The following is a 72,089-nucleotide window of genomic DNA, read 5'->3' on the forward strand; positions in this document are numbered from 1 at the left end:
CATTTTAATCAATTAAAAATCAAAATAAATTTATAAAAACCTTTTTAACTTAAATAAAAATTATGTAAATTAAATATAAATTATAACTCACCATTTCACACTTAAAACCAAGTTTTCTCGTTTTCGTAAACCGTAACTAAAATCGTTTGTTAATCGTAAAGTAAACTTTAATTTACTAAAAATCGTTCCGTTAACGCAATAATTATAATTATGACTTATAATTAATAGTTCAAGCTTTTCGAACATATAAACTTTGTTTTCTCGCCATTAAAGTGCTTAAATCGTACTAATAACCAAATTGCCGTTAAAACATAAATATTAATATAATAATCAAAGAGCCGTAAAGTTTGTAATAAAACAATAACTAACTTCTAAATCTATTCATTTAACCAACTTTAAAGTTCCGTTAGAATAGTCATTAAAAGTCGTGTTTATTCTTATTTATAGTTCATACGAATTGACCGCTTCGGTTTCCTTTGACGCCTTCAAGTTATTCTTATTTTCTTTTTTCACGTCGATTACTAAGGTGAGTTTTTCACCACCGCTTTTTAATGTTTTAATGTTTTGGGGTAGCATATGTATCCTTATAAAAATTCAAGTATTATTTCTCCTGTTACAAAACTACAATTCGTATATGGACTTGTGTGTTACTTGTATTACTTGCACGAATAATACTTGCACGATTGGGAAGCCTCATTAAGTATGATCATACGCTACCCTTTGCACTCCGGTCCATTTGTATCGAGTGGAAAAGGGCCTCATTATCCAAGTACGTTGGTTGTACCAACTGGAAAGGACTTACTTGCTCGTTTACAACATGTCTATGAATTGTATGGTTTTTATGTACGTATTTAAACTGTGGAAACTCACCAGCTATATTTATAGCTGACCATATTTTATACATATGTTACAGGTACCGTGATTAGAGGATGAATGATGTGTGTCTAATAACCCTATAATAATGACCCTCACAACTAAGCTTTAATATTAAAACGAAAATCCTAAAACCACACAAAACCGGCAAGTGTACCGATCGCAAGAATACGTTTGATCCCCAGGTTACTCACTTCTACCTGCCCACTAGTATGTGGGTGGTAGGCGGTTGCAAGCCGATGGGTGACCCCATAGCGACGCAACGCTTTCTCCATCTGCGCATTGCAGAAGTGAGTTCCTCTATCACTGATCAACGCTTTCGGGACACCAAAACGAGCAAAAAAGAGGTAGAGAAAGAAAGATTGTTGAGGGTGCTTCGAGAGCACAAGGAGGCCATTGCATGGAAGATTGTCGTCAAACCGGAACTCCAGATGGACGCCACTCACCAAAAGCGTCACCGAGATATTCGACACCGAGAGACTCCCATGGCCAAAGGCTTCAATAATCCGAGAGCGTCACAACGCTGATCAGAGCAAATTCTGTGACTTCCACAGGACAAGAGGCCACAACACCGAGGAATGCGTAGATTTGAAGGACATCGTCGAAGCATTTGTCAGAGATGGGACGCTCATGCACCTCGTGGCGTAATGAACGCTGAGCAGGCTAATGCGTGTAGAACCCCAGTTGGGGAAAACACGAATAAAACTGCAGCTTCAATGTCGGAGACTACTTACTGCGTAAACAACGAGATTCCGAACCAAGTGCATATCGGCTCGAAAGGCTCGATGACACTCCCAAGAACATGGAAGGGAGCTCAATTACACAGTCTGCATGTAGATCAATTCCAAACTTGTAAAAGAAAAGGCCCAGAGCCACTTCTAATGGAAATGATTCTCCTTATCACATTGACGCTGATGGTCTTACATTTATACTTAATGAACTTTCCACACTGATATGCCGGTCTTCACCGCATACATAAGTGGGAAAACAAGTCGTTGCATGTGGAAGGCGGCAAAACCCGCATAAACACAAAACGACAAATTTTTAAAGAAAATATAAGGAAAGCCTTCACGCAGGTCAGTCATAGGTAAAGTTTGATCATCCTACTAAATGAAAGTGACGGTCCTACCCGCACAATCATGATAGGGGAAACTGAACACTAACCTATTGACAACCGCGCGTCGAACGGTTAACTTATTCAAAACACTGATATGCCGGTCTTCACCGCATACATAAGTGGAAAAACAAGTCGTTGCATGTGGAAGGCGGCAAAACCCGCATAAACACAAAACGACAAATTTTTAAAGAAAATATAAGGAAAGCCTTCACGCATATCAGTCATAGGTAAAGTTTGATCATCCTACTAAATGAAAGTGCCGGTCCTAACCGCATAAATCATGATAGAGGACACCGAACTAACCTATTGACAACCGCGCATCGAACGGTTAATTTATTCAAAACACTGATGCCGGTTTTCACCGCATAAATAAGTGTGAAGAAATCGTTGCGTGTGGAAGGCGGCAAAACCCGCATAAACACAAAAAATGGCAAACCTTCACGCAGGTCAGTCATAGGTGAAGTTCGGTCATCCCACTAAATGAAAGTGCCGGGCCAAACCGCACAAATCATGATAGAGGAAACTAAACTTTAACCTATTGACAACCGCGCGTCGAACGGTTAACTTATTCAGAACACTTAGAAAATATCTTCAAGGAAAAAATGAGGAAAACCTCCACGCAGGTCAGATATAGGTAAAGTTTAGCCATCCTACTAATTGCAAGTGACGGTCTTACCCGCACAATCACGAAAGAGGAAGCAAAACTTTAACCCATTATCTGCCATGTTGATAGGTTAACTTATTCAAAGTACTTAAGAAATTGCTAAGTTAAACTAAAGTATGCACAAGCGAAACATATATTGTTTATGCGGCAAAACAAGTGCCAAATTAAACTATAATATGCATGAGCAAGTCGTATAACGTTTATAAAGCAAGAGTGACGGTCCTACCCGCACAAAAGATTTACATTCCATAAAAATTCAAGTATTACAAGAATGGCCGGGTATCTACCCGCCTACAAGAGTGTAAATCTATACAAAAACATAAACCTATCCTAACAGTGGGAAGGGATCTAAAGGTTCAAGCTTCAGGACCACTCCCTCCAAACCCACTTGTACCCGCACCATCAGTTGGCTGTGGCGGTTCAAGGAAGGTCTTGAGAATGGTTAACCCATCATCAGCAGCAGCAACTTCGTTCACCTTCTCCACCACTGGATGCGGGAAGGCAGCATACTGGTTCACTGCTTGGTCATAAGCAGCTTCAGTATCCACATCATATAAAGGGAAGTTGGAAGGCGGGATGCTCTTCTCAACGAACCCTAAACCAAGCAGGAAGCCAGCCTTTTCCCCATCCTCATGAGAAGCGTTGAGGTCTGCGCTCATGGCATCGTCATATGATGTGTCCGTGAAGACCCGATGCACAACCTACAAAACAAAAATACAAGTATCAAAACGTTTTCTAAGTATAAAGAAAAGCGTGAAGACATTATGAAGCTAAGCTTACCTGCGACAACGCTTCTCGTAGAAGCCATTCCTTGGTAACCAGAGCCTCCTGGAGGGCAGCTTGAGCTTCGTTACGGGCGCGTTCGGCTTCACTTTTGTTAAGGTTGGCAAGCAACACTTCCTTAGCAGCAGCCTCTTCAACGCCCTTTAGCTTACGCTCAGTATGGTCAAGCATACCCCTCTGGTCCAAGATTTCTTGAAGCTTCTTGGCGTCTTCCATGGCCAAGGCGTCATGAGCCTGTTGGAGCCTCTCTAATTTGGCTTTGAGCTCCTCATTCTCGGTGCGTAGAGGCTCAGCAACAGCTTCAGCCCTAGTGGCCCTTTCAGTTGCGTTCCGAGCGGTTTCCTTAGCCAACCGAAGCTGTTCGTTAACAGCTTGGGCAGCCTTGGAACGGGCCTCGAGACGGGCCTGAACTTCAACCTCAAGGGCCTTGAAGGCCTTCTCCTTCTCCGCAGCAACGGCGGAGAGCCTCCTGTTCTCCTCCCGGACAGCCCGCGCCTGAGCTACTTCTTGGATACGAGCTGCTTTTAACTTGTCGTTTTCACGACAAAGCAGCTCGACGCGCGGCTACATCCGGGCAAGGAGAATTCGAAGCTCATTTGTTAGCCTACCCTCCTGGTAGCTTGACATAGCTTCTCCCAGTGCACCACTGGGGGCGGCGTGGCGCGCCCACTCGACGCAGTCCACAGCCGTCCGAAGGGTGGTTCCCAGGCGGATGTTCCACCGCGGAACAAACACATCATTCGAATCCGACACTGCAAAAACAAAATGCAGTTAGGAAAGGATGATAAAAAAAAACATAACAGGCCAAAATAACCCTACGCACCTGTAAGGTCGACGACAGGCCTGTAGCCGCCAAACCCATCACCCGAACCTAGCGGATATCCATCCAAGAGGTCAGGCAGATGGGAAGGAGGCAGAGATTGGCTAGACGCCCCAACCCCAAACATACCTGCTGAACCGGCCGGGGGCGAGGTGGTCGCTTGTGCCGGATGCGCGGTTGAAGCCGCCGTCGTAGGAACCAACAGAGGTGAACTCACCGGAGGTGAACTCACAACCGTGGTCGCCGCTGCGGAAGAGCCCGCAGAAAAACTCACCGCCGGCTCAGTGAAGGAATCAGTGAATATGGCACTGACAGCCGGCGGAGACGACGTCACGGTTGGAACAGTTGCCTCAACCGAGTGAGCAACTGAACCAACACGTGAAGCAGGCGCAGCCGCCTAGGTCATCGCCTCGGGTAGGTTGACCAAACCTACCGTCATGGGTCCAGAAGTGCTCATCCCCGCTCCACCCTGGAATGCGGTTGCATCCACGCCTGCATGAAGACAACATATTTAAATATAATGGCGGAAAGATATGAAGTTAAAGTTTACACTTACGAGTCCTCTTGAGCTTGAAGGTGCGAATAGGCGGGGACGAACCTGATGGAGCCGGCCTCTTCACGCCGGTCACTGTCGTTGTACTAGGCTGCCCGGAGGTGACAACTGTCTCAACCTCCGGAACAGTGGTCTCATCACCACAAGGGTTCCCCGCCACCTCTTCACTCTCGGTCTCCGACTCTGACCGATTCTCCTGATCGGCAGTGGAGGCAACCTTCGCCTTGCCCTTCCCACCGGCAGCCTTCTTCCTCGCCAAGAAAGGACCATCTGCGGATTCCTCATCAGAAGACGACAAAATTAGAGGAATTCCCGCAGAGGTTTGAGTATTGAGAGGGCGAGGGTCAAAAAGTTCTTTACCTAGCCGCCTGGCGCTCAGGATCTCGTGGCCTGGCGGGTAGACCTCAACGAACCGATCCGCCGTTTGCTCAAGAATGGGCAACTCGTTCTCATCTAGAGCACGAGTACCCATCCGAGCGGGACCACCACTCTCCCGCGGCTGCAGGAGAGACTGCAAGTCGTTTCCCTCTGAAAACAAAACGAAAAAACGGTTAGAACAAAAACCCTAAATTAACGGATAATATGAAGCATACCGTAAGGGACAGAGTTCAAACCGTATTCGAGGACGATGGGAATCTGTGACGCCTCCTTCCACACCCGGCTCATCCCGAGCATCACCATCCCGGACTCCACAAAGCGGTAAACCGGAGACTGGATCCGGGAAACCTTGGAGAACCATTCCACCTCCTGGTAGTTGGAGGCGTGAAGGTTCGGGAGAGCTCTCCCGTTCTTGAACGTCATCGCTATGGGGACGACGCGAGCGGAGATATAGAAGAACTCCCGCTTCCAAGATCGAAGACTGCGGTCGGTAGCGCAGATCTTCAAACCCTTGATCCAATTGACCAAGGTATACCACCCCTGGATGCACCTCCAGGAATAGAAGGTCATCAGGCGGTCAACATGGGGCTCCACACCCAGAATGAGACACCCACTCGAAATGACGGATCTTGGCGATCGCCATTGGGTGTACCTCAGTCAGATGCACACCGTGTCTCTCCAGAACACGGTATACAAACTTCGTCAATGGGAACCTGAGATTCCCATAGACGAAGAATGCAGCGTACACCCCTATCTTGCCCTTGGGGGCATCGTACACCGTCTGATGAGGTGCAGGAAACTCAGGCTCGAAAGGCTCGAGCATGAACTTCCTGACGACGTACTGATAGAGGTCGACCGGAAGAGCACACTGGCACTCGCCAGCAGTACTCTTGTCATCCTTGTCCGACGTGGACGACGGATTCTCGAGGTATACATCGGACTCCTCGATAGTAACCTAAGGATCATGAGAAGACATGTTTGGGATGTAAACAAGAACGATTTCAGGAGAATGCTCGACAGAAAAGTTAGAGTATTCGCCGGAAATCGTTTAGAAGAAGAAGAGAGGTGAAACTGTGAGTTGAGACGCAACCTCTCCTCCCTTTATATACTCATCGCAATGAATGCGATGAATTTAATGCGGAAGAGAGAGGAAAACGCTGGTGCAATGAAACTATGACACGTGGAAAAAGCAAGCCGGCAACAGCTGTTGACAGGATGCGTGCCGTAAACTTCGCGGCCACGCGCCCGAAAACTCGCGCCCACGCGCCTGAAAAAGCGTCTGGAATGACCATATACTGTCACGTCGTCATAACTTCCTGCACGTCCTGACACTGTCAGAAGAAACCGTCGGACGACGTTTCAACAGTTTGGACTGTTCTTATCCTTTCACCAACTCTTCGAATTTCAAAACGATTCAAAAAGATTCAAAAGTAAGCGGGACTATACCCCTTACCTTGGCAACCAAGTAACTATAAGACAGGTGCGAGTACAGTGTTAAGGCAAAACCCTTCACATACTTAGCACCTGCAGGGAATTGAAGCCAAGAATACCTCGGCGACCAAGTAACTATAAGACGGGTGCGGGTACAGTGTCAAGGCAAAACCCTTCACATACTTAGCACCCGCAGGGAATTGAAGCCAGGAATACCTTGGAAGTAAAGTAACTATAATACGAGTGCGGGTACAGTGTCAAGGCGAAACCCTTCACATACCTAGCACTCCGCAGGGAATTGAAACCAAGAAGGATCTTCTGGGCCATGCTTGCGGAAACGGGAACAACATCCCCGCATAGCGGGAACGTCGAGAACTAGATTGTTTGAAGCTCCAAGATGGAATTGGTTGTTTTAACATAATTGATCACTATGTTCAAAACTACCAAAACCTCATGGAGAATCTATACAAGTGGAACTCGACGCTCCTGACTTGCGAGGAGGTTACAGACCTACCCGCATCATACCCAAAGATCAAGCAGAAAAGTCGGGAATTTCTGCACGTGATATTAGGACTTCCGCGGGAAGAATCCCCATGGAAAACCTTAAAACTAAACCCTTTTCAAAACCCTTTGCTTAAGTCCAAAAGTTCACCTCACTTATTAACAATTCATGAGAAGAACATTGGACTGGGGGGAGTTGAAGAGGTAGGTCCCAGCAGAGCCCAGTTGGACCCACAAGACTCACCTCAAAGAGGGACGTCTGCGCAGTTGAACCTGCAAGACTCACCTTTAACAGGGACGTCTGCGCAAAGGCTAAACTCGCAAGACTCACCTTGAAGAGACGTCTGCGCAGAAACCAACTGAATCCGCAGGACCCACCATGCTCAGAGACGTGACGTCCTTACGCGCAGTACGCAAGTTGTTCCCGTAGGAAAAGCCTCTCAATGGTCGACGTACTCCGCCTGTTCCCGCAGCAACGGATACTAGCCATCAGGGAAGGCTACCCGCGCAGCAAGGCTACACGCACAAGGCACTTAACTCTTAAATAATTCAGTAATGTCACCTGAAGAAGGAGTGAGCAAGCCGGGAACACTCCCGCACAAAGCCGGGAACACTCCCGCACAAATGAGCCAGTCCGTACGATACTGGAGGATCTTTTGTACTGTACCTGACGAGGTATGGACAAAAGATCTGACCAAAGATACGACAGCTCACTGACAACAGTATGACGAGCAGCACGCTCTTGTACTGTATGTCACTATCAGCCGCTGCCTACTCACCAACCTGTCGGAGGACGTGCATAGCCTGCAGTTGGTGGAACAGGAATAGTACACAGCCGGCCTGGTCACTATCAGCCGCTGCCTACCCACCAACCACCAGCATGGCACGTGCGTAGCCCACAGTTGGCAGAACAGGAATACTATTCAGCCGGCTGTACCTGCTTGGAAACCTACCTTCGGCTATAAATACTCCAACACCTTGGAATGGTATGGACACATTACATTACCTTATCACATCTTATCTTTTCTAGAAATCTCTTAATATACACTTATATTCAAGAGCAATCTAGTCTGATTCTCACGCCGGAGGGTGGTCACAAGGAGGTACCCCCCCCCCCCCTTCTAAGTGACGAGCTCACGGTGTCTGTTTTGAAGGCATCTGAAGAACCATCTTTGCCGGATCTAACCCCTCGTGGGAAACATCTATTTAACCCCCAGATTATCCATAATCTGCTCGGGGTCGATTAGTGTTTCTTCAAATATATATTAGCAAGTTGGGATTGGTTGCATACAATCATAGAAATTGAATTCCCAGATCACAAAACGTTTCAACTCAGTTGTTCCAACTCATGTTTCATCTGAAAGTTAGCTATTAAAGGACTTTTTGTTCCATTGTTTTTAGTTTAAATAAAGATAGTCAAAGTATTTTATTAGCCACTCCCTTCTTGTAAATATTGTAGGACATGGGTCACGATTTTATTAAACAATATCAATAAAATAAATAAGTAATCTCTTTATACAAATTTGGGAAATTGTAACACATATACCGTATATAAATTTAAACGAGAATAACAACATATATACATGTCTTGATTCATACCGAAGTCCCTAACTTGTGCTCGAACGCCGGATTCTTTGACGAGTTGAAATCGGACTGGAGCCGAGCTGATCATCGTGTTGAAACCGCACCAAAACCGAGCTCATATAGTCTAGCTCGTGTTTACCGTGACCCGAGCATTACATCCGAGTCATGTCTTCTTGTACACCCCTTCGCTTGGTGAACCCATCTTGATCACTCGAAAACATCTACACCTTTCTAGCTGCAAAACTAACAAACTGTGGTTCCCGGTTGTGGCTGAGGATTTCTGTTAAACAAAGGTCCCTTAAAACAGATTTCGGGTCACCTCCGCGAACCCTTCTGTTTCCCAGGGTACAACAGCCGAAGCAGTATGTACTGCCGGGATTACCCTAGTACCCGAACCATATTTGTAACGCGAGTTCGGGATCGAGTGAGAGTTGGAATTGAGAGAACTTATCATTGGCAGGAAGCCGTTTGGTTCTATATGTGTGGTAAACGAGCAGGGGCTGCGTGTGCATTCGAGTCGTAACCGATGTGGTTTGTCGGTGTGTCGGTGTTGTTTCTCAAATGCTCCCACACCTTCTATTTATAGCAAGGAAGTGTGATGTGTCATAGGACACGTGTCACTCACATAACTGAGGTGAGCTCAGGGCTGACACGTGGCGTGCTGACTCACCTCACTTTCCGACACATGGCATCTGACTCGTGACACTTGGCAACCGATGGCATACTCTTGTCCAGATCACGACACATGGCAGGTGAGTCATCAATACTGACGACACTTGTCACGACATTTCTATGGTGACGACACATGTCATGATGACTCGTCATACGGACAGACATGTGTCCCTAAGCCCGGTCCAACCATCAAAAATACTGGGGCTGCTCTCAAGCGTTCTACCAATATGGGGCAAACCCATTTCCCCTTTTACCAATGTTCAAATTCTCAACTACACACTTTAAAGTATCGATATCGCATTCATCTCTACTCTTTTGGACTCATTAATAATTAATTTATCCTTAACACATACTAATAATTATTATTAGTTCAAAAATTTCCAACAAATATATATTTAACCATCTTCCTCTTCATGTCAAATTAAAACGTAGAGTTTGATTTTTATATTTATTTTCATTGCCGATGATGATGAATTAAGAATTAGGGGTTTACTGAGTTAATAGAGATGAACATAATTAGGGAAATAATAAAATCAATTTTTTAAAATCAATTTTTTTAAAAATTAATTTTATTATTTCCCTAATTATGTTCATCTCTATTAACTCAGCATCTCTGTTACCAAATGCGTAGGGTAAACTAGATATATTTTAACTACAATTGTGGTTCATGAAAGAGTGATAAATGTGAATATAGTATGCCATAAATATCTCAATGTGGTAAACCTATAACTGAGTGTGCATCATAGTTAAGGACAACCATAAACTGGATCGGCTCATGATCGGTTTAGCTCATCAAGATAAACAATCCGGCTAAGCTTGCCCATGTATGTAAACAAGCTTATATTTCATTTTTATCTCAATAGGAGTGTTTAGAAGACTTATGCTATGTACTTACATTGACTCCTTTCAGTTCTTATGGATATAAATGGTTTAAGGTTTCATATGGCTAACTGATTATCCAAATGTTCGTTTACCAGTTTACTATTGTCTATCGTGACCGTTAAAAAGCCTACATATATGCAATATAAATGTTTTCACCTTCGTGCTGATGTTTGTAGATTGGTTTTGAAGTTTTCAACAAAGGAAGCATAAAATCAAGCAGTCGTTTAAACTCTTTTATGAAAAAGAACACACAATAAAATATAGGGAAATTATTAAAATAGACCTACTTTAAAATAGATTCTATTTTTGTTCTTCAAAATTTAGAATTCCAAAAATGTTTCAATCAAACTCATCTTTGACCATGTGTTTGGAAGTCTAACACATCTTTGACAATGCGTTGTAAAACGCATTGTCAAAGATGTGTTAGACTTCCAAACACATGGTCAAAGATGTTTTAGACCTTTAAAGACGTGTTTGACATCTAAACACATGGTCAAAGACGTATTTATCCTCTTGTTTGTTTTTTTATTATATTATTATAATTAATTTTACTTATATTTGGTTTTCTTTTATAACTTTTAATATATAAAGTTTCATATTATTTCGAATATTCCGTTGAGACGTACCTAGTTTTATATACGGACCGGCATAAACTTTACTCAAACCCGAGCCGTGTCAAATTAATATCGAAATGTTCAATAAAACTTGACTCCGCACGGTTTTAAATAAAGTTTAAGTCAGCATGTAGATAAAATAACATGTTACAATGATGTATTCGAAATTATATAAAACTTTATATATTAAAAGTTATAAAAGAAAAGCAAAATATAAGTAAAATTAGTTATAATAATATAATATTAAAAAAATAAACAAGATGCTAAACACGTCTTTGACTATGTGTTTGGATGCTAGGCACGTCTTTGGAGTTCTAGCACATCTTTGACTATGTGTTTGGATACTAAGCACGTCTTTGGAGGCCTAACACATCTTTGACTATGTGTTTGGAAGTTTAACATGTTCTTGACGACGTGTTTGTAAAACGCGTCGTCAAATCCTAACTTATGATCAAAAATGTGTTTGAATGAGACATTTTTAGAATCCTAAAGTTTAAAGGGACAAAAATGAGATCTCTATTAAAAGTAACTGGTGCTGCAACCCGCGCTTCGCGGCGAGGTTGCTTAAGGGTGCTGATGATGATGCATTTGTTATCTACTATATCGATAGATTAACACAGGCCATATAGACTTAAACTTAAATGACGCTAAAAAGAAGCAAGCAACTTAGTTAACTAAATGTGCTTAGAGTTAAAAGTTAGTTTAATTTTAATAAATAAATTAATTAATTAAATTAAAAATGTATAAGAAAAGATAAAAGTAAAATATTTTTTAAAAAAATATAAAAGAACATTAATACATTGATAACTCTATTAAAGTTTAGAGGTATGATAGAAACGTATATCGATTAACAAAAGAGAATTTATTAAATTTTATGTATTGTATGATAACTCTATTAAAATCAATGAGTTAGATGTAAATGAATTAAAATAATTACCTCAATAACACATCATCATGTGACGCGTTACGAAAACTTGGAAACACTGTTCAAGCAGCGGTTACGAGCTTATTGTTTTATTGTTATTATTAGTATATAGAATTAAACCTCAAATATCTTTAATAGTTATTAAGGATATTAAATTCTACAAATTAAGCCTCCGATAGTTAATGTCACACAATGACAATTTAATTTAGATGTGGGGGTTCACTAAGCGTTTAAGTTATGTGATGAGTTTTATACTTTTATATTACAGACTTTTTTTTCTTTTGTTTTCTTTTTCCTTTTTTTTGGTTGATAATTGAACTTTCTTCACAAAACCAGGGACCCGCTTTTTACCAAAGGAAGAGTAGAAAACAAATACAAGGGGGAGGAGTTGGTTTTATTAACTCTTTATCACCATCACAAACCCACTCATAACAATACAATCCTATCCTTCTCTCTGTACAACCACCAGTAGATCCCATGGCCACCACATCACAGCCAGTTACCCGCCGTCACAGTCGCCTGACCAACACCACCATGTATTGACATCGTTCACCGACAACCACCTACAAATGTATATCCGGCGACCATGTATCTCTATCTCTCTAGAAAGCCTAACTTTTATTTCTCTCTAAAAAACCCAAAACCGATCTGTGTAAATTAACGTTTTCTGGTTTACTTTTCTTCAAAATGGAGATCTACTGCCGGTTGTGGCCTGCGGGGCGATGGTAGAGGTGGTGTTGGTTTATGTGCAGGTATATGTTGTACATTAAGCTTCCATTCTTGTACACTTATCGTTATAAGGTTTTTGGCCGGAACGGGGTTGGTGGTCGTAAGAACGGAAAGGAAGGGTAGGTTATGGTGATGGTAGACTGTGGAAGAGATGGGAGGAAGGATTGTATTTGTACCAAATACTTACCAACTTGTAAATTGTACACTGCTGACACAAAAAAAGAACCAACCATCAAATGTCACGTGGACCACCAATGAATTGATACCTTTTAACTATTTATAGCTGCCAGTGAATAGAGATATGTATTGGATGCCTGTACCACACGTTTAAAAACATGTAGGGCTAGCACAGTACTTAATATATATATATAATTCCATATTACCCTTCGTATTTAATATATATATATAATTCCACATTACCCTTCGTCACTTAAATGAAAAGTTGAACTCGCCATCTTTGCGATCACTACGGGTAAATTTTATGATTTTTTTGCTCTTTTAACACCATTAATTTTTATCATTATTAAAGGAGCTTAATAATCTAATTAAATTTCTACCACTTGTATTGCATTTTCTACTATATTTAAGTTACAATTAAACTTTCATACAGTTCTTACAAAATGTCTTTTGACATTAACTATGGGTGTGTCTTGTTTGTGGCTGTCAGTCTGTCATCATTGGTCAGTGATATAAATGCACATGTTACATAAGCACTCACCTCCCACGTTTCATATTACCCTTCGTCACTTAAATACGAAGAAAAATATAGTTAGCCCTTTTTTATTTAGCATACACGTCACATTTTTCATTTTATTCTTTAACTTGTCTTTGTGATATGATTCCAAGCTTTGATTTTAGCGGGTCTACTAACAAGAAAATCACCCCTTCTAAAACCTAATATTTATTAGCGAGCGCTCATTTTAGTAAAATTTTGTTCACGACTTGAAAACACACATTGACATGATAGGTAGACAAAAAACCGTTTTTGAGCGTCTACGAGCACGATGTGCTCAAGATTGTCTTTTTGCTATCCCTATGGATGGGTTAAGCCAACATATGCCCATGTTGAGTATCGTACTATCCTTAAGAATCGTCTCGTGATTCCTCTATTCTCAGTTGATGAAATATGTTCTATTTGTCGTAAGGCGTGCTTGGACTTGTACAGGAAGCATGCGGTACATTGTAGAGAGCTCCCCGGGTTCAAGTACTGAGAAGATCTTGTTAGTGATGTACTCTTTAACATATTCAGACATGTTGGGATTTCTGTAAAGAAAGAAGCACATGTAAATTTATTGATTGACCCGTTAAATCGACGTTCAACTCTTCACACGACTAACATTTGGTCTTTAGATGGAGTGAAGGGAAGCATGTGTCTATGAATCTAATAGGGATTTTCCCTCCATCTAGTGGGTTTGGGGAATAGTGGTCTCACACCGGGCAAACTGCTCTAAAAGTTGTTTCATACAAGGTGATTAAACATTAGAAGGCTGGTATTAACAACCAATATGTATCTATACCTTTTGCATTTGAAACTTTTGGTTTGTTCGCGCCTAAAGCTATGGGGCTACTTACTCGAGTCCAACAGGTCATGCATAATGTTATGACTCCAAGATTTATCAATGTAATTTTTAAAAGATTGAGTTTTACAATTCAAAAGGAGCTTACGGCGCAGCTTATTGCTCGTTTGTCTTCTATCTTGATGTAAACATTATATTTTATTAAATAAAAAATTCTTTATCTCTATAATAATATATAATAGAAAATAATAGTAACTCTCTATCTATAGAGGTATTAATCACTTATGTTAGTGAGTTTAAAAAATAATTAAATAAGTGTTTGTGATTAAGAATAGCTTTTAAGAATGAGATGTGTTTAAAATATAAACAAAATTTAGCGAAAACTTTATTTTAACTAACCTATATAAGACCATCTCCAATGGTTAGTTTTTATTGGTTCAAACCAACCTAAACCATTAGAGTGGTTGGTTCAAACCAAAAACCAACTTTTGAGGTTTGAAAAATCAAACCATCAAAAACCACCTATTGTGGTCCCACACATCTTTCACCACACACATATATATATACCCATATATATATATATATATATATATATATATAATATATTAAATATTATACATATACATATTTTTATATTTATTTCAAAAATGATGTTTTTTTTGTTTATTTTTTATGTAACGGCTAGTTTAACGGTTAAATTATTTAACGGCTAGTTTTTTAAAAAGCCTAATTTTTTAACGATTTTATTATCTATTTTACAACGCTTAATTCGAATAAAAAAACATGACAAGAAGTACTAAAAAAAACACGTTACAAGAAGTCCTAGACATTACAAAGAATCCTAGAAAAAAAAAACGTTACAAGAAGTCCTAGCAAAAAAAAACAGACCGTTATAAGAAGTCCTACTCATCCAACCCGTGTTTTGCCATTATTTTAAATAAAAATTATAAAATTAAATATTTAATAGTATTGCAAAATTCTTATTTAAAATAAATGTAAAAGTAAGTGATGATGTGGAAATGTAAAGATGGTTTGAGAAGGTGTATTGTTGAAGTAAAAATGTGGTTTTTAAAAAAGTTGATGTGGCAGTGATGTGGCTGGTTTGAACCAAAAACTGTTGGATATCTACCTATCTACCTATTCTAATAAAGTAAAATAATTGTTGACACTTGTTATGTTTTGGTTAATTCTTACCGTTCTTTTCCCTCCAAAACTAACTTAATTAATCCTAATATATGTAATAGATCAATAATTATTCACTTTCCTTTTATACTCTATTTATATTTATATTTTTATAAAAATAAATATTAAAATATTATTTTACTATATATTTCAAAATACTTGGTGAATCCAAAACTCAACAATAAACCATGTTTGTTAAAGATTGAAAACTCATATAATTTTAAATGTTATCATTAATATATTATCCTATGTATATTGTGGGAGATTGTAAAGAAAAATAAATCTCGAATATGCTTTCATTTTACAAAGTTATTTTTTAATCATTAAATTATAAATATATGCTTAAAAGTCGATCCATTTTTTTTAAATCAATCAATTTATCTATTATTATTATAAAATGTCATATAAATTATAAATCTATGCTTTAATCTATTCATTTATTTTTCGGTTAATTTAGTAAACTATATATATGTTAAAATGTAAGGATAGTATATACCAATCACTTGCAGACATAACAAGATTTATCATATTTTATTTCTTAGTATTTTTTATCTAGGATTGTTCTAGGTTTTTTGTGGAACTTAAATTTGATTTCTATGGGTCAAAAGTTAGTAAATAGATTGTTTGGTACAAGGTAACTACATTTAGGATCAAAATTTGTTACACGTAAAAAATGAGAAATCTGAGTATTTTTAAAAGTTTGAGAACGCAAATAGATTTATCATCAAATTTGTTGCGGGTTCAAAGTGTTGGCTTAAAAATATCAAACGGATGAAAGTTAGAATTTGTACGTGCATATTTTTTATTAATTTCATTTAAAAAAAAATCATTTTTTGATATAAATAAAATTAATTTATGTACAAATATTATAGATTCAGACATAGATGTAATATATTTTTTCAAATATGTTATATAATTACTTGTTTTACTTGTAATTTATAATTTGGATAATCACGTGTGTGACACAGGCTATAAAACTAGTTGGTCTGATAAAGGAAACCTATATGGGACATGTGTCCCCTCCACAATGATCCAGATTTTTGTTTTACTGCCCATCACTCTTATTTAGGTTTTCTTTTTACTTTTTTTTATTTTTCTATTTTCTATTTCTATTCCACGGGTTATCATATCAGGATTTCATCTTCACAATTCCTTTTCTCCATCTCCAACAAAATATAATGATTTGGATGCTCACAGAGAGCAATCGGTCATACGATATTAATTGTGGTTATTTAACGGGTGTTAATCATGAAGAATTGGATGGGTGTTAATCAGCTGTTTGAAGAATCGTTGAATCATAATTTATACCCAATATATTTCAATTAAATCGATGATTAATCATCCTCCTGGTTCGCAATATGTGAAGGTATGCTATTTAACTCTCAGTTTTTTGTTTCCTAATATTTTTTTTCCTCTTCTCCAGCCAACGATTTAGGGTTTTAAGCGGGTATGTTTATTGTGGTTATAATGTTAATAGATTTACTTTTTCTAATTCGAAGTTTATATTTGTAACTCCCAGCTGATTTTAATCATGAAAGAACCGTCAAATAACTGTATTTTTCTTTCCGGTATTGCAATTCATTGGTCTTTCATTTTATTTATTTATTTATTTATTTTTGTATTTTTTGTAACTTCATAGTGAAGTTTTTTAAGCATCAAATAGCCAAAATTGACATTGGATGCAAATGAGTTAGGGGCTAAGGTTTTTTTTACTAGCGAAAACCTACTCTCATTAACCAACTTCAATAGCAATACACTTTGTTAAAGTTCAGCAAAGAGCTGACATTAAGCATGAATTAACATAAGCATGACAAATTCCTAAAACCAACTATAAGTAAACCCCCTGTCAACGTGCCCTCTTAGACTTGTGTTAATTAATTTTTGACCCTAACTGGCTATGCAAGCATTGTGCAAATTGTAATTCATAACTTACTGAAACCTATAAATGTATTAGAACTACCATTCATGTATTGTTGTAACAATAGATGAAATTCAAGTATGATCTAATTTAAAATTCAAACTAAGATTTGGAATTTTAGTATTTGGTGGATGGTTGAAACTAACATATTGCAGTTGGAGGGAGTCTGGTTACATGCACTGATTAATATTTTGATAGTGTATTCTCTCTTTCCTGTACACATTATAGGGGCAAATCTGGATATTAATTATGGAAGGGGCTTTTTAACAATTCACAACAGTCAACTCTAACCAAAGTGTTGAATACGTTATTTAACATAAATGTAATATGCCAATATATTCTAGAAGCGTAGTTTTGTAATCTGACCATAGCTAACTAAAACAAATAATCTGGTTTTGTAATATTTGATAGGGTTGATATGGATATTTAAAGTAAGTCAAGTAAACCCATATCCATAACTTGATAGGCTTGAGATTACCATAAACAAATATCAGTTAAGGTGGCAACCTGGATAGCTCATATGGGTTGGTAACAGGTTTGAGTAAAAGGGGTCTTTTTTTTATTATCGAGAGAACCTAGGTTGACTCAAATACACCACTACCACATATGTATTGGTAATGAGTTCATGTTAAAGAGGCCATATTTATTACAAGGAGAAGCTGGGTTCACTCAAAAACACGTTTACAACTGATTATTGTGTTAATCATGATTACAAAAATTAATGTTATTGGAATAAACATATATATTTTTTCGAATAAAAAATGATTTAACAACTCTCAACGTGCTTGGCCCGTTTTTCCCTCTTAGCTATGTTTTATTTTTATTATATATCTTTCCTTGCAGTAGGAATTTTAAAGAAGTAGTTGTTCATTGGCTCAAATATAGTAAAGATGCTCAAATGTTAAGCTGGCTTTTATACTTGATACATATATGATTATTGGAGGCCAAATTTTACCATGGGAGATTGGTGCAGAAAAAGGCACGCACTTGTTGCTGCATATTACAGAATTAGTCGGCGTTTCCATGAACTTGATTTTTTTCTTATTAGTGTGTAAGTTTTAACATTGTGCCAAATTTGGTTGTGTTAATGGGTTTTTTTATATAGTTAAAGAAATTGTTTTTCAATCCCAACCTATAAGTAATCAAATTGCACATGGGATTTGGTCAAATGAGACCATTTTTTGTACAATTCTAAGGTTGGGTTGACGGGTCATCAATTAAGAGCTGAACCCAGGTTGTAATATGGTAGAAATGAAAAAATTGGTGAGTAAAGCATGTAATTCCTACAATAAGTCAAGAAAAGGGGGGGGGGTAGTGTCAATATTTTGTTTACATGTTTTTTTTTTAGTTTGGGAAGTAAGTGATGTTTTGATTATAACATCTATTCAGGAAGGAATCATTTGGTGACATTGTATTTTGTATTTTGAAAGTTATTGTGTAATATGGATTAATCATAATACAAATTTCGTTTGGAAAACTTAAGATTTTTTCAAATTGATTTGTTGATACCACGTCAAAATTTATAAATTCACAAATATATAAACAATTTTTTATATATGCACTTTAGTATGCATTTAACCTGTGTGTTACACGGGTCACTAACCTAGTATTTAAATAAAGGAGAAGCATTTGAGAACATGTTAGTGTTTAAGAAGTAGGTAGATGGAAAGCGTGAAAATCGGTGATATAGAGAAAGACGCGTACAACTCGTGAAACACCATAATCTTTGCAAGGTTAAGAAAAGCAATCGAGTGCTTTTAGGCCTGTCATAGAAACACTCAAAAAGAGAGATGCCTTGAATTGATGGCTCTTCAAGAACCAAACAGGCTTGATTAGCTCAATAGTTGCGGGCCTCATCTAAGCCCAGTTGGGATTTAAAAACTGATAAGGTGGGCTGGTCCTTATAAAAACTTGAGATAATGACCGAAATGGTCTTTTTTTTTTGCCAACAGCATTCCTTGACAAACCCATTCAAATAAAAAATTGTCTAAAACGATCACTTTCTAAACTGTCGGATCCAACATATTAAAACTGACATCTGACAAATCTATTTGACACTCTTTCGTTTATGAACCAACCACATCTAGACACGTGTACACTTAAACGGTTGGCCATAAATCTATTCTGTCAGGCCTTCGTATCTATTCCGTCGGGCTTCATTTTCTTATGTAATATTATTCCGTCGGCCCCGGCAGAATAGATATGAAGCCTGAGAGAATAGATATAAGGCCTGGCATAATATATATGAAGCCCGGATTTATGGCTGATCATTTAAATGTATACGTGTCTAGATGTGGTTGGTTCAAAAACGGAAGGGTGTCAAATAGATTTGTTGGATATCAGTTCTAATATGCTGGGTCCTACAGTTTAAAAAGCGATCATTTTGGGTATTTTTTGTTTTGAGTGGGCTAGCAAAGAATGTTATTGATAAAAAGGGTTATTTTGGTCATTTATCCCAAAAACTTTTTGTCTAAAGAGTCATTTCAAATTTCCGTTTTTGTATAAGAATGAGAGATCATCAAAAAATAATTATTAATCAAGTCATTGGTATGCTTTATGGGTGTAAGGCGCATTCTAGAATGAAACGGTTTTCATAAAGAAGTTTTCGCAGAATCCTAAATAGGATTTTTCTTAGAGAAATCATATCTCAGATTTCTCTAAGAGAAATCATTTTAACGATCTAGTGACCTCGGATTTTACTTCGGATGGTTTTTGTATCACAGCTCTATGACAGGGAAGTCCATCAAGGTTGCCTGTCTCTAGTGGTTGTAATTCCTGCTGAACATTTGAGGGATTGAGAGCTAAAAGAGTTGTGATCGAAGACAAAGAATCGGACATAATAAAAACCTAAAAAAAATTGGATCAATATTGCAGCTAACGTACATAGTCAAACTATAAAATAAAAAACCTTATAGACTCCAAACATCAATTTATTTTTAAAATTGTACCACTTAATGTTTGATCAAGTATAAAGAACTAAGAAGAAACGGTCATAATTTGTACATGATATGAAAATTAATCATACCTAGTAAAATCTCATCAATAATGAGCTTATTGATAAAGTCATGACAGGATAAGATGTAGGCAAACAACACCTCATCAAATAAGAAAGAAAGGTAGTTCCAAAAGTCCTTTGACTCTGATTCACAGGATAAAAGATGCGTAAAGATCCCATTTCTATATATCCTAGAGTCTTAAAAGTGATTCCTTTAACTTCTAGCAGTGATAGATCCATGATTTTTTTTTCATGGGGCGGATATTTGTAATCGCTTTATAAAAATAAGCTCGTTATTGATGAGATTTTACTAGGCATGATTAATTGTCATATCCTGTAAAAATTATGGCCGTTTCTTCTTTCTACCTAATCAAACATTAAGTCGTACAATTTTAAAAATAAATTGATGTTAGGAGTCTATAGAGGTTTTTATTTTATAAAAATAAAATTGGTCTGGTTAAGGTCGGGTTGTATAAAAAAAGATAATCAAGAAAGTACATCAAATATCATTACAAAAGTATGTCAAGTATTATTAAAAAAATATCATTATAAATATCTAAAGTACGTCATTCCCTTCATGTTTTCATTTTTGAAATCTTGTCATAACATTAGTCGTTGGTCGGCGAGGGAGATGGGCGCACGATCGTCAGTCGTTGCTTCGCTACTCGTCTTCACGCCTAGCGACTTATCCAGGATGAATTTGTGATTGCCGCTCTTTTCTTTCTTGTTTTTTTTTCCTAATCATCTAGATGGGTTGGGTATTTGGACTTGTTTGAACATGGGCTAGTAGATTGCACTAAGTTGTTTATGAATTATTTAACCCCCCCCCCCCCTACACACACACACTCCCCACCAAGGGAGAGACCAGGTCCGCCCTTGTTTCTAAGGGCATGTGATATGGTCATGGAGGAGCGTGGAGATGTGATGGTATGTGATTGGTAAGAGCGCCCAACTCTCACCCAATGGTGCAAATCGTGGCTACACCACGGTTGTTCTAGTTCTTCTCTTGCATTGAGGCTTGCACATATGTGGTAAAGACACATGTATATGTGTTATTTTTGTTAGAAACAAATTTATAAAAGTGTAAATGGTGAATGGTGGGGATACTACTAAGTGTGGTGAAGGTGAACGATGGATGAGATAGTGATGCGACGCTGAGGTAAAAGCGAATGGTGAATTATGGGTATTATATGCATAGCATAGGTATGTAATTTTTACCGTCTTAACCACTTTAAAACACTAAATATATGTCTCTTCTAATTATACTACGATAAAAGAACCTGCATTGGAACGGAGTGAATCAAATGATGAATATTAATCATCCAATCATACCCTGATTTTTGTTTCCATTGATGAACATGAAGAGAACTTATAATTAATATTTGTTAATTATATATGTCTATAATTAGGTCAAGTAACATGCATAAGCACATGTTTGTGTGTGAGAGAGATAGTGATTAATTGTTAAAAGATAAAACCATTTGACATGGAACTAGAAGATGGTGAAGGAAAAGAGAAAAAAGGTGACAAAAAGATGAATGCAAACGTAGGTAGGACAAAATGAACCTAATCAAGTTTTGTGAGAGCATGTGGAGCTCATCATATTCATTCATTCATGCACTCAAATCAACAATTTTAATATTTAACACGATAACTAAACCTCTACCTTTCCCAAATTTCGATGATTGAATAATTGTAAAAACGAATCAATATATTAATTATTTAGGACTCATTTAACCGTAATTAATGGGTTGGTGGTCTATTGACAAAGACATAGCCTTTAAACATCTTGAGTTGGGAGAGTTCGAAAGGTCTTGAGTTCAAGCCAGTCACATAAACGACAATAATTAAAGAAATTTCTCGTTAAAAATGGTTTAAAAAAATAATAATAACAGTGTTCAAAGTAGTCCCCAAAATTGATATCCTGGGGCATTAGTCACATCGCCATATTTGATTTATAGCAGCAGTCAAACCCCCTAGCTAAGTTTGTTCAAAATCCCCAAAATCTAAAATAGATTGCATATAATATGGCTCGAGAAGATATGCCAGTAATTGAGAAGATCTTGTACATGTACACTAAAATAATTTGACATGAAGCATTTAAATACCAAGAACCTAACAAAATTAGGAGATTTTGTTGATAATGATAATGTGCAATTTTAAATGAAGCTTGGATTGATATTGTTGTTTCATTGAACATGTGGTCGTCCCATCGAAAATTTGACTGACGGCCTCTTCTATAGCGTCGATGTGATGCAACTGTTTAATTTTTTGAGTGATTTGTTCAATTGGTTCCCCAAATGATTTCGATAGTCTTTCGTCATATCTGTCATTAGACACGCCAAATGATAAGAAACTACCCACTTCATTTATTAAATCATGTCTAATACACCAATTATTATCATTCTTAGTATACATCCATTCTTTATTGGAGAATTGGATTTAAATAATCTTAACTATTTACTATTGACAAATAGCAGCCTCGACTAACGAAATGTCTGCTGATGGTTCCAACTTTTAACATATTTGCTCCAACGATTCGTGACTAACACAAACCTAGCATCGTTAGTCGTCGGAAAAAAGTTTTTGCCCGAAAACTCAGCAATTTTTCGCCTGTCTAACATTAGTGGATTAAAATAAGCTTTTTAACATACTCACGTCTAAAAGTCATTTTAGCAAGTTTATTGTCGGTTTCACCAAATTGATCTAGGCACATTTTACAAGAATGGCAATGAAACATACCAATGTGGGATGTCTATCGATAGTCTTAGTCGAATACTTGATTACTAATTTGTGTCCTATACTCGAATTGTTACCGAGATACCCGTCAAGTATATGCTTGTAATTACCTGTTAGGTACAAGGTTTACCTACGGATATCTAGTATATACACTCACTAGTCTGTTAATATTTATTTATTGGCATTCTCACATACGTTTCTACTATTCAATAAAATTAGAAATATAAAAACAAAAGTTAGTAAATTAGTATATTATTCTATTATCAAGGACAAATATCAAAAAATTAAAATTAAATGTTTGCAACCATCGTTAGGTAAAAGGGTAAGAATGTTTTAGGTACTTGGGTTGGTATCACCTAAGGGTGCACGGGGCACCTTTTGGTAGTGAAATTTGGTACTTTGGGAACACTGCCCTTGCATATCGCACAGTTTAATCGGGAAAAATAATCGAGTTCACGATCCTAAGAGAAACCTAAAGATGAGCGTTGAATACGCGTTCAGGTACTTTGGGTTTAAGTGAAAACTGCCCTTTCAAATTTGGATACTTTATTTTCAATTTGGGTGATAGACACTCCAGCATAGGCTAGAAACTTGGATAAATTAGGGAGTGTCCCTATACCCTAACAACGTCTCATACTCCTAAAATTCTAAATCTTATCTCTTATCTAAATACTCGTCTCGAATATTTAATGTTTGTCAGGTTTGGGTTTGTTTGCGATTTAAATAAATACTTCTAAAACTATAAAAAAAAAACCCCATAAAAAGATAAGAGGATGTGCATTTTTTAAATACTAAAATTATTAATATTAACAACAAAAGCTACTAACACTACTTTAATCATGTAACTAAAGTGCACATAAATAATCAAAATAGTATACTCACAAGATTCTTCCGGTGGTACCGATTGCCGGTTATATATAGCAACATACATCTTCTCATAAACAAGCAACAACCATACTAATCACTTCCCATTAACGTAACAATCCAACTTAATTGCCATCATGAACATCCTTTCACCACCTTCCAAGGCCTCTAAGTCATCCCAAGAAACCACTTCCAAGCAAGCCAAGTTCTTAGGCGTCCGCAGGCGTCCGTGGGGACGATACGCGGCCGAGATAAGAGATCCAACAACCAAACAAAGACATTGGCTCGGTACCTTCGATACTGCTGAAGAAGCCGCCATTGCTTACGACCGCGCTGCCCGCTCCATGCGCGGGAACCAGGCTCGAACCAACTTTATATACTCGGACATGCCGCTTGGATCGTCCGTCACCTCCATACCATCTCCGGACGATCCTTCATTTGGTGTAACTATACCAACACCACCACCACAGCAGCAGCAGCCGTCACAGTTTGCAAACCATAATTATCAGTTTCAGTATAGTGAGTTTGATTATCAGTCAAATACTGAATTTGGTATGGTGGATAATAATGGGTTTCATCAGCCTCAAGTAGTAGATGAATATTATTCAAACCCTGTGATCATGGGTGGTAATTATGTGGGTAATTCGTTAAAGCAGGGAGGTAATAGTTATGCATGTATTAATGACAACATTAACGTTGGTGGTAACTTTTCAGGCAGGGGACAAGATAATAATAATATAGTCCAAGGACAAGATGGGCTGATGTTTGGGGACGGGTCGGGTTTATCGCCTGTGTTTTCGTCGTATGTAGGATTTGATGGTTGCGAGTATGTACACAGCCCGCTTTTTGGGCAAATGCCTCCGGTTTCTGATCCTTCTGCTGATTCGTTTTCACTTAGTTCAATGTCTTCTTCGTCGTTTTTTGGGTGAGTTTTGTTTTGTGTTTAGTAATGTGCCTCTTGGCTGTTGTATGGTTGTTAATGGGCAGAGTGTGAATGCGGTGAGTTGGGCCGTCCCTCCATCCTCCGATCATCGTGACCGACAAGAGAAGATGTAATGACGTGTTGTGCTGTGAGTGATGGTTTGTTTAGTTAAGTGTATGGGTTTTCTTGTGTTATTTGGTATGTAATTGGTCCATGATTTATGTTTAACTTCTCTTGAAAGTTGAAACTAACGAATTTGAAAAGGTTTAAGTTTCTTTTAAGAGCTTAATGTCCAAAAGATTGATAATATATAACTAAAAAAAGCGCCATGTGTATAAGTAAGCCGAACAACTTATGGGCTACTCAAGATCAGTTCAAGAATAACTTAAATGAAGCCAACTATACAAGAGCTCGAGTTTGAGCTTTTATTGGAGTTGGTTTGATAGTAAAATACAGGCATGAACTACTTATATTGAGTTCGAACATAATGAGTCTGAATGAGTCTATTATTTACGTAAATACACACATGTATGTAAACTTTTATCAAGCTAATTTGTTATATGTTCTTTAACTAACTACAAATAACCTACCATATGTAGGTATTAGAGCCTGCACATGGTCTACTTATATTGTGGCAATAATTGGTGTTATGCGTTGATTTCTTTTCCCTAATATTATATATACTCAAATATAATAAATTAACTAATCCACAGGCACAATATTCTTATAAAATTAGTAAAAGTCATGTTTTAAACACAGAGCTCAAAACAAATCTACCTCAACTTTTGATGGCTTTGACATATATCCACGTAGATAGTTCAACACTTAATGCACAACACATGCAAATATTCCATCTAACAATGTCTCCCTTTACACATGTAACTCTATTTCTTTACAAACACAAAACACAAAACACTACAACAGTACAGCCTCTCCCTCACTTATCAGTCACATAAACCGAGACCTCGACCCGGTCCAAAGAATTCGGCCCTCATTGTATCCATACCTTAATTCCCAATCACCAAGGAATCTCTTCACCATCCCAAGCAAAGAACTTACCATTATCATGCCTTTTGCTCCTCTCAATGATGCTCAACAGCTTTTGCACAGAGAATTCTTTAGTAAACAACTTGTCCTTCGGAACATTCTTCTGGAACGGTCTGGAAAGATCTGTATCCACCGTACCAGGATGCAATAAAATGCATATTACCGGATCCTTCTTTCGAGCCAACTCAACAGCTACGCATTTCGTCACTACACACGTCATCAACACATTCATTTCAGCCCAACCCGACACATTGTAACTGTACTAAAAATCAGGGTCATCTCCGGGAATCGTTAAAATTTTTTGGGCCTTAAGTAAAAGGGTTATATTGTTGGGTTTAAAATCACATGTGACTCAAATTTGAAACTCAAAACGCAATGTTACAGAAAATAATTGTTTAAACTTTAAACAATTACATTTTTAAATGTGCTTAGTTGGTTATGATTTGGGTTGTGCAAAATTTTTTTTTATAAAAATAGGCTTAAAGGAGTTGAGTAATTGGGTTTACACACTAAAATTACATATTTTTTTCATAAAAATAAATTAAAAAAAAAAACCGGGCCTACCGGGGTGATTGGGCCAAGGACCGTCGACCACCCTGCCCTCCTTCAAAGCCAGCACTCTAAAAACAACTTGCTTTGACCAATTATTTGACAAGTTCTTTATCACATTCTAAGTGAAAGTTCTTACATTGATTAAGTGCGGTCTTGGAGGCTCGATACGAATGCCATCCGCCTAACCGGTTGTCACCAATGGAGCCAACTCGGGCACTTATGTTAGCCACAACTGCAACATCTCGTTCGGTTCCGGTGCCACCTGGCCCACCTCCAACCTTTAACAAAGGCCGCATATGCTGCATTTGTAACCAGTGTTCATTTTGTCATTTACAATATAGAAAATTGCACAAATAGGCCCTGTGGTTTGACCATAATGCAAGTTTGGTCCCCCAGATTTTATAATTTTCAAATTTAGTACAAACATTTGTGAGAGGCCCTTAACACAGTGACCATTTGTGCAAACATTGCTTCTTATAAATGTTTGGACTAATATGTTCAATTCAAACCACAGGGACCATTGTGCAATAATCGTTTTACGATTTGTTAATCCATAATAAAACTATAAAAGTTCTTGAAAGAGAATGAAACGTTTTTAACAAAGCCGTTGGTTGTTACCTTGGTTACCAAAATAGGACCGACTGCATTGATATCATAAGCAAGCAGCAATGATGATCTTTCCACTTTGGTTAATGTTGTTTCTGTGTCCAAAATTATATAAAATCTAAGTATGCACAACAAAACTATGGATTAGATATAACTAACTATACATACCTGGTTGTAGTTTATCAGGTATAGAGAGAATGCCAGAAGCATTAACAAGAAGATTTAAGTAGCCATACCGCTCACGTATGGCTTTTGCAGAGTCCTGAAAAAATGCCGTGTTAGTTAGTTCTTTGTTTGTCCATACAATTGCTGATTTGGTATTAAAAAAACATATCTAAAACATTCAAGTGCTGCAAAACAGAATTCTAGATTCTATATAGTCATCATATTATCTGTTCATACTAAATGTTTGTCTAGAGTTTATTCTAGTGGACATGTTAAATCAAGAACAAGTAACCTGTATTGTGGTTTCAACTGTAAGATCCAGCCTTTGAATATGCAGTCTTTCTGCAAATCTGTTTTTTAACTCGGTCAATCCGGATGATTCATGCGGATTCCGGCATGTAGCAATCACATGCTCTTGAGAATTTCTCTCTAGCAACTGCTTCACCTGCAAAACATACAAATTGAAATCCTCGGGTTTATGCCAGTTCTCCATCCAATCAAAAAACAAGAGATAATCATCAACAATTTCAATCAAATTCTAAACATAAATGAACTTGTTAGTCACATTCTACCAAAATCTGAAGCAATGACCGGATTAACAACTACAAAATAGAGAACTCAAACGGTAAATGATGAAAATCCGATATCTGTGAGTGAATATTGAAGGAATTTAGAAATGCTTACGAATTCAAGGCCTATGCCTCTGGAAGCTCCTTGGATCAAGGAAACGGAAGGTTGGTGTTTGGATGCGGAAGTGGAAGTGGAAGTGGAAGTGGAAGTGGAAGTGGAAGATGCTCTTAATTTGATGGTGGTATGTGGATTGAGAAGATGAAGAAGCAGCTTCATGTTGCAAATGCAGATGGAAAGTTGGTTACAGAGACGGAGGGAATTTATTAGTGGCGAAGGAAAGTCGCATTCGAATGCCGGATTCATGTCTATGTTTTGTTTTGGCGTGGATGGATTTGCACCATTCGTCTGGTGCTACGCCTAAGGGAGTTCTTTTTCAGGGGTTTGGGATTTGTAATATATCAAATTACCCAATGATATACCCAATGTACTTGACATAACTATTTTTTATACAGGGAAAAGTTAACGTACAAAATGCTAACTGTGAGAATCAAGTAGTATGATTATATTCACGAGTAGTGTAATTATGTAAATAAATCGTAGTGTAATTACACTACACTATCACTATGTTGTATATATAATTACGCTACTTGATTCTTACAGTTAGCACGTTAATTTAATTTGTATTTGATCCGAATCTATTTTATATATTATCTTATATATGACTTTTTTGATGTTGTATTTGTATACGTGTACTCTTGTATACATTTTTTCGTTTTCGTCTTGTAGGAAAATAGTTTATAGGAATGAGTGTATTGGAAGGATGAATGAAGTTGCAATGGGATTTTTGTGATAGTAGCTAGCACGGGTTATGGGTCTGTTATACTCGATGAGTATTATGTCACAACCTGATAAAAAAAACCCAAAACCCGACGGGTAATTACCCAAAGGGTTTGGGACAGGTTCATGACGAGCTTTAATAATCAGATATGATTTTGAGAATACTTAAACTCGTCCCAAACCAGACCCATTGTCATCCCTAAGCCCAAGCCAGTGAAAAGCCCAAAATTTAAGTAATATGTGAGCTTGTGAGTACTATAACTCTATTAAGGCTTCTACCTATATAGTTCTCACCTTTGTAAATACCAAGGAAAAGCAAGTAAAGCACTTCAATTGCATTCAAAAAATCTATGGTGAAAGAGAGCTTTACATTAATTTCCTAGCTATTAATTGTGGCAAAAGAAAAAAAGCAACCAAGGGATGTTTTCGTGGTTCATCATGAACCGTGAGGGGGACCAAAGACATGTGACAATCTTAAAACACTTAGGATACTCACTCACATGGGGGCATGCGATCAAGAATAGAATATGACAAGACATCCTCTCTCGACTCTCAACAATTTCCTACATATATAAGACCCGACATATTGAGTGATAAACGGCTAGAAACAGGACAAAGCTTGTACTAACATATGAGGTTGTTAAACTTCGAGAGCATAAATCACACACGAACACATAGGTTTGATCAACACACAATCGACTCTTTTTATTTTTATTAAATTTGAAAACAAAAATACGAAGGTAGTTAAAGAGAAAAGCCTAAGGGGTTTATATATTATCCGGTTATATATTCCTACTAGGGCTCGAACTAGGAATTCTCAAAACAAACTTATTATCTAAACTAAAAGATATTTAGAGCTTAAACTTAGCCCCAAGTAGTTAAGATTCTGCTTTGACTTCTATTAACATCCTCCAACTACCCATTTAGAGATTACCATACCACCCTTGTACTTCCGTCTTTCCGTACTAACTGTTTTGGCCCTTTGCCTTGGTATTGCAACGTTTTTCATAGCTGTGGCATCCAAAGCATTCATTGATTTCTAGCTCACACGCTTCAATGCAATGATGCATGAGTTATGCTTTTATGTGAGTATGTGACAGGAATCTTGGGTGACTAATTGTGGGTTGCTCATTTGCTCGCATGTTCAACCATTGTAGACTTTAGCCCAGTAACTCAGCCACTCATAACCAGCCCGTAGCTTAACTAAGTAAAAAACCAATTTTTTTTTTTGAACGGCCAGCAAATTTTATTAAAACTCTAGCAAGGAACTAGAAATCATCAAATACAGCCACCAAAAACAAACACACCAATCACAAGCTACTACATTACAAACGGAAAGTACACCAATCTTCCCATGAAAGCCCAAAACTTTTCGACCTAATTTTAATCCAAAGAAAACCAAGCACTTTTATCTCTTCCGTCAAATTATTTAATTGGATAGAAATCCCTTTATGAACCAAGGCATTTCGTTTCTTCCAAATACCCCACAAAGTAATCAAGGCCGGCCTTAAGGGGTGGCAGGGTGGTCGACGGCCACAGGCCCGACACCCCGCTAGGCCCGAATTTTTTTTTTTAAGAATTATATGTATTGTTATTAAAATCATCATCATCATCGTACTCGGTATATCCCACCAATAGCAAAGCTATGGTAGGGTCTGTGGAGGGTAAGATGTAGACAGCCTTACCTCTACCCCGTAGGAATAGAGGCTGCTTCCGGTGAGGCCACCGGCTCGATAGTAGTTTTGCATCAAGCCTTGAACATAAAGCACATAACACTCAACCATCCATGTACCCTTGTTTTTCGGCTATCAACGCCACCACATGATGCCTGATTAACCTTCCGCCACTTTTAACGTTATTTTCACGAGATTAATAAGATAACGTCAAAATTAGTGTAATTTCACTTTTGCCCAACCGAGGGTTCACACATATATCCATTATATGCGAGGACCGCAAGCAGGGCATGTATCGTTATTAAAAACAATATGTATATTTAGTGTTTAAATTGAATTACATGACTACTAGTTTGGTCTAGTTGCAAAGAGATATTACTCTCAACAAAAAGGGTATGGGTTCTAGTCTCATTTGACATGTTTAATCTTATTTTTATACAAAACTTTTTTACATAACCTAAATTATAACCAATTAAGCCCATATCAAAATTAAATCCCAACAAAATACTCCTTTTACTTAAGGCCTAAAAAAATTTTCGCCTTCGTCCCAATTTTTTTTTTTTTTTTTGGAGCCGGCCCTGAAAGTTACTAAGCAAACTGCATGGAACATTTTGGTCTTATCTTTATAGGCTACATTTCAGTTTAGGGATGTGAAAAAACCAATACTGGATAACACAAATACAAATGAGCTAATTGGTAGCCTCTTAATGGTTTTTTTATAGGCTACTTTGAATCAATTAGAGGTAAAAATATGTTTGGTTAAATTAAAAGACACATCCTAATAGCTCATGAAGTTTTTTAATGGTTAACAAGAAATGTAAATAAACCAACATATTAAACAAAACTAGCAATTTAGCAAAAAGTCTAGCTCAAACCGGGCCCGCATATCATACGCCGAGATCAGCGTACTATACGCTAGTTCAACATATCAACCAGCATACACATTCTTATCTCAACGTAGCACCCCTCTGGTTACGTTTGTGCAACCCATACTTCCTTTTTCTACATTTTGACACACCCATTTGATTTCATAAAAATTCAAAAGCAACCTGTTATAATTAGTAAGCCTGCTTAATTGTTCAATACAAAATTACCAAACAACCCCTACGTAATAACTAGAACAAAATATCCAACCAAACTTATGAATACATAACTAGAACAAAATATCCAACCAAACTTATGAAATTGAGTGAACATGCACAATATTCAACTTGCTTATACATGAAGATATGGTGGGCTCATCCTGATGTTATATCTTACAAATTTCACATCCCAAAACCGAAATAAAATAACAAATTTACACATTTCTTCAGGCTTAAAAGTATGATAAATAAGTAGGAATAATACTGTTCATACTTTTATAAACGTGAATGCTATTTTCTCATTTGTAAATATACGAAACCAACCAAAAAAAAAGTACGGTAATGTTCTGTGGTAAGAAGACAATAACCAACGTCATTTCATGGTACATTATAATTAGTTATTATTATGAAGCATCAATGTCATCCTGCAAGTACACAAAAAAACACAAAATTGGAACCATTAAATTTACAATCATTAATACGGTTACTTCATTTAGAATTTAGATCCAGACAATGTTTGAATGGTACACCAACGGCATCTACTTCAAGTGACTTTTAGAACGGAGCTTTTTAAAAAACATATAAGCATATTTTTTTTTTATCTTAGGATTTCTGAAACGTGGGAATCTTATGGCTCATAAACTTTTATAAGATTATTAAAAGGCACAAGATCATATAATTCTAAAAGAAAAAAGATAATAGATTGATAGATGAGAGAGTTATAATCATATATGTGCATTTTAATGCCAATAAAATATACTTGTTTTTTGAACACGACCCCAAATAAGATTAGCTAAATCACAATGAAGAGTGATGTGCTCAATCATCTCAATGCGTGAAAGGCACACAGGGCAAAGGGGTGGTGAAATAGGAATACTCACGTGTGAAAGACGTACAGTCGATAATCTCCGACCGAAATGTTAACCTTTATAGGTAACTGGTTATTCCACCTATTGTTGGGAATGGCGCCATTGTATTTTTGTAATTTGGATCGTGGAGAGGAAGTGAAGAATTCATATTGGTTAACCATCGGTGGGCCAAAAAGTTCTACATAGAGGCCCATGCGAAGGAAAACCTAGTAGGGACTAGGGAGGGATGCGTCTAGAGGATAGACCAAATAAGGATGCCTGGTTGGGTCGTGATGCGCACAACAATCCATGTTTCGCGGACCGTTATGGATTGAGTAACGGTCGGCTATCTATACGGTTCAATATTTTCGTTTTAGACCCCTACATTTAAACTTTAATTTTTTAAGACTATACTCTTACTAAAGATTTCAAAAAAATGGTAGCTAAAGTCAAAATCTTTTTTTTTTAATGTTTAAGTGGTTTTCATTTGAGCCATTTTAGGTATATTTACATTGTTTGGATTAAATACAAACAAAAATTAACGTGCAAAATATACGAAGTAAAAAGAATTATAATGGTTCAAAATTGTTGTAGCGCAAATGCTCTATTTACGAAAATGCCACTGTTTGTTATTTGCTTCATTTTGTACACTTGGTACGTTTATCATTAAATATATATATATATATATATACACACAATTTGCAACCTTAGTATGCATCATTAGTTGTACATCAAGCTTTCTATTTTGTACATCATTATTAGTTGTACATCAAGCTTTCTATTTTGTACATCATGTTTGGATGCATATTTCTTTTCTATCCATTTTTCTTTTTATCATTAATTTTTTAACTTTTAATCTCAATACTTTTACAATTTAACCCCAACACTTTTTACTCTTTCAACTTTGGTCCCCTATACTTTTTATCTTTTACAAATTTTTTGTATTACGTTTTGGTATAAATTTTGCGATTAACACGTTGCAACTTGCATGTGTGGTTCAATGTGTTTACGACTATTTTTTTCCCGTTTAACTGCCTTGTTGCGACGTGCGGGTTCTAGATCGACTTAGTTACTGTTTTCTTTCTTTTACATTTCGTGTGTGTGGTTCAACGTTTTTACGTTTACTTTTCGTTCGATTTTATTTTTCTTGCTTTTATGTCTTTCTATACGAGTTTTTTCGGTGTTGGTTGTTGTTGTCAGTGATGTGGTATGGGTGCTACCTGACACGGTTTTACGCCCCGCGGGGGTTTAATACTAGTTTTAATATAAATGGTATCGGTGGTCCGGCATTAAATGATGAACTTGGTGTAGGCGTGTGTCAGCATGAACCACTAAAACTGTGCGCTTAAAGCCATCACCTTCAACTACCATCAAATCCTAGTTACGGATTAAAGGTGGACTGCCACGAAGGAAATTGAAGCAGTTAATGATTTATGGAACCCACAACAATTAATCATCCTATGAATCATTGAAACATGCATGACACAGAAAAGTTGGGACCACAAAAGAACTTGAATTTGGAAGTCGGGCCAATGGCTTACAAACAAATTGACATCGATCCAACCATAAATTCCTCCACTCACCCTTGGAAATAGACAAATAGTTGTCACATTGTACTTGATTTAAATTAAACAAACTAAATTCTATCATAAATAGTTAGGATAAGAGTGTTGTGATTAAGATATTTTAACTAGTGGCGAACTGGCTAGAGACAAACATTATAGTTTTGGTGAATTTGGAGACTTTGTTGATGTTAATGGACAATGCTCGTGCTAGTTTCGAACAAAAAAGTGTTAATTTGAAGTGGTTTGCTTACAACTTGGTGGACTCTTTGAAGTTTCAAAAATAATATTGGTTTTTTAACTGAATAAAGTTAGAAGTGAAAAGATTTTTGAAAATATAGTTAGAAGTGAAAAGATTTTTGAGAATATTGTCTATTATTTTTTTTATGGTACGTAAAGATTGATTTGCTTGAGATGAGGGGATTAAAAACCCTCTTCTATTGATGTAAATATTTTTTTTTTCAACTCCGTCTAGTTTGTTCGAAGCCCATTATTTTATCCCATCTCAGCTTTTCTTTTTAAAAAAAAGGACAATTAAAGGAATCCACACTACAATAAACAAAATATTTTAAGAAAACATGATACCAAACACTTTTAGGAAAATTAAAGGAATGAATTTGATACCGCCAAATGTAGTGTTAATCGTACAGCATTTCAACGACAGCTCTACCGAGCCCCAAAACAAATATCCTTACAATACGAATGACAATATCTTTGACAATTGTAACAACCACATGTTCAATTTTTTAATAATATTTTCAACTTATAATCTTATATTCTCAAAATGATCTCAGATTTTTTAAAATTTTTAAAACACATGTGTGGAAGTATTTTCAAAGAATTTACATGAATTATAATTAAAAAGTAGGGTGTACAGTATTGGTTAAGTTTACAAATCATAATTCGAACCCTTAACATATTCCTATTAACAGGAACTTTAAGAAAAGTCAGATTCTTATCCAAAGGCTTGTTCGCTCGTTAAGGGAAGATGTTTGAAGTTATTCATATTCCCAAAATATATTATCAGAATATCGGATGTTATGGATATGCGTTATCAAAATTCAAAGACTTAAAATGTCGTAGAAAATTGAGAGGTAAACTGCAAAAATATCAAAATTAAGGGCCAAGCTATCATATGGGTGTACGGCATACATACGGGGCATTGGCACCGTACGAGACGTCTGACAGTTGTGAAACTTTACTTATACATGCCATATGGCAAACATATGGGTCATATGACGAACATACAATCCATGTGACACCATATGGCTCTTATGGCAATCAATGTTGTTTACGGCGCGGTTGCGCCCAAGATTTCACCTATACGAGTCAAATGAACACCAAGCGGGTCATATGAAGTAGTAAGGCCTTCCATTATATATTAAAGTGTTTGGATTCCCATTTCATTGCTCATTTTTTCATTCGGCAAATAGATGAACTAGATAGAGTGTGGGAACTTTCCATTAACGAGTCCTTGTGTTTTAACACTAGCTCGAATGTTGAAATCTCTCTTAATTTAATTTTGTGTGTTAAAGATGTAGAAGAAACACTCGGCATGAGTATACCCTGATATATACTTTTAGGATACTGGATATATCGAGGGTATGCGAGCTATTGTGGCAGAGCTCATCGAAGGCAGTTTTGCATACAAATTCCGTGAAAACTGCTGTCGGGAAGTTATAACCTCAACGAAAACTTTGCAGCTTATATTTTTTTTTAGTTTAGTAAGTGGGTTCATGAATAGTCATGGGGATAAAGTAGTTAGGTAACCTAGTGATCGACACAGGCCCGACACCCAGCTAGGTCTGAATTTTGTTTTTTTTAAATTATATGTATTTTTTATTAAAACAATCTGTATATTTGGTGTTTAAACTCAATTACATAACCACTGACTTGGTCTAGTGGCAAGGGGGTACTACTCTCGGCCAAAAGTTCATGGGTTTTAAGCTCATTTGAGACATGTTTAATCATATTTTTACACAAAAAATTTTTACGCAACCTAAATTTGTCACACCCCGCCTTCGGGCTTAAGCGTGTGACTCACAGTTGATACCACTTTTGTCAATTTATCAAAGTTTGTAGCGGAAAATGTTAATTTAAAATATTCATTTTCATAACAAAGGGAATTAAATACCCTTGTTTGTTTTACAAAATTTACTTGTTTAAAAACAAGTTTAATATATATGCTTCATTACAAAATTAGCTGAGCCACCAGCTGCATTTTATGCCTAGTGATCTTCTATCTCCACTAGCATATCCATATCTATACCTTATTCTTGATTACCTGAAAACAGTTTGAAAATACGTCAGCTATATACTGGTGAATACGCTGACTCAATAAAACATTTTCACAATTCGTAATGACACAACACCAATAGTGTTCAACGACTCAGTGGGTCTCAATCTCATCTCATCGGAACTAAACATACGCACAAACCACATAATCGGACTTCAGTCGCCCTATAGACAGTCATTTGCCTCATGGTCAGTATGTTTGTAGTGTGCCCACTACAGTACATATATGTAAGGATCCAGACACATGTGTATTTTAGCCTGAGTGTTTAGTACTACCTTGTATCAAAACGTTTTAGAGGATTTGAACCAACTCTCATGCAAATACTTTCATAACTCTTTACATATGGATAACAGTCCATAGTTTATAAGAGTAAATATCTTTTCAAAAAGACAGTACATAGACGTATTCACGTCATTTCACACTATAAAAAAGTTTGGACGTATTCATCTTTTGTTGATTTCAAGATTTCTCACCAACAGATGTCTGATCTTTATCTCGGATCTATAGTACGAGAATAACATTCTATAAATAACTAGATCTATGATATAGCTTTAGACCTCAAGTCTATTTGCATAACCTTTACCTTGATATTCATTTCATTTTATAAAACATTTATAAACTACGTTTCTTTATCATAAAGAAACGTACATATATCCCATTTCTTCATTCATAAGAAATATCTTTATAATAAAGAATAATATTTTATTCATAACCTTATCTTATGAAAGCTAAATTTCACTTATTATCTGATCAAGGTATAAACTATACCCTCGACTAGGGTCTAAGCTATATATAATAAAATAATCGGGCAGAACCCCTACCTTGTATGGCTTATCTATGAAATGCTTAAACTTTACGTGGGCAGCGCTCCTACTTACACGTAATTCTAGACAACAAGCGTATCGGGAATGACGGGATTTTGACACGAAAACCGAGGTAAAGTGTGTGTGATGTGATGGAGACTTCATCCCTATGGCTGCCTATTTATAGCCAGAATCTGTGCATCTTTGCATATCGCGAAGTTGCTTCGCGATGCGCGAAGGACAAATTTAGCCGCAATTATTATTATATTTCTTCGCGTATTGCGAAGGATTTCTTCGCGTATCGCGAAGTTGCTTAATAGCTTTGCTGAGTCAACCACTAGACCTACCACGTATCAGCACCGGATGAGGTTACTTCATGCATCTTCGTGTATCGCGAAGTTGCTTCGCATATTGCGAAGGTGCTAAATATTTATTTTCAGTCCCTGGTCTTTGGTAGCTTGTCACATCTTGATCATAGTTCAAGGCGGCTCGCGGCGATGCGTGCGAAGTGCAAAGTGCGCCATCAAAACGCCACATTACGCTCATCGCCCGAGTCCGTGTCCGTGGGCGTCGGGTGCTTCGCACCCTCCGCTAGGACTAGTGATAGTGGTTGGTCATACAAGAACATTATTATGGGAAACTCCTTTCTTATAAAGTGCTCTCATTTTTTCCCACTTTCCATGTGGGATAGAGTTTCCATACTTATTTCTTTATCATAAACATGCCTTTATTTCTTTACTTTATTTTTCCCATTACTTATCTCATAAATTTTTTTAGTACTTTTACTTTATAAACTTGTCAAATTTGAACCAAAATTTTGTGGGTGTTACAAAATTATAACCAGGTAAGTTCATATCAAAATTAAATTGTTTAAACCTAACAAAATATTCTTTTTACTTAGTGCAAAAAAAATTTTCACCTTCAGTCCAATTTTTTTTTGTTTTCTCAGAGCCTGCTTTGCCTTAACGGACTCCATTGTGAGAGTTTACTTTTTTTTAATGCATTAAATTAAGCCCCATAATAATAAAGAAATAAAGAACTGAAATTATAGGTACAACCGAATCCGAACCGTTCAGTTTCAATAAAATAGAAAAGAGATTATTAGTTTATTTATGCTGGTTAAGTATGGTTTTACCGGTTATTTCACTTTCGATTTGATTGAATCCTTTTCTTACAAATCACATTTAACTAACACGAAAGTTAAAATAAAAGGTGAAAACCAAATTGCTGCTCTGTTCATCATCAATGAAACAATCAAATCAAACAACTTATTATATAAAAATAATAATACGTATTCAAATAATAAAATAACAAATAAGCCGTTTATCCAAACAATAAAACAAGCAAAAGAATATAATACTTTAGTTCCCGCGTCACCGTCGCCATCAACAACTTCAACTTCAACTTTCCTATTCTGTTCTATTCCTTGCTTCCTTCCATTCCATTACTGAGTCAACGACTCTGTCAACTCCACTACCTTTCCCTTATTCCATCCACCCCAATTCCAATTCCAATTCCATTCCATCATTCAACAATGGCTTTGTTTCTCTCTTTCCTCTTCACCCTCACCCTCATCTCCATTTCCCATTCTCAAGCCCAACCTCCCCGAGCCCACCTCATCGACTGCGGTGCCACCGAGGGCTCAGTGATCGCGGGCCGTCAATGGTTTCCCGACACCGAGTTTATATCAACGGGTACTCCCCGAACCATTTCGGGAAGCGTCCTGGACAGGACGCTTTCCACGGTCAGGACGTTTCCCCTTCTTCAGAGGAAAAAGTTTTGCTATGTGGTCCCCGTGTACCGCACGGGGAAGTACCTCGTGCGGACGACTTATTATTATGGGGGAGTGAACGGGCGGGGTTTTGATACGCCGCCCTTGTTTGATCAGATTGTAGACGGGACGTTTTGGAGCGTTGTGAATACGACCGAGGATTATTTGAAAAGAAACGCCTCGTATTATGAAGGCGTGTTTCGGGCGGCTGGGAAGTCAATGAGTGTTTGTTTGGCTTCAAATACGTATACGGATTCGAACCCGTTTATATCAGCGTTAGAGTTGGTGTTGTTGGGTGATTCGTTGTATAATTCAACGGATTTTGGTAATTCAAGTCTGAGGTTGGTTGCAAGGCACAGTTTTGGATACGATGGACCGGTTATCGGGTATGTTCGTTTTGTTAATTTGATAATTATCAGGTTATGGGTTGGCATATCTAACCACTTTAGAAAACGGGTAGTGTTTAGGTTGGCATGTTTAGTTAAATACGTCGTGTTTTAGTTGACCTGATTAATCCTTTATCCTTTAGCTAAGCAGGTCGACCGACAAACCCTTTTATGACCCGTATAACCAACTTTGCAACCCACCAACTCAACTAGCACGTTTACAACTTAATTATCCCTATCAACCATTTTGACACATAAATTAATGGATTGCACAAGTTTATGTGTAGATTAGGGTTGATATTTTTTATACGAATTAAAATATCAGTCATGTTCGGGTTGAACAATTCAACCCACCAACTTGGCCTGATTGAACAATTCGACCCTCCAACTTGTTTAGTTAAACAAGTCGACCCACGAACCTGTTTATGACCCGTGGAACCCATTTTTTGCTTTTTTTTTCTATCACCTACTAGCCCGATTAACAAGTTTGCAAGTTGATTATCACCCATCAACTAGTTTGACATGTATACATAAATGGCTTTAACTGGTCGTCTTCGGGTTACAAGATTTAAATGTGTGTGGATTAGTGTTAATTTTTTGGCATGAATGAAAATATAAGTCGTGTTTGGGTTGAACCTTTCAACCCACCAACCTAGCACGACTGAACAATTCAACCCTCCAACTTGACATGATTTGATCCGTCAATACCAAATGATTGAACAATTCAACACACCAACATGTTTAGTTACACAAGTTAACCAACTAACATGACCTGTGTAACCTATCTTTTACAAACCACCAACTTGATTAACATGTTTAGAACTTGATTATCATCCGCCAACCCATTTGACACGTTGGAAAAATGGGTAAAGCGGGTCATGTTCGGGTTACAGGATCTTAAGTGTATGCGGTTATGGTTGATGTTTTTTACACGAATAATAATACGGTCATGTTAGGATTGAGCAATTTAACCCGCAACCTGTTTGACACATGCAGATGAATGGTTAAACAGGCCGGTGTCTCCTGGTTATGGTTGACATTTTTTACACAAATAAAAATACGAGTTGTGTTAGGTTTGAAAATTTCAACCCGCCAATCCAGCAAACCGACACAATGAATCCCCTAAATTACTAGAATGGTTTTTCATAAGATTTGTATTCAAAGTCTAACAGAAACCATGAAATTACAGGTTCCCAGATGATCCATTTGACCGTTATTGGGAGCCACATGGTGCCAACAATCCTACACCATCACAAGGAGAAAACGTAGCCATCAACGGCTTCTGGAACCTACCACCAAGGAAGATCTTTCAAACCCAGTTAGCGGTCAACCCGCCACGGCCCATGGAGCTTCGATGGCCTCCTGAACCCCTCATAAACTCAGATTACTACATTGCCCTCTACTTCGCAGACGACACCGGAACAACTTCAAGATCATTAAGCATTACTGTAAATAATGTCACATTTTATAATAATCTTAATGTCACTCAATCTGGTGTTGTTTTGTTTGCCAACCGGTGGCCGCTTGCGGGCCCCACAAAGATTGTACTAACTCCTGCTAGTGGATCAACTCTTGGCCCTTTGATTAATGGTGGAGAGTTGTTTGAAGTGATTCCTGTTGGTGGAAGAACTCACACGCGAGATGGTATGATCATTTATTGAATACCGTACTATGATGACACATTTTCGGGTCATAATTTTTGTATTTTTGTAAAATTTTGTGTTTTATAGTGATCGGGTTGAATGGTTTGAAGAACGCTTTTGAGAACCCTCCAATTGATTGGAACGGTGATCCTTGTTTACCTAAGGAAAACGCGTGGACTGGAGTTACATGCTCTAACGGAACTAATATTCGCGTGACCGGATTGTGAGTTGACTTCAGTTGACCTTAATATTTATCATGATCGCATTTTGTTACATGTGAATTTGATTTATTTGTGTTTTGTTTACAGAAATCTTACAAGCATGGGACTTTCAGGATCTTTGTCTCCCAACATTGCGAATTTGACCGCATTGAATGACTTGTATGACACTTAATTATTTCTAATTAACCTTTGTAACAAAATTAAAGTTTTATTTTAGAATTAGAAGTTTAATGAACTGTTTGGTGTACTTGACAGATGGCTTGGGAATAATAGCTTGTCTGGATCTCTTCCTGATTTCAGTACATTGAGGATGCTAAAGACTCTGTAAGTTTTAGATTCTTGTTTTTAATGTTGATTTCTTTTTTATCTTAACTAAATAAGAACATGCCACAATCAATGGATCTATGAAATGCTAGATTAATAAAATGGATAAAATAAAATAATAACATTAAAATCCTGAAGTTTCTTTGAATGTACGATTGTCTTTTGAGTCCAAAAACAATAACAAGAAAAATGAAAATTGATTTTACATTACAAGTTAAATAAAATGGAGCCCATTTACTGAATTTATTTTATCGCTCTTTGTCGTCTTTGGCAAATATTGATAGATTGCTGGAAATGTAAGGTCTGATGTTATTGTACTAATACTATGCAGATGAAGTGAATGTTACATTATCTGTTACTTATGGTGGCCATAGGGGCCAATCTGTTGTATGATGTGCAGCGTATTTTATTAACTTAATCATTTGATTAATGGCACGAATAACTTACTGAAAAGCAAATCATTATTGTACTAATATTAGTTTTGTATATTTAAAACATTAAGTTACACATCAGAGTATTCAAACACTTGGCTGAATAACGTCTCGTACAATTTGTTATTGCAGATTCCTGCAAGACAATAATTTGACGGGTCGGGTTCCGAGCAGCCTCAAAGAGAAACTAGGATCAAACTTAAGGTAACCTTTGATCCTTGTTACCTTACCTTAAAAAAACATGTGTGTTTGTCATTTGGGAATCTAATATGGTTTTCCCTTGGTGGTGTTCAGGGTTGACCCACAAAATTCTTGAGCGGTACAAGAGTTTTCACCAAACCACAAGGTGGTGTCATTCAAGTTCTATTTTTATTCTTTTTGGTTACAAATTTGTGAATTAATTAATTGTTTATGTAAGTGAAAGAAAACTTGTTTGTACTTAGTGAAGTTATATAGTGCATTCATTAATTGTTGGTCCCTTGTATTTAATTCAGTTTTTAAAAGTGTTTACTCTTTTTGCACTAGACTACAACATAGGCTAGCTTTTCTCTCTTTTAACTCTCTTGAATAGGCTAGTATCTAAATCAAGTTCTATTTTATATGAAAATAAGAGTATAGGCGATTTCAGCTATTTGAGATCGGTTTCAATAAATGAGCACAAGCATATCAAACTAGAGTAGACTTACAAAACTACTATTTTTTTTTATATCAAATGTATATTTACGTAATAGTTATTATGCATTAAATTACAATAAATATAACCACAGAGATTTTATATATAATAATAGTGAACTAGCTAATCTCGAGCTCTAGTACTAACGAGCTGAGCATAAGCTTACATGAGCTCCATCTTAACTTGTTTACATCTAGGTACCCTATCTAATCGTTAGCGTGTTACGGGTGGGACTACGTGAGTTTCTTGATAACACATTTTCACAGTCACCAATATTTCTACCATTTAAAAATTGAAATTCTACCAAATTAACATTTGATCCGAATTTTCACGCACTTTAATAAACTTAACTTATATCCTTTTAACCTTATTTAAACATATAATTACACATTAACTAAACATAACAACACTTAAATAATTTAACCACAACGTTCAATAATACCAATTGAAGCAAACTACTTGAAAAAATAAATGCAGACACTAGTACACTACCTAAATACCTTACCTGTCCAGCATTCCTTTCCTACCGGAATACACCGGCGGCATAGAGTTGCTCCGTGCTTGACTGCACACCGGCACGTTAACCATCGGCCGTATCTTTATTCCGGCAGATCTAGTCCTCTCCAACCCCTTCTTCACCTTCTCTTTCTTACTCTCTTCATCATTTGAAGACGAAGACGAGGACGACGAAGACGTAGAAGCCGATGCCGAAAGCGAAGAACCCCTATGCTTTTTTAACCTCAACAACTCCTTCCATAAAACCGTACATTTAGGTGGCCTCGGTGAAGGATCTTCATCGATAAACCAACCCATTCTGTTATTATTACTATTACTACTACTGCTACTAGTAATAATATTACTACTACTACTGCTGTTACTAATAATTATATTATTAATATTAGTATTAGTATTATTATCTTCCAACTTGACCTCCTTTGTAGCATTCACATTAAGATCTTCATGATATTTTAGGTTTATCTTCATAAGCTTCTCGTGGCATTGTATATGACCAAACGGAAGCAGCTTCCCTTCGAAGAACAGCTCGTCAGCGGTCAACATTGTTGTCGGAGATGTTAATGTTGTCGACAAAAACTCAAACTCACCAGTTTTTGTTTTCTCGTTTTCTTTCTGCTTGTTGTGTGGGTTAATGGTGATGAAGTTTGCATCGTCTAGATCGTCGGAGGTGGGGTCAGATGACGTGGCAGTTGCCGGAGAAGCTACAAGTGAGACCATTTTTTTATAAAAAAATGGTTTTGGGTGAAGATGAAGCTGTTGTTGAGTTTGCAGTGGTGTATGTAGTATATAGGGAGTGATGAGAGATGCTTTATTGGTTGGCTGGCTGTTATTTTGTTGGAAGTAAGTTGGACGGTGAGAATATTAAAGTTCTTGAACTTCTTTTGTCATATGCTCTAAACGTGTGAGGATTAGATCCAAACCATATTTTTATATTAATGTAACACGAACACACATCTATAAAATATCCAATCTCTTAAATAAAATACACGTCTAGTCATCAGGTTAATCTGTTTAGTTAAAAAGATCGTTTTCAAATTAATTAGTTGCCAAAATTGTTTAGTCAAAGCACGTCTGCTAAACCAAGTATGACTCGTTTAACTCATTTTACTATCCACCGACCCGATTAACATATGTTTACATTTGGTTGTTAGTGCCAACTCGTTTGGTATGTTTAGATAAATGGGTTAAACATTTTGTGTTTAAACTACCTAATTTTATATGTTTGTGGGTTAGAGTTAATATTTTGACAAGAATAGAAATATAAGTCGTGTTTAAAATGAATAACTTTAACTTGTTAAATCGACATAATCGAGACCCCTACCATAAGTTGTTAATATACAAATTAATATTGACACCATTTTTCATGGATATTTTATGATCGATGTCTTTTTCATAATTGATGTCAACGACTAATTTATGAGAACTTTATGGAAGTTTAATGGTAACTTATATATAGTAGAAATTGCAATACAACTAGTACAAATTTAATTATTAGAATATTAAACTCTCTCTAATAAGGATACAAAATTCATGGTGTAGAAAAAGGGTTTCATAAAACTTACTTCTAGTGATAGCAAAGATAGCGAGTCCAACCTTATTATTTTTATTGTTTTAATGTATGGGCCGAGAAAATCACATATAGCCTGTTGACTTTCAAAATTTAGAAAATAGCCGATATTTGTTCGAATAAGTATTCTGATAACAAATGTTTTCAGATCTGGCGATGTTTAGTGTTGGAGCTAGAATATTTTTTCTATGGGTTCGACATTTTGATGCCCCCAATTTTTTTGGCATCAAAGTTTTGGGCTTTTTTATAATATAGATTATTGGTCAATTTATAATGTTTGCTATGAATTTTTCTAGTTTTTTTTTAAAGCATCCTATATTTTTTAGCAAATTATTCATTACTAAAAAAAGTTTATTTTTTCATAATTAATGGGTTCGAATGGTTTTTTTCTAAATGATACTGGGTTCGCTCGCCGAATAAGAATGAGTTCGCTCGTTAATTCGATACTGTAGGTTATATATAAAACCGAAAAAACACCGGGTTCGGCCGAACCCGGTGTCTAGTATGTGACTCCGCCACTGGCGATGACTCGGACGTTTTACCGGGTCAAAAGTCGGACCGACACGGAAGGACGGATTGGTTTTGACCCGGATGACGTCATAAATAATGTAAATATATTTATATATACACCCTATATATACGTATATAATTTGTATATATAGAAAAAATAATATTAACCAACTTTCATGTCCATTTATAGGGCTGAGCACGGTTCGATTCGGTTCGGTTATTAAGTGAAACCCAAATCGAAACCGCAGTAATCGGTTATTTGAATATGCAAACCGTTCGGTTTTCGGTTAATTTCGGTTTCGGTTTTTTTTCAATCATGTGTTGACATTGCAAAAAAAAAAACAAATGAAAAAAATGAAAATGCATATTTTAAGCTTGTATAAGAATATGTTAGGCGCCAGTTAGGGTACCACAATCCACATATATATTGAATTTAAAAAACAAAAATAGGCACGTGTTACGTGGAATTATACGAATACAAAGTTGCAAAATAGAGTTTAAAAATTAAAAAAAACATTAAAAGTTTAGTCCTGATCTCTATTTATCATCTTATTTATTTATCTTAAAAGTTTAATCCATTCCTCATCATCTTGATAATCTTTATCATCATCAATCGGTTTGGTTCGGTTTTTTAAAAATGGATAACCGAATCGAAACCGAAATTTTGGTTTTTCAAAAAAACAAAAAATTAACCGTCGGTTAATGCTTCGGTTCGGTTTTTTCGGTGCGATTTTTTCAGTTAATTCGGTTTCGATTCGGTTAATTCGGTTTTCTGCTCACCCTTACCATTTATAATGTTTATTTTCACTATAGATTTATATTTGAAGTAAATGTGCATAAATTAAGGTTAGTTGGTGGATGTTTGTTAAGCATTTCATTTCGACAGGCTCCTTGGTTACATTCTCTACGTGAGCAAAACTTTTTTATTTAATAAATACAAGGTTTTACCGGTTCAACCGGAGGTTCATCGGTACCGGTCGAACCGCAAACCGCCAAGCCCGGCCGGATTGTTAGAAAACGGGTTATAAATGTGAACGGACCGGCTTGCCTATCGGGTCTCGGTCGAACCGCACACACGCACAAACGCACTCTCTCTCTCTCTCTCTCTCACACACACACGCACACACATATTCGCTTTCTTCAAATAACGGCTCTAGGTGGTTTTTATGTAATTTTCTAATGGCAACTTTACGAAGCGGAGTATGGTTTGGTAACCTTAACTAGAGACATTTCTATCATCATATGATGATAGTTTGGAAGTCCACAATTAAAGTGTTAATCTTGTAAGGGGTAAATCAAACCCAAGTGATTCTTTCTTGTGATTGTTTCGAACACTTATCTTTTGTTTCCTTTATTTATGAATTTTAATTAAAACTTTCAAAAACAAAATATCTTTTTTGTTTGGCTAGACATTGACCAAATCCTTGTACCAAAAGTCCTTGTATTCTTGAACGATTTCGGTATCTTACCTTCGCCATATTACACACAACAATGGATGCACTTGCCCTAATGTGTTGTAGTGAGTGATTGCATCGTATCGTTTATCAAAAATTGACTAATCTTTATATCACCATATAGCACGTCACACGGCCGGAATGGAGGTTGGATTGTGAATGCTCCGATGATTATATAAGGATGCTAAACTTTCAGTGCATTTTCTTGTAAACAGACACTTGACAAACTAAACATAATTTCCAGAATAACTTAAATTCTTTTAAGTTAATATATATGTCCATTGAAATAAATGGATGAATGAAAAATAAACCACGTTCTATTAAAAGCGTGTCTCGTGTTGAGCGAAGAAAATGAAGCGAATAAATTCAGGCCGGCCCTCTTTCCTAGATTTGAAGTAACACATGGGTAAAGCAATAAACCATGTAGAAAAATAATCAATCAAACTTGAATGAAAATAACTTTTATTTAACAACCTTTTTTAACAGCAAATTCATATGCTCCATAGTATCTTATAAACCATGTACACGTGTATCTTGTAAAATTTGAACCATCCACTGCAAAGACACCCGTTTGGCTCCAGGTGATCCACTTTGGACGTGGCCTATTTATATCATTTCTTGCTCGCCGGGTAGACCAACAAACCATCAATTTTAAGAAAATAATAATAAAAATATCCAAAGTATTGGATATATAATATAACTCAAATACTTGTCATCACAATTAAGTTGATAGTTTCATATTTTGAGACTTTTTTATTCAATTCATATTAATTCCCTATTTAAAATTCGAGTGTTGATATTTTCATATTTTGAGACTCTTTTATTCAAAACGGTAGTAAAGAGTAGAAATGATAATAAAAAATAATAATAATTAAAGCGTATAATAATACAGAAAGCAACAAACTTGATTAGCAAAACCAGCTCCACAACCAAGTAAAATCCTTCCAACAATGAGCATGACAAGGTCCAGTGCTCTGGCATTAAAAGCCACTCTGATGATGAAGAAAACTCTGGCAATCAACATCGTAAGCTTCCTTCCGAGCCGCCTTGTCGTAAACGACGCAAAGAAAGTCGCGGTAAGTCCAGCCAGGTACAACGAGGATGTGAATAACTGTAACCCTTGATTGCATGTTTGCAGTAATTACTATCAAGATCCTCTTTCGTCTTTCGATACACCACCGGAAAAAACTTCTTCAGAAAATCCGGCATCGACGTCACTCCACCTGTACATCCACATCAAAATATCAATCAATTTTGATGACAGTTTTGAACAAAAAAATAACGACCGTTTGGATATTGACCAAATGGCCATTGTGTCAGAACTAAAACTTCGTCTTTACAAGAAAAATCACAACCACAAACAATAATACCGAACTGATCTTTCAGAGAGAAGGAGTGGTTGTATGCCAACAAAAAATATCTTCAAAAACCTAAAAAAACCAGTCTTCGTTCTCTATGCTCTGGTTATGAACAGATATGGGCCTGGACCTTGATTCCATACACTACCCAGCTCCAAGAATAAGCCCAGCCAGCTAAAGAAAGCCCATTAGCCATTCAATTCATCCATAAGCCCACGTTATATTGCCTCACGAAAAAATATAAAAAACTATAAATAAATATTGAATTGACATAAAATATTTCATATTTTTAACATTTCCCCTCAATTCAATATTTAAAACAATCTATCACACCTAACTTTTCACAAATAAAGACAATTGAGTTGGAAACAAACCTTATGTGAAAATATCAGCCAATTGATCGTTTGACTTGGTTTGTATCACTTTAACCGAACCAGCAGCAATCCTTCCTCGCAAGTAAAATAGATCCACTTCAAAATGCTTTGTTCGATCATGAAACACTGGATTTGCTGCTATGGATATTGCAGTTGTATTGTCACAGTACAAATGTACTGATAAAGACACATCCACTTTCAGCATTTTTAACAACTTCACTAACCAAGTCACCTATCGAGCCGGGGGTCTCACTGGAAGCAGCCTCTCTATTCCTATGGAGTAGAGGTAAGGCTGTCTACATCTTACCCTCCTCAGACCCTACCATAACTTTGCTATTGGTGGGATATACTGAGTACGATGATGATGATGGGGTCTCACTGGAAGCAGCCTTTCTATTCCTATGGAGTAGAGGTAAGGCTGTCTACATCTTACCCTCCTCAGACCCTACCATAACTTTGCTATTGGTGGGATATACTGAGTACGATGATGATGATGATGATGACTAACCAAGTCACCTCACACGAAGCATCGCACATGGCCCGGTATTCAGCCTCAGCTGAAGACCTGGACACCACAGGTTGCTTTTTACTCCTCCAAGTCACTAAGGAAGAGCCCAACATAACACAATAACCGGTTACAGATCTCTGACTGACCAAACATTTTGCCTAGTCAGAATCAGAGTATGCAACAAGATTTAACCCACTAGACTTGCCTATCATCACACCAGCCACAGGAGACTTCTTTAGATATCTTAGTAATTTTATTGCAAGTTCAAAATGAACATTTGTCAGGCTATGCATAAAATGACTTAGATGCTGAACAGAATAAGAAATATCTAGGCGTGTGTGTGATAAGTAAATTAATGTTCCAATTAATTTTTGATATTTTGAAACATTTTGTAAAAGAGTTTGATTCTTTTTACTTAAAACATTAATAATATAATTCTGTTCTATTGGAACATTAATGGGTTTACATCCAGTTAAACCAAACTCCTTTAATAACTCAAGACAATATTTTCTTTGAGAAAGACAATACCCTTTCTCAGATTTTAAAACTTCTATTCCTAAAAAATATTTTAACAACCCCAGATCTTTAATAAGAAATTTTGTTTTTAACAAACTTTTTACCTTATCTATTTCACTTGGACTGTTTCCAGTCAACACTATATCATCTACATATACCAACAAAATAACAAAAGCATCTTTGTTACTCTTAATAAACAAAGAATAGTCACTACAACTTTGAACAAAACCTATGTTCAACAACACGCCAACAAGTTTTTCATTCCACATCCTTGGTGCTTGTTTTAGGCCGTACAAGGACTTTTGTAATTTGCACACTTTAGTTTCATTTTTAGAAAAGTATCCCTCAGGTAAAGGCATATATACTTCCTCGTTTAAATCACCATAGAGGAAAGCATTATTCATATCTAACTGAAATAAAGGCCAATCATTTTGCGTAGCTAAGCAAATAACACATCTTACATTAATCATTTTAACTACGGGAGAGAAGGTTTCATCAAAATCAACCCCTTCCCTTTGATTAAAACCCTTAGCAACTAACCTAGCTTTATATCTTTCTATTTCTCCTGTGGATTTATATTTTATTTTATATACCCATTTACACCCAATTGGTTTCCTACCACTAGGTAAATCAACTAATTCCCACGTATTGTTCCTATTCAAAGCACTCATTTCTTCATTCATAGCTACAACCCAATTATTATCAGTCATAGCTTCCCTAAAATGTTTAGTGTAAACCGAACCCGTTGATATCATGTATCAAAACCGTTCAAATTTAGTGCGAACTAAAAGGAATGTTCTAACAAAAAAAAAAGGTCAATCAAGGCTAGAGCCAGGTATTCTGAACCACTCAAAAGATGGCAGATCAAGGATTAGCCAAGGGACTTACGCAAACACACAAGAAAAAGATTCACACAAATAATGCACAAGTATTCCTAGAATGCCTAATGCAATAAACAAACCAGGCATTGATCTTCTGGCAACAATCAAAAATACATGCCTAAATCAAGAAAAATTTTATAAAAAAAAAAACTGAACAGGAAATTAAAGAACGATCTCACCAATCAAGTGCTCCGATAATATGAAGACCGTAATATCAACGTCTTCAACAACGAACAATAATACCGAACTGATCTTTCAGAGAGGAGGAGGAGTTGTATGTCAACAAAAATTATCTTCAAAACCCTAAAAAACCAGTCTTCGTTCTCTATTCTCTGGTTATGAACAAACACAATCTGATATGGGCCTGGACCTTGATTCCATACACTACCCAGATCCAAGAATAAGCCCAGCCAGCTAAAGAAAGCCCATTAGCCTTTCAATTTATCCATAAGCCCAACGTTATATTGCCTCACAAAAAAATATAAAAAACTATAAATAAATATTGAATTGACATAAAATATTTCATATTTTTAGCACGTTGTAACCAATATTTTTTTTAAATTTGAACCCCAAAGAAAATTATTTTCACCTTGTATACTGTCTTAATGATATAAGATAAATATAATAATGTTACACCAATAAACATGATATACAAGGAAAATTAATAAAATCTATTTCAAGAATCGAGTCACAGTGTTCACCTGAAACGCCAACTTTGTAGCTGAACATGAGACCGCCAGTAGCGACCATAATGTAAGATGGCCTCGGTCGCGGTGACTGCTGGTCCTCCAATCGTCATTACTGTAACTTGAGGGGGAAATGATCAGCTGAAGTGTTATAAATGATTTGATTATCCGGTTAACGGAGGATGTTTAAATAGAGAAATTTGGAGGAATCCAGAAAGGATTGTAAAGTTGTTAATAAGTTGTAATAACTAAATTACTTACCTGTATGAATAAGGTAAACTATAAAATGGTTTATAGACAAGACAGTAAGAAACTAATCTAGTATTTATTTTTATCTAAATTTAGACTATCTAATTAATAAAGATATTTATTATGATGTTACGTGTGAATTTAGGGCTGTTCAAAATGCTCGAGGCTCGAAGCTCGGGCTCGTGACTCGCTCGATAAAAGCTCGAATAAAACTAGCTATAAAAAGTTGATTTGAAACATCTTGAACTAATTTGGATCATTTTTGTAACCGAGCCAAAATCGACCCAGGCTCGGCTCGAGTCATGGCTCGCCTCGTTGGCTCGATCTTAAGCTCGTTTAACTTCAAAATCGAGCTAGAGCCTAGCTAAGTTGCCTCGTTTAATTTCGAACCCGAGTTCGAAACCACCCTGGCTCGACTCGTGAACAGCCCCTAAGTGTGATCTTATTTTATTGAGATTTTAAAACGTTTTTCTTACACGTTTAGTTGTGTATCCACTTAAATCCTTATATTTCTTCATTCTCATATAAATCTATATTATTCGTCAATCTCTCAATTATACAAAATGTTGTTGTTATTATTATTATTAACTATATATGCAGTTAGTCCCTAACGTTTCATGAAAGTAAAATGATTGGCTACTAAAATTTAACAGTCACATGTATAAGTATTTAACTTTTAGTTTCGTAACAATGTTATACATTAAGCCTAACGTCCGTCAAAAATTAATGGAAAAGGGGGAATTTCGTTGTTATGAAAAAAACACCTTATTTTCTTGATTTGTTGCAGATATGGTGCAAATTGACGTCCAACTACCAATCTGTAATGACTAAAAAACTTGGGATACCAAAATGCAATAGACAACTTAAATGCGTATCGTAAGTTAAATACACATGTTTGGTTTTTTATTGTTAAAAACATTTGAAAAGGATGAGCATTGGTGGGACGCCTTTACACTCTTCAACTACATTTAACACTTGTTTCATTTTTTAAAAAGCTTCCTTATTTATATATTATACTTGCACGCCAGACAGTGTCTCCTTTTCTTCAATACTATTGTATAAAGTCTTGAGTTTTTACTAACATATCATTCTTTTAATTGTTTTTGTCATTTGGCATAGTAAATTTTAAAATATTTAAAGAAATAGCTACAAAGAAGCTACAAAATAAGCAAAATGAAGTATTATGAACCACAAACTACATTACACCGTTATGAGTACAAGGAAAACAAACACAAATAACACTAACAGACTTATTACCAAACACCTATCTTTTCGCCAAACTTAATCTTTTGAGTTCTTTTACCATGATTTCCAGGTTATTTTTTTAATTCAAAAGTCCAGGTATTATTTGAAGCGATTGTTCACAAATTATTTTTTTCTTTTTTTGGGTGTGGGGGGGGGGGGGGATATGTTAGTCCAAAAAATTCTTATATAAGCAACATAATTTGAATGTTGGGCCAGTTCTTATAACAAAAGTTGGGCCTCCACAAGAGGCAATTGCTAGCCAGCTGCAAAAGATTAACAGGACCAATAAATTGTCTCGTGTCGTACCAGTAGAAGAATTGCTGATTAAATTGGCATAATTTGCAAGAGAAGCCCGGTCTTAAAAACCCAAATCTCTGACCACGATGAGTAGCAACTTCATGCATACCAACCTTCACAACATGATGCAACCAGATCTTCGAATCCTGCAAAAATGAGGACGGGTAATTAGGGAGAGCTTGATACATCATGTTCCTTAATTTTCTCACAATGTATCCAATTTGTTAAACCATTAAGCAACCATTTTGAATTGACACACCCAACAAATAGGAGGGTAGTCAAAAGAGCTCCAGCGGTACCAGCTGAACTGTGATTTTGAGACAAACGTGTAGTTCGAATGTTTCCTATAGAAATCAGTTTTGTACTCTTTATGAAATGTAATTATAAAATGCATAGCATATTTATTTATGTTACGACAAAAGGTAAGCGAACAAATTGGAAGGTGTGTTATATAAATAGCCAAGATGAATCTATTGTTCTCTTAAACAGAAATATTATTACATGTTTGCAATGAGTTCGAAAATCATTTGAAGGCTTTCGATAGACTTAAGCACTAAAGAGAAAGGAACCAATGGAGAGCAATGCTTGTTTCGCCGATCACCTTTGTTTACAATAAATAAAATATTTGGTTTTGTTCTTATCCAATTTTAAAACTTTACGTTTAAAAGATTGGTGTAATTTTTTAAATTAATTTGCTTTCTTGTTGTTTTGCTGGTTTAGCTTCTTACCTTGCTATGTTTAATGAAATTTGCCATTTGAAAGACAAAATTTACTCATTGGCGTAATCCAGCTCATAAATTATAAGGTGTGTATTTTAGCTTTATGGTAGCTTAATCATTTCTTCGTTAACATTCATAGAGAATGTAAATATATAGGCACCATAATAAACTGTATTATGACAATAACATCTTCACATAACTTAACAAAAACATAATTAGGCAAACAATCATCAAGGTAAACATTTTTAATGTAAAATTCATCTTAAACTTTTGTTTTAACATATAGAACCAGCTATAAACAAGATAAACACCCACTACACTAATATATCATCAACCCTTTCCGGCTAGAAAGATATATAAAACCTCAAGTACAAATCAAACTCCATGTAGTTCTTATTTATATAAACCTATGCCACCCATTTCCTATTATTAAAAAACAAAAACGATACGATTCAAATCAAACTATAACGAGTCAGCGAACCCATTCTTCTTGGCCAAATCATCAACATATTCGTCATCATCGATCATATACCTCTTCCACAACCAATGCTGCTTCCACACCCTCTCCGTCATCTCTTCAATCGGTATATTCTTCGTCTCCGGCACGAAAAACCACACGAAAACCGACATGACCAACACCCAACCAGAGAAGAACAAGAATATCCCGTACTTGAAATGGCAAAGCATCGACAAAAACGCTTGCGCGATCACAAACGTGAACAACAAGTTAATGCACACAGTCACACTTTGTCCCGCTGATCGTGTCTCCAGAGGAAACGTCTCACTCGGTATCAACCACCCCAACGGCCCCCACGACCACGCAAACGCGGACACAAATGTGCATATCATAATAACCACCAAGATCGCGAACCCACTATGGAGGCCATTCGAGCTGTCGGTAACCTTAATCCCTAGCACGACCGCGATCACAAGTTGCGCGAAAAACATTTGTACTCCAGCTTGTAGTAAAAGAAATCTTCTACCAACTTTGTCAACACTATAAATGGACACAACAGTGGACAAGACATTAACGGCTCCAGTAATAACCGCAGAGTAAAGCGAGGCGTCGTTTTTGAACCCTAACGTGCTAAAGAGCACGGGTGCATAAAACATGATGGCGTTGATGCCGGTGAATTGTTGGAAAAATTGTAACGCGACGGCAATGATGAGTTGGGGGCGGTTTCTGGAGAGGAGGAGGTTGCGGAAGGGGTGTTTGACTTCTTTAGCTATGCGGCTCACTTCAACGAGTTCTAGGTATTCGGGTTCAACGTTGTCAGTGCCACGAATCTTTTTGAGGACGGCTTTTCCTTCTTCGAGTTTACCTCGTTCAATCAAGCTGTTGGGTGTGTCGACGACTAAAAGTGCGCCGACTGTTAGGAGTAATGCGGGTACCCCGGCTAACCCTAGGGAGAGCCTCCAGCCCCAGCCTCCTTCGATCCTAAATAAATATAAAATTCAATAAGATAATGAATCATGGTTTCAGTTTAATCAGTTTATACTGAATATTACTAGTCTGATATTTCAAGACTCGTGAAAAAAGTCACTATCCTAAAAAATAACTAGCCCATTATTGAAAGATGAAAAACCAAATTTATCATAAAGTTGTTTGAAAATAACGTATCATTTGACAATTTTTTAAATGAAAATAAGACTTGTTGATTGTTATAAGGACTTACTTTGCAGTGCCGTAATTAACAAGGTTGGCGAAAAGAATTCCAATTGTGACATTAAGTTGAAACAATATGTTGAGTCCACCACGTATCCTCGTGGGTGCAATTTCTGATAGAAAAACAGGAACAGCCTGCACCAAATTTACGTTGAAAGTTGATTAATATAACTGTTGACTGGTCAACATGTGCCAAACAATTTGTAGTAATTTTAAATAACAAAGTTCACAATTAGTAATGTACTTGAGTAAATTAATAAGTTTATTACGTTTCCTTTTGAACTAATTATCCCACTAATCAAGACCTTTTTTCTTACTTAGAACACGGAATTGTAGCTTACCTAATTAGCATCGGTTATGTCATGTTAACATCACGTATTGCTTTATTAAAGATTAAAATAAAATTTTAAATAATTAATCCATTAATTAATTGGTTGCAAAAGTTACATACAAAATATTGTCATAATTTGTGCATTGGTATGATATTACGAAAATATTTAATCCATTAAAATCATAAATTTTTTGTTTGTTTCTTATTATATTATATTATATTATATATTATATATTTATGCAATAAAAAGATACACATGATCATATAGTACATGGATCTATCCTACATAAAGGTTAGTTAATGATATTGGTTGATAACAATATGCATCACATGATTCATAAGACATGAGTATCGCAATATTCAAAGCATAGTGGCCGAAACATGTCAGTTTCAATTGTCAAACAAAACCCATGATTTGATGCAAACTTTTTATCTTATATCTAGTCATACTATTTAAAATAAGGCTGTCATTTATTCAACAAGATATAATATGATGTTTGAATCTTTGCATTTATTGTTCCAGAAAAAAGTCACATATAACACAACTATAAAAGTAGCAAAAGGATTTGTTAACCTTATCTAACATGGATAATTTTATATATATATATATATATATATATATATATATATATAAATGGTATTATATTCACTTTAAAAAAAATATTACCAGAATTAACTATTTGTGAAGAAAATACTATAACTTATATCCAAACAATCAACTGCGCCAATATTGACTATGCATACGTATGATTGGTGTTAAAAGTCCAATTTAGAATCTTAGTTTGTTGAGATTATATTATTTTTAATACAAATGATTGGCACATAAATTCAAATAATTTTATTTTATGCTATTATTTTTCTCTTAATTTACCACTTTAAACTACTAAAGTTGTTGACTAATTGCCAAGTAACAAACAAGACAACAGAGATAGAGAAACTGTTGTCTACGTGCAAGAAATTTAAATAAATAGAGTAAATACAAACTCCCTAACATGCTAAAAAGAGATCTTTCAGTTTTTTCTTAGTGCGTATACAAATTGTTTGAAACAGACACAACCGATACAAACAAAGCAAAACGTCAATTCACAAATTATATAACCCGTTTCTCAATTTAGAGTATGTAAAACATATTCAACGGTTCATAAACACTATATCATTGTAAAAAAGTTAAATATATATATATATATATCAATCTTTAAAAGAAGTAATAAAAATATCAAGTATTAGAGGTAAATATAACTCAGATACTTGTGAACACAATTAAGTTGACTTTATCTAATTCATTTATTTTCTATAAATACATTTAAAATTGGAGTGTTGATATTTTGAGACTCTTTTAGTCAATTTCGGTAATAAACAAGTGACAATAATATTAATAAATAAATAAATAAAGCGTATAGTAATATAAAGTAACAAACCTGATTAGCAAAACCAACCCCACAGCCAAGTAAAATCCTGCCAACAATGAGCATGGCAAGGTCCTGTGCTCCGGCATTAAAAGCCACTCCGATGATGAAGAAGACTCCGGCGATCAACATCGTAAGCTTCCTTCCGAGTCGCCTAGTTGTATACGACGCAAAGAAAGTCGCGGTAAGGCCAGCCAGATACAACGAGGATGTGAATAACTGCAACCCTTGATTGTCATATTTGCAGTAATTACTATCAAGATCCTCTTTCGTCTTTCGATACACCACTGGAAAAAACTTCTTTAGAAAATCCGGCATCGACGTCACTCCACCTGTACATCCACATCAAAATATTAATCAATTAGATAATCTCACAAATTATTTTTTTTTTTTTTGAACGAAACAGTGTTTTTAAATAAAAAAACGGCCGTCCAGATATTGACTAAACATAATTATTTTCACCTTAAATACACTTTTAATGATATTAAATATAATAGTTAAAACAACAAACAAGATACACACAGAAAATAATTTATATGTACAAAGGATGGGGATATATAGTGTAGCTATAACATGACCCGATGTTAAATTGATCATGAAATTCATAACATCTATTACAAGAACTGAGTTGTGGTGTTCACCTGAAACGCCGACATCGTAACCGAACATGAGACCACCAGTAGCGGCCATAATGCATGAGATGATCACAATAGGCGTGATCTTGGCCTCAAACTCGACTCCTCCGGCCGCGGCGACCGCTAGTCCTCCACCGCCCATTACTGCTAGTTGAAGGTATTAGATTATCCAATAATATTGGGAGTAATGGTGTTTGGTAAGAGGGAATATGATCGGCTGGAGTGTTACAAAAAATTTGATTTTGTGGTTAGTGGATGGAGTTTAAATAGAGAAGTTTGGAGGAATCCAAAAAGGATTGTGATTTGTACAAGTTGTGGGGTCCACCAATGAAAATTTGACACGTGTACCTATTGATTATTTTCCTCCTTGTCGGCTGAATAACTTGTAACGATATTCACGGATTTTGATTCACTAATATTTATTTTATTTTGAATAATAATTTAAAGATATATATGTGGATTGATTTTGGATAAAAAGTTAAAAACAAAAGGTTGGTTGTAGGGTTATTAAAATTCGTTCAAAAACACCTGGCTTGCCATAAGTTTTATTTGCAAATATTCAAAAACGGTTGATTGTAAAGTTGTAACTAAATTATTAGCGGTATGAATAATGTAAAATAATATGGTTTATAGACAAAGTAAAGAAACCAATCCAATGTTAATTTTTATTTAAATATGTGCTGTCCAATAAATAAAGAAATTTATAATGTTTTATACACGGTAAGAAACTAATCTAATATTAATTTTTTTCCAAATCTGAATTGTCCAATAATTAAATAAATAAAGATATTTATAATGCTTTATAAGAAACAAATCTAATATTAATTTTTATCTAATTCGGTGGACTATCTAATAAATAAAGATATTTATAATGCTTTATAGACTTAGTAAAAAAACCAACCTAAAATTATTTTTTATTCAGATCTAGACTATCTAATAAATAAAGATATGTATAATGTTACGTGTCATTCTTATCTGATCGAGATTTGGAAAAAAAAATACATGTTATCCACTTAAATCTTTATTTTTTTTCATTCTCGTATAAGTCTATATTATTCTTCGTTTCTCAAGTAAATGTAAAAAAAGTACTAGCATTATTATTTGATATTATTATTATTATTATTCAACCCGCGTAATATACACTGCTTTAACCTAATAATAAAATAAATATTAAATTTTAGTTTTAATATTAATGAGTTGGCTCAAGTTTGTTACGAGTTGAACTCAATCTTAAATTTTAACTCAAACGAAACTCGTCCAACCGAGTTCGCTTGTTTAACTTCAAGCTTAAGCAGCTCGTCTGGACTCGCTCGTTAAGTGGTCCAAATTAATTGTGTATTTTTGAAAGCGATGGAAGAAATGTCCAACTAGCCAACATTTATATATTTAAATATATAGAGTAGTTCTATATCTTCTATTTTGGAACGTGTTAATCGTTGAAACATTTCTTTTATATAATTGGATTTTAATTATTTTATGTATACACATCTTCAAAAGAGATTTTGTCAACGATAAATTAGTATTACAAACATTGCTACTTTTCTATTTAAATTTAATGTTATTTTTTACTAAAGTTAATCTTAGGTGGTATTGTTACGCTTGATAGAGCATGGTCAACGGCTCTAAGAAGTTTTATGGGTTTCGAATCACAAAGCAAACCCACCTCCTCCTATGTGGGTAGATTGTCAAATTGCCATGAAGAATCTTACTAATATATTAAAACAAGATGATTCTATCAACATGTCCTTATTCTAGCCTATCCATATAGGATTCCATGTAATCACATTTCCATATCAATAATTTCCACATATTCACAATTATTTTTAATCCATTAAATTAAAATTAGCATTCCAATTTAATTCAATTAATTATACAATTAAATCTATTTATTCAAATTAATGCAATTAACTTCATGATTAAGTCTATTTATTCCAATTAATAACCACCTTGTCAAATGTATGTCTTTCTTTTTAAGTTTCTGTTTCATTTAAATCTCTTTATTCAAATTAATGCAATTAACTTCATGATTAAGTCTATTTATTTCAATTAATAACCACCTTGTCAATGATTTAATTTACTCTTGAGGAAAGAAGAAGAGCCGGTGAATGGTGATCAAACCGAATGTTCTTTAAGTTTTATTTATTTATTTATTAAAAAATGACATGAAAAATGCTATAAAAATATAGATATCTCTGAAAATTATTTATAAAACACTCTAAAAGAAAAAAAGAAAAAATCGTTCTTTAGAACAATTAAAAACATTTAAAAATAAATAAATAAAGCTGTTTACAAAGAGATTTTCATAAATTTAATGTGATACAGTTTAAAGCTGGTATGTATTTATAAACTTAGTTTTCAATTATATTACAAAATCCTTTACTAATATGTGCTTTTTATTTTTTTTTCAGGTCTAATGGTTCATTTATGTTATATTATTTTTTATTCATTGCATTGTTTATTTATAAAGTATATCTTTTTATGTTATAGACATAGTTTAACATCTTTTGTAACATCTGAGGGTAAAAAACTTATGTCAAATATTTGTGTTAACTGAATGCGTAGTTTATATTTTATATTGTTTGTTGATATGTTTTCCACCCGTGTGTAACACGGGTTATTATCTAGTATATGAATGTTAGAAAACATAAATGTGTAATTAATTATTATTATTTGCATATAAATACTAGTAACTCTTCATCATTTTATTCATTCAAATCTTCCATCATTTTTATTCACTCAAACCTCCACCATTTTTATTCACTCAAACCCAAATGACTAATTTCTCAAACTATGATATCTGAATATTCATACCGCCGAACGATTCCGATAACGACATTTTTCAAAGATAGTAGCATACAGTTTTCAAAGATCTCATCAAGGAAGACACGGCAACATCATCGAGCAATATAATTGGCAGCAGGATCATTTAGTTTAAATTTTCGTATTTTAGTTTTTTTGGTTTGAATTGTCGTATATTATTTTACCGGTTTTTAGTTATGTTATATTTTTAATTTTAATGAAATTTTAATTTTAGTTACATTTAATTGTTTTATTTGTTATGGATTATAAAAAACAAAAAACACAAAATGTTCTAGGATACTTGTGGGTAGGCGCTACCGATAATTTTGTGGTTTATGGGTACATGAGGGTAGAAATAAGATGGCAGTGCGGGATTGGCCGGCGCTATGGGCAATACCCATGAGTGCCCCTTCCCCTCTAAGATTCGTCATTTTGTTTAAAGAAATTCCCTGTGGATTCGTATGCTTTAAAAGAGGCATATGATGCAATGAAATAGTTCAATCGAGTTTGGATTAGTTGATGATGGATATGACCAACAAATCAACAATGAACTAGTAAGTGATCAAGATTGGTTCTTTGCAATATATATGGAATCTCGATCTTATTACAAACAGAAAATAACCTATTAAAAAGGCTACTGGAAAACTTCCAAGTGTCAAGCGAGTATTTGTAAAAGTTAGCCAGAGAGAGGGGGGGGGGGGACGAGGGTTAAGGGGAGGTGGGGTTACACTCACTGGACCAAACTGCCGTGTGAGTGACGGCCCAAATATTGAACCCAGCATTGAGGTTCGTTACAAGTCATCTAGTCCTATATGCCATATTTTGAATACATCATACTATATTCATAAAGACATTGTTTCCCAAGTTGTTAAATGTAAGTGGTCTCACTTGAATGACTATGATTTGGACCTTTTATCGTTGTATGTAAGTGGTCCTAGTCCTAGTGACTTTTTATCTAGGGCTTCGGTTCAAATGACTTTTAATGGGCGCACGTCGTTGAATTTAAGTGGTTATAGGTTGCTATCAGTCCAAATTACTTTGACAAGGGGCTATATAGTCAATTTGGAACCAAGGGTTAATAGGTATTTAAGTTCTTGGTCCATCTTAAGTTAACCTACTTTGATAAATTAACATCATATGGTGTCTAGCTTCAACATAAGTGTGCATATCATACAACGGGCTAGACAAAGAAAATGTTGGAAAATTTTTTGTGTAAATAAAATATTTTTTTATTTTGAATTCTTTTATATTATATGATTAGTTAAAACACCTTTGATTTAGTTAAGACCATTAAGCATGTCATTAAGTTTTGGTCAAAACTTAAATACATTGGTTAATGTTAATTGGGGTGTTTCAATTTTTTATTTGATGATAGTTGAATGGTTTAAATCTTCTTCTAGTATAAATACCAAAGAAGCTCCTTGGTTGGATACACACAAAATAACATTAATTCTTTAGTGTTACTCTTCTTCTTTTCTCTAAGAAGTCCAACAATTCTTAATCATTCTCATCAAGTTTTTCCAATGTATAGTTCGGGTTTAGAGTTTTCCTCGACGGTACATACTGCTTAGGCCGTTGTGTCCTGGGAAACAAAACCAGGAGAGACCAGGAATTTGTTTTAAGGGCCCATGTTAAACATGATCCTTGGCCACAACATTCTTCTTCTACCCCTTTCTTTGTATTTCTAATTTTTTCAATTGTAACAAGTATTGTAATTTAATCGCTTTCTAGATAGTTGTGATCTTTGTAATTTTTTATTCAATTGTATTGTAACAATCTAGTGGAACATGTCTTTTATTTTTCTATATACACGATCGGTTTCCTAAAAAAAATAAATATTGTCTCAATGTCTCATACGGTGATCAGAAGCATAAGATGCTTCGCTTAGGTGAGATTTTCAAATCATGTAGAAATGAGACAGAGAGAGTGGTAGATCCAACAACATATGCCATGGAACATCATCGAAGACTATGGTCCAACAAGAGCCGGGGGAGATCAATAATAAAATCATGATAAAGCATGCGCCAAATGTATAAGGTAAATTAAAACAGTATGCTAATGAATAAGAAAATTTTATCAAGGCATGTTGTCGAAGGTCATGAGCAATAAGAAAAAACATCACGACGAGCCATGTAGCCAAATGTCACCGGGCAAAGTAGAGTGGTGCGCTGATCTTTAATAAAATCATGAAAAGCATGTAGTTGAAGGCCATGAGATGAGTTTAATAAATGAATGTCTAGGCGTGTAGTTGAAATCATATGACAATTTAGCATTTTTGTTCACCCAATAACGAAACCATGACAAGTCTTGTATTGATCATTTATTTTACAAATTTCAAAAATAAAAACGAATCTTGTAATTTCTAAAATGAAACCAACAATTTTATATTTTCTAGGTAATCATGAGAACGATTTATGTGGTGTATTCTACTCCATTCACAAGTAGACACACATAAAAACCAATGCCTATTGTACATATGTAGTATATATGTCTCTTTGTTTCTTTATAAAATCTAAAGATACTCTCTTTATTTTGTGCTGATCATTAAATATGCTATTGAAGAGGATCCAATAAAGGGATGAATAGCTTTGCATTTGATTGTGACAACATTGAACTTGATAAGGTTTCTCCTATCAATAATAAGAAAGATCTCCAAGATAAGGATGCAAATAATGATAGTGAGCACTTTGCGGTTGAAGACAATGAGGTTGAAGCGTTGAACCTAATTTATTTTTTTTTCTATTTAAACATAACTGACAGATATAGTTAAGAAGTTCGATTTTTCATGCATCTAACCCATTGTTAGAGGTGATTTTGGGCAGAAAGCTTGCATCTGGGAGATGGGATTGAAGCATTTGGTTGAGGAACGTGATCGAAGTTTGAAGAATAGAGCGCTTGGACACCATTCAACGAATCTATCTTTCTGTTTTTAGTCATGATTATGTTATTTCTTTTTGTTTATATTCGTTTCATGCACCGTGAGTGGCTAAACTAGTTTCATCATCTAGGTCTAGTTTTAATTTTGATATTGGTATACATCCTATTGGTTGAATTTGATTACGAAGGATGTTTGGCTTTAGTGGAGCTTTGGTTTAATCATCCATGATGTATATGATTGCTTGATAACTTTTTCTTCCTGCCATTATTTCTATGTGGTTGTGTTAATTCTAAAGTAAATGCATGTCTTTTGAATTGATTTAGATCATCTTTAGCTTATAATCTTTGATTTATGATCTATGGCTTTATGCCAAACATGGTTGTTGGTATATTTATAATTTGAATAGTATTTCGCCAATGACCTACCTTAGAACTAAGAATAAGCAAATGGTACGGAATACCAATATCAAATAACCTCTTGATCCTGCTCCTCTTTCTTCGTTTCCGGGCGACTACACTCTGACTTGCTAGCCTCGAGCCTACAATTCGTTTACGAAATGAGTAAGAGCTCGCCCTTAAAAGAGGGGGAGGGGGGAAATGAAATCTCACCACTCCAACCAGGAAGGTACACCAAGGATTCGTAATATAGATTATGTAAGTGTATTTCGGTGTATAAAAAGAATTAGGGGCTTTAAATTGGTATAAATGATCAAGGTGTACTTCCCAAATTTCAATCCAGGGTATACTTCTATTCACCGATTAAGTGAATAACTATCAAGAACGAAATAATCCTTTAACTTGTTTAAGATCCCATGTTTCTGAGAAAGGAGAATAGGAACGAAAAAATAAATAAATAAATAGAAAGAGTATCAAATATTGTCAGTACTAATTCGATATTGACTTTTAGAGATTTCGGGATAGGTACGGTGCTGGTACTAGTACTGTTCAGTAAATTATCATTATTTTACTGAATTTTTGTCTTCAGTACCAGTATCGAGCTCATCCCTACTTAGAACTAGACTATAATAATAATAATAATAATAATAATAATAATAATGAAATTCTTAGCATTAGTTAGCCTATTTGTGGACTTGACATGAATGTGAGGTAGTTTTGCTTTGGTTAAGCGATTCTAAGTCACGGGTTAGCCTAGTTGAAGTTTGCTTTGTGACATGAGAAATGCATGTCTATAGTGTATGACTAATTTCTCGTCATATGAGTTGATGATCATCTCGTTCTAATCATGCAAAAACCTACTTAACCTAGTTAGCAAGAGTAAGTCAGGCCGTATACACAAGTTTAAATTTATAGTGCACAACTCATTTCTCATCACATGACTTGATGATCATGTCGTTCCGATCATGCAAAAGCCTAGCCAACCCAGGTACCTAGGGTAAGTCACGTATCTTATCCATAAGAAGCATGTGACCAGTATTACACGTTTTGTTTAATTATCTAAACTATTAATAAAGCAATTGTAAACAACATTATGAAGTTTGCAAAAGTTATTAGTTGATTGGATGAAAAGATTTTTTTATGTTATTGAAACTTTGACTTAAATTGTAAAAGAAGATCACCACTTCAATTTTAGGTGTAGATGCTAGATTTATAATCAACTTCAAATTAATTAATAGAAGATCACATAAACATGATTACATTTGTTTTGACAAATCAAAGGGCAATGACAAACATAAAATCCGGCCGAGCTGACTTAAACGGGATTGAACAACAAAGGTTGAATTCAGTATTTAATAAAACTAATAATTAACTTTTATTCTTAAATAAATTAATAATTAATTAATTTTAATAAGAACAATAACAAGTTTTAATTAAAGGGAAATTCCAATTATACTTTTAACTGTGTTTCAATATAAATTATATTCAAGTTTTTTTTTTCTAGTTTCTCTACGCACGTCAGTTACTGTAACGGTTGCGCCGAACTTATTTAGTTGCTTTATTGTCTAATAATTAAGTTACACAATTCTTGAAATGTTAAAGTAGATAAGTTACAGTGTTACGCTTCATTTATTATAATGAATGCTTAGGCTATACATCTTAACTCCACGTAGACGGTATATCATCCAGTTTATCCCTTTTTTGTTTTATCCTAGCCAAAGGAAATAGTTTAACCACACCTAACGCCCCTCAATTTAATTAAAAATAATTTTTAAATTATTGTGTGTGAATGGTGAAGATTTAAAGCCTGTTAGCACTTTACTTATCTTGCCTTTAACTTTCCTTAACCCACGAAGGGGGTGGTTTTCCTTTCGTTAACCTTTGCCAAATCAGCTGGGCGTTAAAGCATACCCTAATGCCTAACAAACTGAACCTATATAAATCGAATTTAGCGCATCACATCCCTTCGCAACGGATGAGTCAATTTATCGCTAGTTTGCATAAATGGGAAATGAAGATGCAGACATGTCAACAGCGTTGACTGACTTTACTTCTCCAAATTGCACACTTCTGCCTTTTTGCTGATTATGCTTTACCACTTAAAACTAGAGGCCTGTGAAAATAAAGTAACACAAAAAAATCAAATTCAAGCAACGGTGTTAGGTGTGAACCTATTCACATTTCACACTTTGGAATTTAAAAAACGCTTACCAACTTTTTTTTAATAAACTATTTTGTTTTATAATATACTGTACAAAACTTGATTTAATTATAAAGCATAATACATGCATATGTTTTTTATAGCGGCGGATCTAGACATAAATCTCAGAGATAACGTTCAAAAATAATTTTTTTACCGTATTTCATACAATATAAACGAAATAAAAATATATTTCAACGGTTACGATTGCAATCGGTAAAACCAACGCTAGCTTCAATATTCGACGAATCAAAGGAAAAGCGGTATGCTTTCCGGTTTCCACTCTTACATGAGCAAGATCACATATTCCACCCAATGTTGCAAATTTATCATCTTCCTTTAAAGTGCGATAAAATGTCGTACGATCACCCAAAATACACCCTTTTTCTTCATTACTTAAATTATTCAGATACATTTCCGAAAATGCCACTATCTTATATATATCAAATTTGGAAAACAAATCTTATAAATTTAAACCAAACATATTTTTCTAACAAACTAGTTAAGACCTCACCGAATCTATTTCCAAGTTCTTGAATTTGCATATCTAAAACCAAATTAAAAGCTTCAACCTCAAAATGATGATTTTGTTGAGCATGTTTCTGTTTGATGTTTCTCGTTCAAACGAAAAAGGTTAACGGTTTCTATTTGCTTTAGGCATTTTGTTTGGGCTTTATTTGATTTGAACTTTTAAAAAATGATGATTCTTTTGAGCACGTTTCTGTTTGAGCTTGTTTCTCTTTAATGTTTCTCATTCAAACGAAAGAAAAAGAGGTTAACGGTTTTTATTTGCTTTGGGCTATAAACTTTGTTTGAGCTTTATTTGATTTGAACTTTTAAATTGGTTGGGCTTTAAGCAAATAAGGGTAACGCAATATTTTTTAGGGGTAGTGAAATACGAAAACCGACCTAAAATGAAAAAAATTGCAATACCGACGAAAACTTGAGAGATAGCGGATGCTACCCCTGATTGTGAAGTAGATTCGCCTCTGGGTTTTTATATTTATTATATAAACAACTTATACATTTTTTAAATTAATGAAGTTTAATATCAGTTAATTAATAATCGTACAAAAGATAGGGGTGCCCCCATCCCCCGTACGTGATATGTCCGTGACCTTTCCGTGATGTGTATGGAAGCCAACTTTTTAATAGGAATCTGATGGCATGAGAGCTTTGTAATTTCAGTCTTTGTATCTTTATATATTTACACTTGATTTTATCCCCTTTATTACGGGGGTTATTTTACTTTATTCGTTTTTAATATATATATATATATATTTGGATTTCATTTATTGTAAGAAAGTTAATAATTAATATACTTGAGGTTTGATGATAAAATGGTTTCACAAATAAATGATATGTTATAATCCGGTTTAAAAGCTATATGGGTTTGGTGATACCCATTACCTGTTTATTTTCTTTATTATAAAATTGTTTCTTAATTATAAATAATATCTTTTTTTAAATAAAATAGGATGTTAATTTTTAGTATTTCCATATTTTATAGGATTTTCATATCAAATATTTGATGAGATTAATTTTTAATATAATGAGATGTTATAACCCGTTTAAGAGCTATCTGAGTTTGATGAGACCTTTACCCGTGAATTTGGGTCAAATGCGTGAGAAACCTTCATTTACAAATAAAGCAATTTGATGGCTTGAGAGAATGGTTGTTTTACATTTTTCGTTTTTTAATATTTATTTTTTAGATTTTAATTTTTAATTGTAAGAATGTTAATAATATACTTAGGGTTAATGATGAAAGTATTTCATAAATAAATGATATGTTATAAACCGTTTAAAAACTATCTGGATTTTATGACTCATGACCCGCTTATGTTTTTTACTATAAAATTATTTATTAATTATAAATAATATCCATTTTAGTATATCCCTATTTTATAGGATTTTCATATCAAATAATTGTTAAGATTAATTTTTAATTTAATGAGATGTTATAACCCGTTTAAAGCTATATGGTTTTGGTAAGACCCATACCCAAGAATTTGGGTTAAATCAATGAGAGGTCTTCATTTAAAAATCAAGAATTTGATGACTTTCATAAAATGAGGGAACGACCACATTACGACACGTAGGATATTAGGAGTTTCATTTATATATATTATTATAGCTTTACATTTGGCTGTATCTATTTGTGGTATCATGAAGTGCTGATTATTAAAATTGAAAATTCCTCAAATAGTCTTTTTTTTTTACCACCAACTTCCCAGTTTTAAACATGGTTTTGAAAAAATACAAAAAAATAGCCATTTTTTCCTGTAGATTCAACGGAATTTCAACAACGTCCGACGGAAGTTGTTGACCTGTAAAATCGTCTTACGTGTCAACGTATTAAGGGATCCGACGAAATTCGTTAAAGAGTCATAGGATCCGACATAATTTTAATGTATCCGAAGGAATTCTTCATCTCTTACCTCACGCTAAACCTCCATAACCAACCTCCATATCCATCTTTTTTATTTCTCCACAACATCAAGCAAATTTATATTGCAAATCACTTAGTTTTTCGAGTAGAACACAACCATAGTGTTCAGTTTTACTCTAGAACTCGAAATCAACAACCCCTGAAATGAAAATCTAGGGTTTGACGGACAAATTAAACAGCCGGGTTCAACGAAAACAACATCTGCAACATCGAAGCCGACTGATTTTTTTTTCAAGTTGGCTAACGCACGGATCCATCAGATGATTCGGGAAACGTTGGATCCGCCAGAAAATTAGGGGCACGTGGAGACTTATGATTGGATGCATTATTCCGTCGGATCAGAAATGGTTTACGTCGGATCTGACCGTTTTTGTTGGCCATTTGGAAAACTTGGTCAACATGGGCTATTTGGAGAATTTTTCCCTAAATTTAACTAAAAAAATAATTTAAAATCTATCTATACTAATAAACAAGTACTTCAAGATGCCACTTGTCATCTTCTTAGCCATTTTCACCAATTGTAACTCATTTTCATAAAATGGTGTCTCATTCAGTTCAACCCGCTCCAATACAACCCGCTCCAATATAAATAACCAGATCCAGTTTTTTCTTTCTTTTTTTGTTTTCATCAACCCTAATTCCAGTTCCTCTCTCCTGCTAGCATCTACGCCATCACTTACCTTAATTTCAGCTTGATTTTATGTAAATCAAAATCGGATATGGTTCTTTGTGTACCATCGCCATCGTTGTATTCTGCTGAACAGCCACCGCCGTCGCCTCCTTCATCGCCACCGCCATCGCCGTATTCTGCTGAACAGCCACCGCCGTCGCCTCCTTCATTGCCACCGCCGTCGCCGCCTCTCTTCCTTAGCCACCTATTTTGTACGCGCCGTCGTCGTCGCCACCTACTCCTCTCTTCCGTAGTTCACTCTCTGTTAAATGTGTACTCCTTAACTATGTAATTGAAATTAGGGTTTTATTGATCTAAATTAGGGGGTTTTTTTTTCTTGGGTGGTGTTCTTGATTGCATAAAGATGACATTTTTAATATGTTTTTTTGATTCTTTTTGTGTTCTAATTTGTGGGTTTTGTGAATCACGTGATTAAAGATGGTGATTTATGGGTAGCAAAAACTTCAAGGTTGGTGAAAAGGTTTATACAAGAGTTGGTGACGCGATGCCTAGCTTTATCTCCAATCCTAAGTACTTTCTTTTCTATTTTTCAGTAATTTTTATAAAAATTGTATATTTTTGTGAGTTTTCTTTTAAACAGTCTTTGAAATCAAAACCATATGTTGAAAGTGAAAAAGGTTCAAATTTTTATTTGTTTGAATGATTTATAGCCTTTGTTTGAATCTTTATCCATGAAATATGAAATGGATGCATCTTTTATCTTTTAGATACCATGTTTTATTTGTGTTCTTGGATTGTATGAATCCCGCGCCAGGGGGGGTTGATGTGAGTTTAAGTTGACTGATTGGTTCAAACTATCGTTTATGTTCTTGATTGATCTTGACATAAATTCAAGTATTAGGAAATAGGGTTTTATTGATCTAAATTAGGTTTACTATATTATTATTGTGACATTCGTCAATTTCGGGTCTTGTTTGTATTCGTTTATTATGTAAACCGACTCGATTTGTAAACTGAAGCTTATGTTATAATCAAAATGATGGATTTATGTTACAATATTGTTTCACACTTGTTGGGTTTTGAAAACATCATATTTTTATTTTTATTTATTTATTTATTATTTTTTTTTATTTTTTTTGTTGTTTTGTGTTTTTCTTTTGATCCATTTTACATGAAAACTCTTGTGTCTCACACCCATATTTGACCACCAACATTACCCTATATATACACCACCTTTCCTCTTCATTTTCCCTTGCTACAACTCCAAAAAAAAAACTCTCTCAAACATCAAAGATTCAAGGTTATCTTTTTAAGTGTTCTTGAAGGTTTTTAGTATTTCATCTTAATTAGTTTATGTAGCCTTGTTAATACTTATTTATGGTTGTGCAACATATATGTAATATACACCCCTTGTTTACCTTTGGTAGTTACTTCTCCGATTCTGGTCGGTGAGGTTTCGGACCTCATAAGGCAAGGCTTCATGGAGGACTTCGTGTCCTTAATATATATACATTTATATAACTTATTCATACATATTAATCTTGCTTATTTTAGTTTGTTGGTCATGTTTACAAGTTCCATGGTTATGGGTTTTTAAGAGTCTATGCTTCGGTTTAACCGTAAATAGCTCTAAACCGTAAACCGAACTCTGTTACTAGTTTTGTTAAATAATTGTTTAAACAAACTTATTGTTAGATCTAAGTGTTTAAAATTATTTTTACAAATTCTATGGTTATGGGTTTCTAGAATCTTACCACGGTCTTAACCCGAAACACGATCCGAACCGAAAACCGAACTTTTGTTTAAAGACTTTATTGTTAACTTTTGGTTGTAAAACTTAAAGTATTTTATTTGTACATTATTATACAAGTTCTTTAATGTTTGGACATGTGGAAACCATCTATGAACTTGTTGTGAGATGGAAACCGAACCAAACCGATTCTTACTCGCTTAAGACACACAAGTGTGTTTTTTTTTAGCCATCAAGACTTGTATATTTCTTTAAAAATAGTTACAAATTGATTTTTAAATATTTTCTTAAGTACTTGGAAATGTTTGATCCAACTTGATCTCATAACAAAGTTTGGACCGACAAAACCGAACACTCGCTTAACGTGCGTTGTTATTCCTGAAACAATGGAACTACATACTTGGTTAAGTCTTATTAAATTTTATTGAGTTATCTCACAACATTCAATATTTTGGAAAGTTGACTTTGGGTCTGACCAATTATCAAGACCCGAACCGACAACCCGAACAAAAACCGTTTTAGTATCTTTATTCCAAAGGGATTTGCATTCTTGCATTTTACCCACCTTATTACTTAACATAGGTTGAGTAAATATTAAGGTTAGATACTTTAACCCGGTTTCGAGCAAACTTACATTTTTAAAGGGTTATTATTATAAATTCTTAAATAGTTACATTTTAAATCTTGAACTTTAATTATTTACATTTCTCAACATTTATTTTGTTTAAAGACCTCAAGACAACCTTTCTAAATTCAAGACTTCTTTTCTTTTTAGGCATTGTGCGCTAAACTCGTCGTTCCGATAAATCTCCAAATTATCATCTTTCAAGTTTACTACTTGAAGGTGAGTACTTCATACCCCATTTTTCATCTTTTATTTTTGGGGTGACATTTCTTACTTATTCAACAAAATGCTTTATATTTGAATCTTAAACCACAAACGTAGTTGTATACTTTACCTAAATAATTGCTCGATTTGGTGTTCTATGCTTATATGCCTATGTGTTTATCGCTTTTGGTTGGTGGAACTATAAAATCCAAGACTATTTGGCATAACCTTATAGAAAGGTGTCGTTAACGTAATGCAATTAACTATAACTATAAAATCCTAGACTATTTGACATCCCCTTATAGCTAGGTGCCGCTAATGTGTTTAGCAATATCTATTTATCCAAATTACCACTTTTATTCATTGTTTCGTATGCAAGTTTTGTGGCTATTTTTTATTATATACTAATATGATTAAACTTATGAATTGATCACCAACCTTTGTGTTGACAAACTTTATTTTCTGAAATGTTGCAGGTTTGCATCTTGGTTGATTTATGATTGTGAAAAAAACGACATCAAAGACCTTAGGATACTAGTAAAAATGAACAATTTCCAATTTGCCATATTTTGTGATATCTTGTTTATGGATAATTGTTATGTGACATTTTCGATGTTATGAAATGAAATGAGTTTATTAAATACTGTCACTTTAATTAGTGTCATGTACTTATGGACAATCGTTACACCTCGACATGTTCCGCCGTCTTTGGTCGGGGTGTGACAATTATTATTATTATTATTATTATTATTATTATTATTAGAGAGGTAAGCTTACTATATTACTATTATTATCATTATTTTTAAAACTTTATAAGGTTGGGAGTATTATTGATAATTTAATCTTTTGCAGCCTCCACAATCATTTCTTGTGATAATGGAGGAGTATATAAGCGAAGCACCACGGATGGTGCCGTCCCAACCGACACTTTGGTGCATATAAATTTACTATTACACCAAAAAAATTTTTTATTTCATTTCAAGTTTTTTTCATAATATTTTTCTATTGCAGGAATATCCCGAAAGGCTTATGTTGACTTATAAACCAAAAGAAAGCAATGAGCCTATTCAAGATTATGAAGATT

The 72,089-nt window shown here is 35.2% G+C and overlaps 4 protein-coding genes and 1 pseudogene across 4 annotated transcripts; 2 read left to right on the forward strand and 3 right to left on the reverse strand.

The window, feature by feature from the left end:
• Positions 1 to 23,878: 23,878 nt before the first annotated feature.
• LOC143611811 (ethylene-responsive transcription factor LEP pseudogene) lies at positions 23,879 to 24,758 on the forward strand (annotated as a pseudogene).
• A 923-nt stretch (positions 24,759 to 25,681) lies between these two features.
• On the reverse strand, positions 25,682 to 27,879 carry LOC143611812 (uncharacterized). Its single transcript, XM_077085947.1, has 6 exons — positions 27,718 to 27,879; positions 27,326 to 27,478; positions 27,037 to 27,130; positions 26,881 to 26,963; positions 26,399 to 26,561; positions 25,682 to 25,917 (listed from the first exon to the last, which is right to left on the reverse strand). The coding sequence occupies exons 1-6, from the start codon at positions 27,877 to 27,879 to the stop codon at positions 25,682 to 25,684; spliced, it is 891 nt and encodes a 296-aa protein (XP_076942062.1).
• Positions 27,880 to 38,167: 10,288 nt separating this feature from the next.
• Positions 38,168 to 41,905, forward strand: LOC143611817 (putative LRR receptor-like serine/threonine-protein kinase PAM74). The gene is made up of 7 exons (XM_077085953.1): positions 38,168 to 38,861; positions 40,051 to 40,505; positions 40,592 to 40,727; positions 40,813 to 40,884; positions 40,981 to 41,049; positions 41,613 to 41,684; positions 41,775 to 41,905. The coding sequence occupies exons 1-7, from the start codon at positions 38,239 to 38,241 to the stop codon at positions 41,794 to 41,796; spliced, it is 1,449 nt and encodes a 482-aa protein (XP_076942068.1). The 5' UTR covers positions 38,168 to 38,238; the 3' UTR covers positions 41,797 to 41,905.
• A 740-nt stretch (positions 41,906 to 42,645) lies between these two features.
• LOC143611813 (uncharacterized) lies at positions 42,646 to 43,386 on the reverse strand. Its single transcript, XM_077085949.1, has 2 exons — positions 43,042 to 43,386; positions 42,646 to 42,969 (listed from the first exon to the last, which is right to left on the reverse strand). Exons 1-2 carry the CDS (start codon positions 43,384 to 43,386, stop codon positions 42,655 to 42,657), a joined length of 660 nt encoding a protein of 219 aa, XP_076942064.1. The 3' UTR covers positions 42,646 to 42,654.
• Positions 43,387 to 53,425: 10,039 nt separating this feature from the next.
• On the reverse strand, positions 53,426 to 57,537 carry LOC143611816 (sugar transport protein 13-like). The gene is made up of 4 exons (XM_077085952.1): positions 57,078 to 57,537; positions 56,449 to 56,768; positions 54,710 to 54,834; positions 53,426 to 54,471 (listed from the first exon to the last, which is right to left on the reverse strand). The coding sequence occupies exons 1-4, from the start codon at positions 57,211 to 57,213 to the stop codon at positions 53,496 to 53,498; spliced, it is 1,557 nt and encodes a 518-aa protein (XP_076942067.1). The 5' UTR covers positions 57,214 to 57,537; the 3' UTR covers positions 53,426 to 53,495.
• Positions 57,538 to 72,089: the final 14,552 nt, after the last annotated feature.

This window comes from Bidens hawaiensis, unplaced genomic scaffold, assembly GCF_021521415.1.
Source record: "Bidens hawaiensis isolate Kalapana, Puna unplaced genomic scaffold, B.hawaiensis_p1.1 tig00032406_1, whole genome shotgun sequence".
Taxonomy (NCBI): domain Eukaryota; kingdom Viridiplantae; phylum Streptophyta; class Magnoliopsida; order Asterales; family Asteraceae; genus Bidens; species Bidens hawaiensis.

Bases quoted from the DNA above. Each gene is read 5' to 3' on its own strand.
- LOC143611812 (XM_077085947.1), bottom strand. From the start codon at position 27,879: ATGAAGCTGCTTCTTCATCTTCTCAATCCACATACCACCATCAAATTA. The intron at 27,131-27,325 runs GTTACTTGTTCT...GCATTTTTTCAG, and splicing joins CAGTTGAAACCACAATACAG to GACTCTGCAAAAGCCATACG. The intron at 25,918-26,398 runs GTAAGAACTTTC...TGACGTGTGTAG, and splicing joins CAAGACCGCACTTAATCAAT to TGACGAAATGCGTAGCTGTT.
- LOC143611817 (XM_077085953.1), top strand. From the start codon at position 38,239: ATGGCTTTGTTTCTCTCTTTCCTCTTCACCCTCACCCTCATCTCCATT. The intron at 38,862-40,050 runs GTATGTTCGTTT...ATGAAATTACAG, and splicing joins TACGATGGACCGGTTATCGG to GTTCCCAGATGATCCATTTG. The intron at 41,050-41,612 runs GTAAGTTTTAGA...TTGTTATTGCAG, and splicing joins TTGAGGATGCTAAAGACTCT to ATTCCTGCAAGACAATAATT.
- LOC143611813 (XM_077085949.1), bottom strand. From the start codon at position 43,386: ATGGTCTCACTTGTAGCTTCTCCGGCAACTGCCACGTCATCTGACCCC. The intron at 42,970-43,041 runs ATAATTATTAGT...AGTAATAATAAC, and splicing joins CTAATACTAATATTAATAAT to AGAATGGGTTGGTTTATCGA.
- LOC143611816 (XM_077085952.1), bottom strand. From the start codon at position 57,213: ATGGGCGGTGGAGGACTAGCGGTCGCCGCGGCCGGAGGAGTCGAGTTT. The intron at 56,769-57,077 runs GTGAACACCACA...GTGGATGTACAG, and splicing joins TTACGATGTCGGCGTTTCAG to GTGGAGTGACGTCGATGCCG. The intron at 54,472-54,709 runs GTAAGTCCTTAT...ATATTTATTTAG, and splicing joins GTTAATTACGGCACTGCAAA to GATCGAAGGAGGCTGGGGCT.